Source organism: Dendrobates tinctorius, unplaced genomic scaffold (genome assembly GCF_039654945.1).
Source record: "Dendrobates tinctorius isolate UK_male_01 unplaced genomic scaffold, ASM3965494v1 ptg000007l, whole genome shotgun sequence".
Lineage (NCBI taxonomy): Eukaryota > Metazoa > Chordata > Amphibia > Anura > Dendrobatidae > Dendrobates > Dendrobates tinctorius.
In genome coordinates, this window is record NW_027361675.1 from 42,725,222 (window position 1) to 42,797,310 (window position 72,089).

At 47.2% G+C, this 72,089-nt stretch overlaps 1 protein-coding gene across 4 annotated transcripts; it reads right to left on the reverse strand.

The window, feature by feature from the left end:
* Window positions 1-5,340: 5,340 nt before the first annotated feature.
* On the reverse strand, window positions 5,341-52,071 carry SSC4D (scavenger receptor cysteine rich family member with 4 domains). 4 transcript variants are annotated; one of them, XR_012231832.1, is made up of 9 exons: window positions 52,020-52,071; window positions 51,079-51,150; window positions 48,193-48,507; window positions 43,983-44,063; window positions 43,824-43,898; window positions 26,266-26,381; window positions 26,070-26,123; window positions 12,495-12,572; window positions 7,648-7,706 (listed from the first exon to the last, which is right to left on the reverse strand). XR_012231832.1 is itself a non-coding variant. In XM_073573943.1 (8 exons), exons 1-8 carry the CDS (start codon window positions 52,054-52,056, stop codon window positions 7,390-7,392), a joined length of 1,287 nt encoding a protein of 428 aa, XP_073430044.1. In that variant the 5' UTR covers window positions 52,057-52,071; the 3' UTR covers window positions 5,341-7,389. The 4 variants fall into 4 exon arrangements, 3 of the variants coding, with proteins under 3 accessions (XP_073430044.1, XP_073430053.1, XP_073430063.1); XM_073573943.1 differs by having other exon boundaries at window positions 5,341-7,706; window positions 26,070-26,381; XM_073573952.1 differs by lacking the exon at window positions 52,020-52,071 and adding an exon at window positions 51,266-51,284 and having other exon boundaries at window positions 5,341-7,706; window positions 26,070-26,381.
* Window positions 52,072-72,089: the final 20,018 nt, after the last annotated feature.

The following is a 72,089-nucleotide window of genomic DNA, read 5'->3' on the forward strand; positions in this document are numbered from 1 at the left end:
CACCTCCCCCAGGGGTTAACGCCTGGTGATGAGAGTCAGGATGCTGCTTAGACCCAACTTTGTCTTGTCTCAGATACAAACCAAAAAAATTTTGGGCATCGGTGCAGATAATTTCCTCCTCTTTACTCTGTGAGTCTTTTGAATACAATTCTGATGCCGATGGCATGGAATGTGTGAACAGCTCTGCAGATTCACCCATTTGTGGTTCCCTACAGTCATTTGGATGGTTGGAGAGTTGTGACACAGGGGCGAAGCAAGGGTAATTGGGGTGCCACATCTGTGGACTGTACTGTGTGTGATGTTGAGGTGGAGGAAGAGGAGAAGAGGCCACTTGAAACTGCACTTGCCATCCACTTGAGCACCTACTCTTTCTGTGCCTCATCAACAAGGTGTACTACTGTGTGTCTACCAAAGAAAGGTAGTGGAGTAGCCCGTTTAGTAACAGAAGTTGTGATTTGTCTTTGTATAGGACGTGACATTGTTGGTTCACTAATGCTTTCACAAACATTGCCACCTACCCCACGTACACCTTGAACACCAAACCTAATCCCCCTTCCACCACAACCTCACTTTTTCCCCAGTCATGTGGTTCAGATAGTGTGGTAGGAGCACAGTATTAGCAACAAAAAATTAGATTTTTTATTCTGCACCAGCTCTGCACACAGCTGAATTTCAGAGGCACTAAATGACCAGGTGAAATATGGAATGCAGAATCACATTAGTCACAGAAGAAAGAATTGTTTGAGTGTGGATGAGGCCTGTATGACAAAGGATATATGGTGCAAACAATTTCAAAATGAGATCTTCCCTACTGTATGACATTAGTAACAGAAGAAAGAATTGTTTGAGTGTTGATGAGGCCTGTATGACAAAGGAGGTATGCTCCAAACAATTTCAAAATGAGATCTCCCCTACAGTATGATGTTAGTAACAGAAGCAAGAATTGTTTGAGTGTTGATGAGGCCTGTATGACAAAGGAGGTATGCTCCAAACAATTTCAAAATGAGATCTCCCCTACAGTATGATGTTAGTAACAGAAGAAAGAATTGTTTGCGGGTGGATAAGGCCTGTATGACAAAGAAGATATGCTCCAAACAATTTCAAAATGAGATCTCCCCTACAATATGACGATAGTAACAGAAGAAATTTAAATTTTTGGGTGGATGAGGCCTGTATAAAACAGATTAGATGCTCTAAAATATTTGAAATTGAGATCTCCCCTACTGAAGAACGTTAGTAGCAGAAGACATTTTTTTTATGTGCGGATGAGACCTGTATAAAATAGACTAGATGCTGCAAACAATTTCAAAGTGAGACCTACCCTACTGTATGACGTTAGTAACGGAAAAAAAATTTTTTTGGCTCTTGATTATGCCTGTATTAGGCCGGTTTCACACTAGCGCATTTTCAGCGCGCGCACGGCCGGGGGTAGCTCCGCCCCCGATCCGGCTCTCTGCCCGGCGTGCCCGCCCCTTCCTTGTAGCGCCGCCTCCTAGCGGACAGCGGCGCCTGCGATCGGCGCACCCTATCTTTAGCATAGGGTGCGCCGATCGTGCGCAGGCCGTGCGCTAGTTGCGCTTTGACCTGCGCTGCGCACTTTTGACGGTGCGCCGTGCACGCCAAAATCAAACTTTTCGGATTTTGGCGCGCACGGCGCACCGTCAAAAGTGCGCAGCGCAGGTAAAGCGCAACTAGCGCACGGCCTGCGCACGATCGGCGCACCCTATGCTAAAGATAGGGTGCGCCGATCGCAGGCGCCGCTGTCCGCTAGGAGGCGGCGCTACAAGGAAGGGGCGGGCACGCCGGGCAGAGAGCCGGATCGGGGGCGGAGCTACCCCCGGCCGTGCGCGCGTTGAAAATGCGCTAGTGTGAAACCGGCCTAACACAGTCTAGATGCTCCAAACTATTTCAAACTGAGATCTCCCCTACTGTAGAACATGGTCACCAGTATAAATGGGCCCAAAGTCACGGTGTCATACTTACTTACTTTTTCTTGTAGGTAGGGCACATATTCACAGGATCACCAAGCTCAGTTCTCAATGTCAGACAAGCTTTGCTCCATGTCCTTTAAGTTTCAATCCTAGGTTGGAGGTACTACAAAAGAAACAACTTTCACTGTGCCCAATATGAAGATAGGCCTCCATATTAGCATAATACACAGCCCATATCCTTCACATAATATAATGCACAGCCCATAGTTTTTCATATAGTGTAAAGCACAGGCCATAGTCCTCCATATAGTATAATGCATCCCATAGCCCTCCATATAATATAATCCACTCTCCATAGCCCTCCCTTTTGTATAATGCACAGCCCATACTTCACCTTATATTTTAATTCTTCCCATATTCCTCCATATAATATACTGCACAGCCCACGTCTGATGATGACTGGTAACAACTTTCAGTATCTCTTTGCCATTGTCAAGTACATACTGGGAGTTGTAGAGTCATGCGATACAATAGTATAAGGGGCTGAGTTGATATTACAACTGATTAATATACGCTTGCTTATTGTGTTCAAGTACTAATGGTATTCATTCACTGATGCTGCTTCTAGTGATGTATTCATGTAATATTTATGGTTCTGGTGTCATATTCGTGTACTAATGGTGGTTCTGGTGATGTATTCATGTACTGATAGTGCTTCTGGTGAAGCATTCATGTACTGATACGCGTCCTGGTGATGTATTCATGCCCTGATGGTTTTCCTGGTGATGTATTTATTTACTCATAATGGTTCCGGTGCCGTATTCATGTACTATTGATGGATCTGGTGTTCTATTTATGTACTGATGATGATTTTGTTTTCATGTTGATGTAGTGATGATTGTTCTAATGATGAAAATATCATCACTGTATGATTTCTTCAACAGAGCCATCAGAAGCACATGAATACAGCATCTGAACGTCCATCACTGCATGTATGTCACCAGAACCGGAATACAGCACCAAAACTACCATTAGCACATGAATATGTCACCAGAAGCACCATCATTACAGAGATATGGCACCAGAACCATTATCAGTATATGGTTATGGAGCGCCCCACCAGGGCCTAGCGGGGTACTCGGTACCGGGCCCGTTGATCTCAATGGGAGTTGTCACTGAATCTGTGACCCGGTCCGTGGCCCTGGGGCTCCATGGCAAAAAAGTGGATGAATGAACAATGAAATAAAGCTTACGAATAGTTCGTGACGCCACCTGTGGTGCTCGGCAAGTGAGGTGTTAGGCCGACGCTGCATGCAGATCCTCTGGGACTGGTGGCGGGTTGCAGCCAAGATGGTGAAGCTCTCCACAGGTGGAGCTGTAGTCCCAGGGCAGTGTAGATGTAGCAATGGAGGAGAGGCACAGGCGGTGTAGAGGCTGGTGCCCAGATGTAGTAGTGTGGGGTGTAGTGGTGCAGGAATAAGTGGAGGACACCAGGGCATGTAGTTCCAAAGCTTTACTCACAGTCTGCAGTTCACACAGATGCCTGCCTCCTTGCTGTGTCCTCCGAGTCCTGGGCTCAGTCAACCTCCAGGCAAGATAGGATGCTCCCTTCCAACACTCCACCAACATGTACCTTTCTGAATGTCTCCTCTATAGCGCCTTTAAGTGAAGTACTCCTAGTACTGAGTTACACTGGAGTGCCTCCTGACAGATGTTCCCAAGAACTCTATTTGTACGGCAGACAGCTGTAGCCTGCTTTGGGGACTTCTTACTCCTGAGTCCCGGCTCACTATCCAAGTTGCTGTTGTGCCCCAAGTCTTAGATAGGAGTAGTGCATTTACAGCCCACTACTCCACCGGTGTCTGCTGCAGAACCATTAGTGTCCATACAACCTTGGGGACCGGGCCCCGGCCTTGCGCTTAGAACTTCTAGACAGGGTTCTTCCTCTAACCCACGTCCTCTGTGTTCCCTTTTACTCCTACGTTCTGTACTTGTCTTTCTTTCTTATGGAAGCTCAGGCTTCAGTTCAATGTCTTTCTCCTTCTTTCCTTTCCCGTGCCAGCAGACCCAGGTCACTGAGATCTGCTGCAGCACCTCCTTCCTCCATCCCTCTCTTAGGGATCTTCTCTCCTCACTCCTCTCTGAGTGACTCCCCTGACCGACTGAACTAACTAACTGAAATTCTAAACCTTCCCACTCTTTTATGTATTCTAAACTCCACCCACCTCCCAGCATGTTTCGTGTTTCCAAGCAGGGAACCACCAAAGGTGCTCTGCTAGTCTCTAAGCAAGGAGCCGCAATGTGGCTTTGCTACACTACTTTGTGGTGAGGGGTGCAGGTGTTGGAGCGTGGTTAGGAGTTCCCACCTTACCTGGATGGTGGGGCACCACACCTCAGGAGGAGGTGCAGTACCTCTGCAGCGACTGAAGCCTTAGGGGCGCCACAGTTACATCACCAGAACTACTATCACATGGATACTGTACCTCAACAAAGAGGGGTCAAAATATTGCAGCATCTGGTTACAAAAACCCCTGCTTGTATTAAATCTCATTCACCCTCCCTTTACCAGTGCAGGTCTTCCTTGATCTGTTATTGCAAGGGTTAATCAGTTCTGTCTATCTCCTAGCATTCTCTGTCCTGAATTATCTCAGCTGTCCTGTGTTTGCCACTTGTCTCAGGTATATATGCTCACCTCTTGCACTAGGGATGATAGTTTACAACTTTATGGGTTGGTGGTGAAGGAGAATCCTGAATTAGCAGCAGTTGGCTGGTGCTGTTAGCAGGAGTATCTGAATGGATTTGGTATTGTGTGTTAATCCTAATCCTCTTTCTTATTTGGTTTATCCCTTGGTTTTTCCTTGATTTTGTTGTTTTGTGAGTGTGTTTGCATGATTGTAGTTTTCTTTTGTCTGTTTCCCCTGTCTGTCAGGTTTGTGATATCCTATACACGTCATATCTCCCTGGGTGGGAAAGGAAACAGATCAGAGTGCATATAGGACCACAGCAAGGTAGGAGACCTTAGCATTTCCACCATCAGGGTTAATATGAGGAACAGAGATAGGCTAAGGTCCTCCTAGCTTGAGGGTCAGGGAAGGAGCCCATTGTCCCGGGAGGTTGAGCTGTCAAATCTTGCTTTCAAGACTTTAGGAATCAGTACATATTGGGACGAATGCCAATAGATATAAGATTGTTGGCATATCAGCTGAAAAATATCAGTCAAAAAAGTAATATTTTTTCTAATTATATAAAATCCCTAGTTCAAGACCATTAAAATGATCACTAATCATGTAGCCTACCATTGACATAACAAGACAAGTTGACTAACACCCTGCAAAAAGTTGTGCCCATATTCTCACAGAATCTAGTTTATATGATAAAACTCGAACAATAACCACAGAAGAAATCCATATTTTAAGAAATGTCTGACTTTATTTATGGTGACCATAAAACATTTTACAACAATTTGGTTTAGATTTATAACAGTTAAATACTGTGATATTAGGTTCCATAGTAAAGATTGTTTACATAAGACCAAGTTAAATGTGTGTTTGATCCCCATATCAGTGACTCCATCAGGACTTACTCTGTGCTCATTTGGCCATCATTTTTGGACAAATATGCCTATTTAAGGCAGGAACCAGAATGTGGTTGACTGCATTTTGATATAGGTGGATATGTCTGAAAATGATGTCTAACAGAGCATACCGTGACACCATCGGCATCACTACAGTCAGTGGCCCCATCAGCAAATACACTTGAATCCAGTTTTCCAGGGATTCAGAAGTAAGGCAAATCGGAGCCACAGTGCGAGCGCTGGGAGGAATCAAAAGTCTGCAGTCACACAAAGTGACTGCAGACTTATCATTTTAGACTAGACAACCCTTTTAAGATGACTGATTCCTCAAACAAATTTACCCCTTGATCTGTGGTGTGTTTACAATTTTGTGCTGATACTTTTCACAACACAGAAATCTAAAACTGGGTCTAATTAATGATACATCCTGTATAATAACTTGCACTATTAGATTGTCCTACAAAACAGCAATAACAGAGGAATACAAATTTTACATTATATGTGTCAGATCAGAATTTGAAGGAAGAAATATTCCATAGCTGATCTCAGTGCTCTGAAAACTGTAATGTAGATTGGACAATACTTTAAAAAGGTTAACTTGAAAATGCATTGTGTGTATATTATTAAATCAAAGGACAATGATTGTTTATAATATTGTACTTTTCTTCTGTTTTCCATCATACAGCCTTGGTATGAATATGTGAATATGCCTAATGTTTTATACATAGTGTGATAACTATTCCTATTAGATTGCCCTACAAAAATGTAATAATAGAGGAATATAGGTGTTCATTTAAAGGAAGAAGCATTCCATAGGTGAAAACTGACTGCTAAAACTTAGATAGGAAAATAATCCAAAGCAGTAGATGTCAATTTATTAAATCCTTGATACTAAATAATGCATATATCCTGTCTAGCAAAAGAACTGGTCCCAGGAGAAGCACTAGTTGGAATGTTTCAAACATCAATGGTTTTGTGTTTTGAACCTCAATGATTCCAAATACTAAAGTAGAACCAATGAGTTGTTGAAACGAGTCAACAAGTGCTTCCACTGGAACGTATTGCTCTGCCAGACTTGATATTAAAAGTTCAGTGCAAACATAGAAATGTATATAAGGATTTAATAAATTTATTTTTAGCACATACCTCTCCTGTTGTGGACTACCTTCAAGTCTTTAGGATCAATAATCATTTGCATGTGTAATAACTCAGGTTAGCAGACTATTTATTTTCCTTGTGAAGCTTAGATTGGAATATCCTGTTATTTAAAAAGCAGCCATACTTTTTGTATTTAATCCCCTTCAATCATTACAAAGTTATGAATTTTTATAATTTATTTCATTACCTTATTTACTTTTCTTTTCTGCCAAAGATCAGGCTGGAGTGCTATTTCAATTCAGTTCATGCTCCTTTAAAGCTGCTTTCAACTGCTGCTCAGCAAGATCCCTACACTATCTTTAGCAGTCTGTGTAGGTGACTTTCTCTATATGAGCCTTGTAGCTTATATTGGTTGAATATAGTGCACAGATCTGGCTGATCAGCAGATGAAGGAAGCTACTAAAAGAGAATGTTGAAACAGCACCGAAGGATAGTGTTTAAGATAGAAGGAACATAATAACGTAATTACGTTATTCATAACTTTGCGACGCCTGGAGGTTCATTAAATTAAAAAAAAAATTGAGTTACTTTTTAAAGGTCAATTTCAAACTACAATACGTATATTTTATCAAATAAAAAAACAATTACTATTTTTCTTATTATAATTTTTTCCATTTACCATCATGTATTCTTGGTTTTAATGGGTTAATAAAGTGCAAGAGACCATACAGAATTATGTACATAATGTATACATTTACATATGTTCAGTTTGGCTGAAGATGGAGTTTACAAGATTCCACACTTGACCCCAGCATCTTCAGAATGGTCACAATTGTGGACATTCCAGCGGATATAGGAGCACTGCAATAGGGAACTTTCATTTCCATGGCACTTAACGTTGTCAAGGAATATAATGCCAGTGCCCTGTCCGTACCATGCTTCTCCCCATGCTTTCATAGCTGTTCCACAGCCTAAAGAACGGCAAACCACTTTTGCTGCCTTTAGGTCCCATGCATCATCACATACAGTTCCCCACTGCAATAAAAAAAATATTTCCAAACGCCCTTCACATCGATGGCTTCCATTCACTAACCGGATAGACCCTGGAAACACAGAGAAAAATGTGGCATTTTGCAATTCTAATGGTTGCACGTTTTTGTAAACTTCTATTTCACCTTTGGTTATCTTCTGACATTTCAGAGATGTCACATTAATGCTCTGTATCAGAGATTGTTATGAAAATGTTCTGGGATTGATGATGGGAGTTACAGCTCACAGACATGTCAGAAGATAATTAACAGTTCAATGCTCCTTAAAGGGAATCTGTCACCCCTTTTTTGAGATATCATATAATGATATCATTCAATTGTGTGTCACATAAGGATTCTCTTAGTACTTTTGCTTCCCCCTGACCCCGCACCTTTCATGCATAATTACCTTTTTTATAACGGTTCAGATGTATGTAAACTGCCGCTGTCCGGTCCGCTGGGCGGGGCTTATTCACCTGCTCCCCCCTCCCTGTCTTGCTCTATGCATTTCTTCTTGTGTAGAGCAAGACAGGGAGGGGGGAGCAGTTGAATAAGCCCCGCCCATCAGACCAGACCATGGCAGTTTACATACATCTGAACCGATATAAAAAAGGTATTTATGCATGAAAGGTGCGGGGTCAGGGGGAAGCAAAAGTACTAAGAGAATCCTTATGTGACACACAATTGAATGATATCATTATATGATATCTCAAAAAAGGGGTGACAGATTCTCTTTAAATGCTTTAAAAAGTTTTATTTTAACACTTCAACAGCTAGGTTATTAGAATATGTCAATAGTCAACTGTATCCAGAATAGAACTTTTTATGGCTATTAACAATTGTGCCTTTATTGTAAATTGCCCATTTATTAAAGGGAATCTGTCACCCAATTTTAGCCTCATCAACTGCCAGCACCGCCATCAGAGGCTTATCTACAGCATTCTGTAATGCTGTAAATAAGCCCCTAATGTAGCCTGAAATAGAAGAAAAACAAGTTAGATTATACTCACCCAGGTATGGTCCGGGTCCGGAGGGAGTCGTGGTCCGGGTCCGGAGGGAGTCGTGGTCCGGCGCCTCTCATCTTCTAACGATGACGTCCTCTTCTTTTCTGCCCGATGCAGCTCCTGTACAGCCACACTACCGCATCGGGCAGGAAAGAAGAGGACATCATCGTTAGAAGATGGGAGGCGCCAGACTAGACTGCGACTCCCTCCGAACCCGAACCGCCCCTGGGTGAGTATAATCTAACTTGTTTTTCTTATCTTTCAGGTTACATCAGGGGCTTATCTACAGCATTACAGAATGCTGTAGATAGGCCCCCGATGGCGGTTCCGGCACCCAATAGGGCTAAATTTGGGTGACAGATTCCCTTTAAAACTTAACCATCACCAAGTTTTTGCAATTCCAGCAATGTGTCATTTACTTGGCTGCTTGCTGTAACATTTATCAGCAGGAGATTATTACTGGAGGACTAATAAATCTGTTGCCATATACAACAGTATATAAAAGTTTGAGCAGCCCTGGTCAAAATTACTGTTATTGTGAACAGTTAAGCAAGTTGAAGATGAAATATTCTCTCAAAGGCCTAAAGTTAAAGATGACCCGGTTCCTTTGTATTTGAGGCAAAAAATATATTATATTATATTGTCTTGTCATTTTTTTTCCATTTTAAAAATTATAATAAGGAAAATGGGCCAGTGCAAAAGCTTGGGCACCCGTCATGGTTAATACCTAGTAGCACCCTGTTTTGAAAGTATCACAGCTTGTAAAAGGCTTTTTGTAGCCAGACAAGAGTCTTTCTGTTCTCATTTGAGGGCTTATCATCCATTCTTCCTTGGAAAATTATTCCAGTTCTGCAATATTCCTGGGTCGTCTTGCATGCATGCACTGCTATCTTGAGGTGTAGCCACCGATTTTCAATGATGGTCAGATCAGGGGGACTGTGAGGGCCATTGTGAAACCATCAGCTCGCATCTTTTGAGGCAGTCTATTGTGGATTTTGATGTGTGTTTAGTATCATTTGTAGAAGCCATCCTTTTTTCAACTTCAACTTTTTTTTACAGATAGTAATACGGTATTCTTGCATCACTAATTTGTTGAAATTTCATTGAATCCATTCTACCCATGAAATGTTCCCCGTGCCATTGGCTTCATCACAATCCCAAAGCATAATTTATCCAGCCCCATGCTTAATGGTTGTCAAGATGTTCTTTTTCTGAAATTCTATGCCCTTTTTTTTCACACAGACCTTTGTTCATTGTGGCAAAAGAGTACTATTTTAAACTCATCGGTTCCCAGGACTTGCTTCCAAAATGCATCAGGCTTGTTTAGATGTTCTTTTACATGCTACCGATGCTGAATTTTATGGTTAGGAGGCAGAAGAGGTTTTCTTCTGATGACTTTTCCATTAAGGACATATTTGTGCAGGTGTCTCTGAACTGTAGAAGAATATACCCCAACTCCAGAGTCTGCTAAATCTTTCTGAAGGTCTTTTGCAGTCAAGGGTGGGTTATGATTTGCCTCTCTAGCAATCGTACGAGCAGCTCTCACTGAAATTTTGCTTGGTCTTCCAGACCTTATTTTGACTTCCACTGTTCCGGTTAACTGCCATTTCTTAATTACATTTCATACTGAGGAAATGGCAACTTTAAAATGCTTTGCTATCTACTCATAGCTTTCTCCTGCTTTATGGGCCTCCACAAGATTTATTTTCAAAGTGATAGTTGTCTGCTTAAAAGAACCCATGGCTGCTGTTTTTTGGTACAAGGATAGAGGAGGCTTGGTTTTTATAAAGCTGGGAAAATTGCATTATCTTGCCTTTCCTAACCATGTCAATGAACAAGCCATAACCCTCACAGGCTAATTAAGGTCTGAAACCTTGGTAAACTTTTTCTGAGCACACAAATCTCCACGTGTGCTCAAATTTTTGCATCAGCCCATTTCCCATTTTCCTTTTAGTAATTTTTAAAATGAAAAAAAAAAAATGACTATATATATTTTTTTGCCTAAAATACAAAGGAAATGTGTCATCATTAACTTTAGGCCTTTTAGAGATCATTTCATCTTCAACTTCCTTAATTGTTCACAATAACAGTAATTTTGACCAAGGATGCCACTGTACATCACTGTAATCATGGTCTCTGACCCTACACTTTGCCGAGATGGGGTAGTAAAATTCTAGTGACAGAATCCCTTTAATAATCATTAATGTCTTTTGGATAAATCAGATCTTTATGACTACAGTTATCTTTACATAAAAGTGGCTTCTCTGTGTCCGTATTTGAAAAACTAACTTCTTTTAGTCAGAGGCCCTGTACATGTTCAGAATCATTACCCAGAAGTTTAGACCTGATTCTCTTAGAATGTTGGGTTATTTAAATAATGTAGTTGGCATAAAAGAATCATATTTTTAACATTATTTGAAAGGAGTTGACCAGGACTAAAATATTATCTATCTGTAGGATAGGTCATCAACATCCGATCAGTGAGGATGAATACACTTGAATAGGAAATAAGCGTCACTACCCAGGAATGGACATTAAACATGTATGGAGCCATGCTATTCCCACTCCGTATATTGTTTATATCTGCTGAAACGGAAAAAAGCTGATAAGTGTGACTGATGTTGGACCAGCGACAATCTGATACCGATGAGCTGTCCAGTAAATAGTTCATCCATTTGTTAGTTCCGGACAACCTTTTTAAACATATTTAGAAAAGTATTTTTTTATGTTAACAGTTTTAAACAAAACCAATAGGGTCAAGTGGGTAGGTGATCTTGAAACTCTTTATTAGGGCTGACAATATTGGATATAGATATAAATTGGGATGAGACAGATCATTGGGTTTAGATCTACTGCAGTAATAAGTAATTTCAGATATAAAGTATTAGAGAATTGGTAATTTTATCAACAGAATATAAAATTGAATTTCTTTAAAGAAGGGACTTTTTTTTTTACTATTTGAAGACATCAGTTTTTGGTTTTCAATTCACAAAGCTGTTTGAAGGCTTTTTTGCAGAACAAATTTAAGGTTTTATGGTTACCATTTTAGGCTATAAAAATGCACCCTACAGGATAAATAATTTGTTAAGGTCAGTACAATTGTGCCAATATTTAACATGCCGGGCCCCAGCTGCCTTCAGAACCCATGGACCATCTAACACAGTTGATTGACCAAAGGAGCCATGTGCTTCTGCCAAACCCTTACATGCCACAGGTGCTATTGACTGCAGTGCCTAAGTGGTGAATGGAGACTTATTTTATCTTGGCTTTTTCACTAGGCCATATGCCTGTGCTATCCACTAGAGATATTATTATGTCCCATTGTAGTTAGAGCCCTATAAAAAGTTCCACATAGCATGACTTTTTTGTGGGAAGGGGCTAGGTGCTCCAATCATACTCTTTCATTGACTGGTCTCTATTAATTGTCTTCTTAAAGGTAGATTCTCACACATTGTGACAAGGGCCACCACTTCCTCCTCCTACCAAATTGAGGCCACATTTTTAACTTAGGTCAGCTTACCCTCCATTCTATCTATATAGCATGATTCTGTCTACTTGTTAACCTAGATATCAGAACACAAATCCTAGGTGAGAGGAAGCTGGAAACTACTTTACTCAACAATGATGTCCAGTGAGCACTTTGGAATTTGTCCCACTCTGCAGACTGGAATGTCAACAACTGTCATAAAGTTGCAGGGCCTACTAATCAGTAGAGACACAGAATACTGTCACGTACTTATAGCAAGTACACTGTGCTCTGGTCCAGCTGTGACGGAGTACTGTAGGAGTACTGACCAGGGTCCTGAAAATCAATTTGCTCAACTTTAAGAGATTCCATTGAATCTTAGGCCATACATACCATCTTTTGGAGGCGTTGCTGATTTAGTTGTCACATCAAAGCTGCTTCCTTTGAAAAAGAATTCGGAGTCTCTCACACCTAAGAAATGTAATATATGGTTATTCATAAATAAAATAATAATGACAAACATAAAGATTAGAAATAGAAATAAGCAGCATATTGTGCTATTCATAATCTTGACATTTTTGAAGTGCCCTACACCCAAAGCGCATTTATTTAAAAATGCAAAGAAGATTCGTTGAAGGGAACGTCTCACAATGGGTTTTTTATTCATAAGTATTAATTATATTTTTATTATATTTTGAAAGCAAAATAAAATGTACTGTTTTAACATTTTTTTTAATCATTTTCTTTTATGCAGCCACTGGGGCTGCCATTTTTGTGCAAGTGTCTGAGTGTGGGAGAGAGGGTCCCCGTCGAGTGTCCGAGTCGGAACCAAGGGGACCGTCACCTGGGTTCCGGGGGAAACTGTTTCCGGGGGACAGAGTTCGGGGATGGACCGTTGTGACAGACAGATGGGCTGGGGGAGGGACCAGTATAAAGGAGGGCGGGGAATTCCCGGGACGATGAGTCTGCAGAACGAGACAGAAGGAGCAGGAGATCGTGGGAGCGACTGAGAGCCAGAGCGACTCATCAGAGCCAGGAAGGAGGCCAGAAACAGGAGAGACACTTACCGTGGACATCAGTGGGACGGCGCCGAGCTGACCGTCCGAGAACCGCTGCCCCGCGTCGACCAGCAGCCGCCGCCTTCTTCCAGCCCATGGCTGTGACCTGCCCGCAGTCATTCGCGGCCGTTGCCGCCTCGCTCATGCCCGCGGCTGCGGTCTGTCTCCCGCTGCCTGCAGCCGTTCTGCCCTCACCCGTGGTCGCGGCAAACCCAGTGCCGTCGGCGGCCACCACTGTCCCGCTCCAGTCCACAGCAGGGGCTGAGCCTCTGCTTGCCGTGGTTTTCCCGTTGCAGCCGTTAGCTGCGCAGGTGGCCCATCCTTCGCCATCCCACATCGCTGCCGCTTGCCCCAGCCCGGGGGCTGCGGCCCATCCGTCCAAGGACTCCGCTGGGGCCTGTGAGGTTCCAGTGTCATCAGAGCATTGGAGCGTGCGAAGATGCCGTCAATGCCTCAGCAACTGGGCCCAGCGACTACTACGCCGAAAGACCACCATCCCGAATGGCGAGGGACGTCTGGACGGCTAAGTTGACTTTATAATTAAGGACCCGTAGTCGGCCATACTGCGGCCCTATAGTGACCGGCTAGTGCCGGACGTAGTTGTGTTCTACCCTTTTGTGTTTGCTTGTTTAGAGCCCCTGTGAGGGGCCGTGACTGAGGAAAGTTCCCTCTAGTCCTATAAACGTTATTATAGAAAGCACCAAATTGTCTCGCGACTCGTCACTGCATCCTGCGTACCTGCAAGCACCACATTTGGCATAGTCGGCAGGATGCAGTCTCCGAGCGCGGACAATGAGGGCCCCCGGCCCAGCATTTCTTTTGGGGGCTATGCTAAGCAATCTACCCAGGTTCTCCGGCAGCAATACTATGCTGTGGAATTGGATGGAGCGAATGCGTGTGTTATTCAGGATGCATCCTCTTACCCCTGACCTAGAGGCAGAAGTGGCCCTGATGGCGTTGGACGGGGAAGCCCGGGATACCGTAATGTTGAGGCCCTGAGGGCAGCGAAACACCTTCGTCAGGGTGTTACAGATCTTAGAAGAGACCTATGGGGACCAGACCGATGTGGGGGAACTGAGAACCCTGATGTTTGGACGCATGCAGAAAGAGGGGGAAACAGTGACCCAGTATATGAATGTTTTGTAGGAACTGTTTTTAGCCATTGAAAGGAAGGATGGAGTCGGTGTGGGGACCATGGATGTAACATTGCATGACCTGTTAGTTACTGGGTTACGAGACACCCTGACATGACAGGCTTTGCGAGAGCGGGTGCGAGTGGACCCACATCTGACCTTTTCAGAGATAGGGAAGGAGGCACGGGTTCGGGAACAGGAGGAAGGGGTGACGATCCTGGAGGGGATGGCTCGGAGTATCGAAGCATCCGTAAGCGCCCTGAGCGAACCCCACTGGGTACAAGAGATGAAGCAAGAGATACAGAGTATTAAAGGTGAACTGACCGAAGCCAAGAAAGCGGCCACAAGGAGTCGGCCAGGGCCGGGTAAAGGAGGCATGAACCATCGCGGCCCCCACCCAAGTGGGTCCCCACGACCATTCGCCTGTTACGATTGTGAATTGAGACGCTCCGCCCGAGAGTACCCATGTTCCAGGGCAAACTCGCCCCGCTGGCCAAGAAGAGCAGAGGACCCTGAGCCGTGGAGACGCTGCCCGGAGCTGGAGCCCATCACACGGGGTGGAGGAAGTCACGAAGACCTGGTTGCACGGTGCCCAGTGGTATGGGCAGAGATCGAAGGCTGTGCCGTGCGATGCCTAGTGGATACGGGATCGCAGGTTATGACCATGCCAGAGACTTATTTTTGGCAGCATTTTCCCGAAGCAGTGAGACCTCAGTGGGGGACAGTGATAAAGTTGGTAGCCGCCAACCAGCTGCCAGTTCCTGTCATCGGAGTAGCCTGGATGCAGATTTCGATAAGTGGCAAATCACTCGGCCTCCGGGGAGTGGTCCTGACCCAGGGTGACACAAACAGCAAACATCCGGTTATTCTGGGTATGAACATACTATGAGAGTTCAGCAACCTCCTCCTCAACGAACCCACACAAGAGACTCTGAGCCTCTGGGGTTCTCGCACGGCCCAAGGGCAGGTCTTCCAGCAGTTGGTGCGGGAGGCGCGAGTGGTCCAGGAGTGCCAGGAGGGTGAGGCGCTGGGCAAGGTCATCGCGCCGGCAGCCCCCCGCTTGTGCTTCCTCCAGGGCAGATGGTGGTAGCTCTGCCGATCTGCACCCCGATGCCACTGGAGGGCGTGGAGGTGCAGGTGGAACCATATTACTCGGAGCGCCTGCACCCTGGCATACTGGTAGCCCGCTCCCTGGCCACGGTGAGGGAGGGGGACCGTCCTGGTGCGTTGTGTCAACCTGGAAGACCAAGATATCGCCCTGAAGCCCGGGCCAAAATGGCCAAACTAGTGAGGCCTTTGGAGGAGATGCTGCCGGACCCCGCGGTCCAGTTGAAGGTGCAGCCCGAAGATCCTTGGGCAGCAACGGTACGAACCCAACAGACTGCCGTATCCTTGACCCAGGAGAAAGGTCAAGTCATCCTGGAGAGAATGCAGGCTGAACTTTCCGGCCTAGCGCCAGCCCAGCTTCTCCAGGTAGAGACAATTCTTGGACTATTTTACAGTGTCTTCGCCAGCCACGAGGACGACTTCAGATGTACCACGGCCATCACGCATGGGATCCCCATGGCAGGAGCGTCCCCCATCCGGGAGCGATATCGGAAAATACCACCGCAGCTATACCAGGAAGTGAAAACCCTATTAGCCCAAATGCTCTGGAAGGGGGACATACGAGAAAGCCAGAGCCCTTGGGCGACCCCTATTGTCCTGGTTCGGAAAAAAGATGGCACTCTGCGTTTGTGCGTGGACTATCAGAAGTTGAACGCCTGCACCATCAAGAATTCGTATCCATTGCCCCGCATAGAAGAGTCTCTGTCCGCCCTGGGGAACGCGATGTACTTTTCAACCCTAGACCTGGCCAGTGGGTACTGGCAGGTGCCGATGTCGGAGGAAGACAGAGCCAAGACGGCATTCATCCTTCCCATGGGACTATTCGAGTTCAATCGGATGCCGTTTGGGCTGGCCAACGCCCCAGGAACTTTTCAGCGGTTGATGGAGCGGTGTCTAGAAGACCTCAACTTTAAAGCCACGTTGATATACCTGGACGATATAATTTATTCCGCCACATTCAAGGACCACCTGAGGCGGTTGGGGCAGGTGCTCGGCCGGCTGCAGAAGTACAGGTTAAAGGTAAAGCCCCAGAAATGCCACCTGTTCCACACCCAGATCGAATACCTGGGGCATACCGTCTCGGCAGAGGGCGTCCGACCATCCCTGGAAAAGGTTGCTGCCATCCAGGGGTGGCCTACCCCCAAGACGGTGAAGGACGTGCGGGCCTTCTTGGGGTTGGCCGGCTACTACCGTCGGTTCGTGAAGAATTTTGCACGCCGAGCTCGAGCCCTGCAAGACCTGCTGAAGGGAGCTCCCGCCGGGGCGAATGAACGGAAGATCCAGTGGCAGCAACCGCAAGAGGATGCGTTTCAAGATCTCAAAGCTGCTCTCTCGGACGCCCCGGTATTGGCATATGCTGATTTCTTGCAACCATTCATCCTGCATACTGACGGGAGCCTCCAGGGATTAGGAGCTGTGTTGTCACAGGTGCAGGACAGCCGGGAGAAAGTGATCGCCTACGGTACCCGGTCGCTGCACGACTCAGAACGCTACCCGGACAATTACAGCTCTTTTAAGCTCGAGCTCCTCGCGGTAGTGTGGGCAATGATGGAGCGATTCGCAGAGTACCTGGCGGGCTCTGAAGTAGTAGTGCGGACCGATAACAACCAGTTAGCCCATTTGGAGAATGCCAAACTGGGGGCCCTAGACCAGCGGTGGGTGGCTCGGATGGCCAAATTCAATTATAAGATCATCTACAAACGGGGAGCTGAAAACGTGCACACCGACGCGCTCTCCAGAATCCGACACACCACCCCAGGAAGAAGTCGAGACAATGAATTAGAAGCAGACGAGACGCCGTTCACCCTCACCACCGCCGCACTTACAGTCAACACGCAAGAAGCGCCTCATCCGGGACTCCTAGGAGGGATGCTGGAACAGCCCCGCGACAAATGGATTCAGCAGCAACAGGAAGATAAAGAAGTTGGACTCCTACGCCGATTGGTGGCCACTGGTAAATTGCCCACGGGCTCACAGAGACAGACCTTGACCCAAGATATGTTGCTGATGTTGCGCCAGTGGGAAAAACTAGTCATCAAAAAGGGACTTTTATATTGAAAAGCCATGTCACGAACCACGTCAGCTACGATATGGCAGGTGATCGTGCCTGGAGCCCATCTCAACCAACTGGCCCTGGAAGCCCATGAGAAGGGGGCTCATTTTGGTGCTCAAAAGACTTTACAGTGGTTGCAGCAGATAGCGTACCACCCACGCTTGCACGCTGCTGTAGAAGAAGTTTGTCGAACCTGCCGCCCGTGCGAGCTCGCTAAACCCCCCGTGCAACGAGCCCGGTGCAAACTATTGTAACATCAGCCCCTCTGGAGCTTGTTACGGTGGACTATCTGACCATAGGTCCTGCCTATCAGGGGTATGAACATTGTCTCGTTATGTTGGGCAATTTCCCCAAGTTCGCCGTGGTCACCCCCACTCGAGACCAGACAGCGGAGTCGGCCGCCTATGCGATTTGTAAAAACTTTATCCAAGTGTACGGCTGCCCGCAACGAATACATTTGGACCAAGAAGCGTGCTTCCTAGGAAGAGTCATGGAAGAACTACATCATCTCTACGGTATCGATAAGTCTCGGACTACACCATACCACCCGCAGGGAAACGGAGCCTGCAAACGATTCAATCGGACACTAATCCAAATGCTGCACACCCTGGAGAGCGACCGATAAGCCCGTTGGCCTGATACGTCCCTGAGCTGGTGTGGGTATATAATAACCGGGTATACCGGGTGACTGGTTACACCCCCTACTCATTGCTGTTTGGACGGGAAGGCAAAGGAATCACGGAAGTTGAGTTAAACCCGGAGGAACCTCTACCCTGGACCAGAGTATTCTCGTGGGTCCGAAACCACCGGCACCGGCTGCAGACCCTCCACCGAAACGTCCATACAAAGCTCCAGGATCTAGAACACCCGGGAAGAGCACTGCCCCCACCAATTGACTTCCAGGCTGGGGATCGGGTACTCGTACTAGATCAACGCCCCCAAAACAAGTTAGAACCACGGTGGGAGGAGAACCCGTACCGAGTGTTGCGTCGGGTAAGCCCCGACGGGCCTGTGTATGAAATACAATCGGAAAGAGACGGTGCACCTCTCACTTGCACTGTGCACCGAAATATGTTGCGCCCCTGTGCGTCCACTGATCCCATGTGACCCAAGCCGATCACTCAGGTCCCAGACCCCCCCGTCAACAGTCTGGGACCTGGATGACGAAGAGGACTTCCCAGCCACATCCGCAGGCTCTCCAAGTAATGACATTGCAGCAGACCCAGTTAGCCTGCCAGAATCGACCAACCCACCACCATCCACCACCCCAGAAAGCTCCACCCCGGTCGAACTTAGACGCTCCGAGCGGTCAACAGCTGGCAAACCCCCTGAACGTTATGAACAGGACCAGTTCGTATGGTGACAAGAACTGTCGTCTCCAAAGACTAACTCGAGTCTACTAAAGCCCTCCCCTGAGGACTGGCGAGCATACAGGGAGGGGGAGTGTGGGAGAGAGGGTCCCCGTCGAGTGTCCGGGTCGGAACCAAGGGGACCGTCACCTGGGTTCCGAGGGAAACTGTTTCCGGGGGACAGAGTTTGGGGACGGACCGTTGTGACAGACAGATGGGCTGGGGGAGGGACCAGTATAGAGGAGGCAGGGAATTCCCAGGGCAATGAGTCAGCAGAATTAGACAGAAGGAGCAGGAGATCGTGGGAGCGACTGAGAGCCAGAGCGACTCACCAGAGCCAGGAAGGAGGCCAGAGACAGGAGAGACACTTCCCCTGGATATCAGTGGGACGGCGCCGAGTCGACCGTCCGAGAACCACTGCCCCGCATCGACCAGCTGCCGCCGCCGCCTTTTTTCAGCTCGCGGCTGCAGCCTGCCCACGGTCATTCGCGGCCGCTGCCGCCTCGCTCCTGCCCGCGGCCACCAGTGGCCGCTGCCGCCTTCTTACAGCCTGCGGCTTGCCCACGGACACCAGCGGCCGCTGCCGCCTCACTCCAACCCGTGGCTGCGGCCTGTCTCCCGCTGCCCGCAGCCGCTCTGGCCTCACCCGTGGTCGCGGCAAGCCCAGTGCCATCAGTGGCCACCACTGTCCCGCTCCGGTCCACAGCAGGGGCCGAGCCTCTGCTTGCCATGGATTCCCCGTCGCAGCCGTTAGCTGCGCAGGTGGCCTATCCTTCGCCACCCCACATCACTGCCACTTGCCCCAGCCCGGAGGCTGCGGCCCATCCGTCCAAGGACTCCGCCGGGGCCTGTGAGGTTCCAGTGTCATCAAAGCGCCGGAGCGCGCGAAGACTCCGTCAATGCCTCAGCAACTGGGCCCAGCAACTACTACGCCGAAAGACCACCATCCCGAACGGTGAGGGACGTCTGGACGGCTAAGTTGACTATATAATTAAGGACCCGTAGTCGGCCATACCGCGGCCCTATAGTGACCGGCTAGTGCCAGACGTAGTCGTGTTCTACCCGTTTGTGTTTGCTTGCTTAGAGCCCCTGCGAGGGCAATCCATGTTACCCCTTTTTGTTGATCAGTCCGTGACTGAGGAGAGTTCCCTCTAGTCCTATAAACGTTATAATAGAAAGCACCAAATTGTCTCGCGACTCGTCACTGCATCCTGTGTACCTGCAAGCACCACATGAGCATGACATTTACACGCAGCAAATACAGCAGACCCTGGCCATAGAAAACTGTGGGTAGTGAGTGACCGTTACACCCTGGGCTGCCAAGCACATAGATGTCTGAGGAACCAGGTGCCATTTTTTTGTAGCCCAGCTCTCTGCACTAAGCTACAATATCCCCCGGTCACCAATTACGCAGTGTTCAGCGGCGTGCACTGACAGGAGGTCTGGATAGCGGTAGTGAGAGAAGGTTCAGGGCAGTGGTTTCTAGACTAGCTAGTTGTTCTCACAGCTGGAAGAAGACACTTTTACTATATAAGCATACGGAGCGTCAGCTCCATAAACTTACATTGAAATAGCAGCTTCCGGCTCACACAGACTGCAGTGTTAACCAGCTGGTCTGAATCACAATCATGACTGAGAGGCCAGAGCCGCGCTGTGAGCAAAGTGAAGACGGCGCTCTGTGAGTATATCAATACATTTCACTACACTATACTATACAATTTTACACAGGTTGAAGGAGCAAAAAATGAATGGGAGTGCTTTACAAATAAATAAAAAAATGAAAATACTTTCTATCACCGCATTTATAAGTGCACTCTATCAAAACGTAAATTTATGATATATACTATAGACAGAAAGATAATCAAAAAGCCAGAATGTTTTTTCGGTCACCCCACCTCCCTAACAAAGTGCAATTAAATGGAATGAAAACATCATATTTACCCTAAAATGATATCAATAAAAACATCAGCTAACCACACAAAATAAAAAAATGCAGTGAATGCCGTTTATATAATACCCCCAAAACTGAGGAATTGTGTTGCATTTTTATACTACACTATGGGGAATGGGCACCATTTAATTTTCACTTCAATTAGCAGAAAAGTCTGAATCAACGCTGACAACAGTCTTCAATGACACTGTTCATGTGTCAGTAGCACATTATATTCACTAACAAAATGGCTTCACACTGTGTTCCCAAATTTAATTCTCTCGTATTCTTTTGCAAACATCCAGAAAGGGAGGGGAGGAGTGACATCACACACAGGTGAGCAGAGGAGTGACATCACACACAGGTGAGCAGAGGAGTGGCATCACACACATGTGAGCAGAGGAGTGACATCACACACATGAGAGCAGATCCCACCCACATTTAGTACAGTTGTAATGTGAGCTAGCAGTACACTAGGTTTTCATGAAAAATTTTAACAGCTGCTCCCCCAGTGTTTAAAAGTTAAAAATATCAAAACTTTTTAAATAATTCAATATTAAAACAAATTATGACTTTAGTATTTTTTTCAATTGATATCTTTCTTTATGAAACATTCCCTTTAAGTAGAACACTTATAAATGGGTTTTATGACAATAAAAATGGATCTTATCTAAAAGGATCTTGGAAAATAATACACTTCTCAAATAGAATTCATTACTTGAAATGAACCCTTTTTCTATGTCAGGCTTAGTGCTCATTCAGCTGTCAGCTTTTTCGTGTAAAGTGCTATTTGTGTTTTTCACAGATAGCACTTGTACCTATGATAGTCTGTTCACATGTCTGTGATTTTTAGCGGACTGAGTTGTTCATGCAAACTCACCGAGAATAATATGACTGTCAAATCAAACTCGACAATGTAAGTCTGACTCTATGAAAGAAAAATGGACAGCAGTCGGATGCCATCACAGACCGTTTTCACTGACAGAAGAGGGTGGGAAAAAAAAAATTCATATTCGAAAAAAAACTGATGAAAATTGGATTAAACTTTGATGAAACTTGTTTGACCCACTGATGAAAATCTGGTAAAAATCATTGATTTAAAACTCGGTCCTTTTTTATTGCACATGAAAAATATTGATTTCTGAATTAGGCTTTACCTATGTCGCCTTATCACTAATATTCCAAATTCAAAGAAAAAAGCGAAAAGTAGCAAGAGGCAACAGTGTGTCTGAGTGCCAAGCCTCCAAGGCAATAACCAGATCTGTATCGAGGAGACAAAAAATGGAGGCTTGAGAAAGGCTCACAGTTTTGAGCTCAAACGTCTGCCACTTTGGGCTGTTAAGTGTGCTGCCTCCATTTTCTGTCTCCTAATATTCTAAATAGCTTTAAACATATTAGAACGCCCCTGTCAGTAAGGGCCTATATGTAGCGTGGTGCAGGACGGTAGCCATGGGTGAGGTACTTGGTTTCAACGCCCCACCACACTACATGAAAATGGGGGTCCTGGCTAGGTGTGTGTGCTCTTGTTACCTGGGCGTTACACCTCTAAAGACCGCATGCTGCCGTTTTACTTGACAGGCCAGGACCAGATGTTACGAAGCTGGGAGAGGGAGACCAAAGTCCATAAATAAACTTTTTTTTACTGAACATGAGCTTGATAAAAACTATACATATCAGATAATAGGCACAATTCTTTGCAAATGTTTCTCTTACATTAGGCAGACATGGGCACTTCTCGGTTACATTTAATTAAAACTTCATTTTCCTTGCCCTTCATACTCTTGCACCTCATGATAATCCAGAAAACGATTATGAGAGACTTCATCCTCCCCTGTGAGGGCCACACGGGTTGAAGTGTAAATTATGCTATGGCTGCTCACTGCTACTTTCACTTCCCAACTGACTAATGAGGACTCCACTTTGAGGTACGTTGGTACAACTCCTCACCAGAAAGTACACTGCTCTCCATAGGAGAATTTATGTCCCAACATGGTGACCATAGCTTCCTTTCAATAAAGACAATTGAGCTTCTTTTCTCTGTAGACAACTGTTCACTAGCATCCTGTTGATAAAATTCCTTCCATGCTTTTAATTCTCTTTAAATCAGCCTTCTGCTCTACCCTGGCCAAAGTTCTGTAGCATTTAAATGGCCTCCCTGGCCTGGGTTTCAATCTGTCAAATGTCTCTTTGCATTTTCTGGTTCGTTAGGACGTATTATCGGATGTCCTCCTTCTCACCATCTGCAAGCATTTACACCTTAGGTCTTTCACTACTAAATGCTAGGCCCTATATGAGTCACTACCATGAATCTATCTCTTGTATAACCATGTAGCACCTCCCATTCTGGGCTAGTCCCAACTATTAATTCTATCTATACCCAACCAAGTGAAGGCAAATTACTTAAACAGACAAAATCACATTTAAAACTATGCAATGCATTATATGCTAACATCGTATCTCCAAGTGGGGTTGTGTACAGCACCCCCTACTTCCCTGCATGTGTGCTCTTCATCTGAATATGAACAGATATCATGAGTGCATGCATGGCAGGAGAAGGGTACTGATGAACAATGTGATTTGAAGCAAATTAGAACATCAGCGATCAGGTTAAAAATGTACTGTATGCCTAATGCAAATAAAAGGGTGCATTTCTGGTATTGAATTCAATTTCTGAAGTGTATTATTAATCCAAGATCTTTTAGAAGGGATTTATTTTTTACTGTGGTTAAACTCTTTTAAAGCAACACTCCCAGTGTCAGACTGGGATGCTAATCGCCCACCAGTGTATCTAAAGGGAATTTGTAGTTATATTCCGCGCTGCCACTGAGACAAATTCCAGGAGAATGCTGTACGATTGCAGTGGTTTTATTCAATGCGTTTCAGGGGTCTCATGCCCCCTTCATCAGGAAATACCACACAGTACATACAGGTATCACAGACAAATAGTTTTGAGAGGACGCTGGATTTCAAAAAAATGAGCGCCAACAAGTCAGATGATGCAGTGTCAAAGTTCAATGACATCACATAGTTAACAATTCAAGTGGAATATATTACAAAGATATGCATAGTCTAAAGAACTGGTGATTTCTCTTGCATTTCCAGGAAATAAGTTTATGGTTAAACCGGACTTATTTCCTGGAAATGCAAGAGAAATCACCAGTTCTTTAGACTATGCATATCTTTGTAATATATTCCACTTGAATTGTTTACTATGTGATGTCATTGAACTTTGACAGTGCATCATCTGACTTGTTGGCGCTCATTTTTTTGAAATCCAGCGTCCTCTCAAAACTATTTGTCTGTGATACCTGTATGTACTGTGTGGTATTTCCTGATGAAGGGGGCATGAGACCCCTGAAACGCGTTGAATAAAACCACTGCAATCGTACAGCATTCTCCTGGAATTTGTCTCAGCGGCAGCACGGAATATAACTACGAATTCCCTTTGGATATATCATTTCTTCTGGTCACTAAGGACCTGTGGATCTGCAGCAGCCGCTACCTACATGCTCTTATCTCATCCTAACCAGGTGAGCAAATTTCATGATATACTCTATCCTTTGTAATGTGGATAAGACCCTATTGCGCTTTTTGTCTCCCCCCTTTTTTTTGCAAGGGCCCATCAGTAACATCGACTTTGGGGGCCCACTTTTAACCTGCATACACATATTCGATTACCCTCGTTCACAAATTTACTTCTACCTCTATATAATAAACTGGGCAGTTTGGTTAATGAATGAGGAGATGCTCCTTTTTTTTTGTACAGAGTGAATCAAGTGAATTATGCCAAGTACTGCCCATACAGTGAGGTTGGGGGCCCAGATCTGCACCAAGAGCCCACTGGGGGATTCCCCTGTTACCTTGTGGGCCAGTCTGAGCCTGAACACTCCTGTTGTTTTTTTACTGCAGCGCTGGAGTGGTGTCACTAATCTAAGTTCCCTGCACTTAGATTAAAGCCCCCCATTACACATAGCGATATCGCTAGCAATATTGCTGTAACGTCACCGATTTTGTGACGTTATAGCGATATTGCTAGTGATATCGCTATGCCTGATATGATACTTACCTCCGACCGGCTCCCCCGCTGCTCATCGCTGGTCGCGCGAGAACGTCCTGGACCATTTCTCGTCGGGCGTTTCCTGCTGGGCTTCCTGTGGAGCCGATGAGTGACGCGTGGACGCGGGCGGGAGGACGTCAGGATCGCCGCGTCTGTCAGGTAAGTAGCGACCCCCGACCCTAGCGATGTCGCTGGTGAGATCTGCCTGTGTGGCAGCTCACTAGCGACCACTTAGCGATGCACCAGCGATCCATATCGTTGTCGGGATCGCTGGTGCATCACTAAGTGTAACGGTACCATTATACTTACCAGCCTCTGTCTTCTTTTATTGACACTGCTCCGCTGCTATGGTCAGTCTCAGCAGTTTGTGATCTGCCTAATCGCTCCAGTGTTTGCTGGGAGAGCCAAAGATCATAACTCAGTGTGAGTCTATGAGAGTGGCTGTCAGACTGACATTGAGAACTTGTGACTGTTAACTCTGACTTCAACTCAGTCAGAAGCTGTGGTCACAAGATGGCAGATTGGGACTAGAGCAGTGACGGGAAGATCTGACTATGGAGGCTGGTAAGTACCAGACTAGGGTAAGGGAATTTAGTTTTTTAGCACCGCTCAAGCAGTGAAATAAATAAAAAAAGCTAGAGTGGTGCTTAAAGCCATTTTACACTTTGATAATGAAACCTAAGCCCCCTTCACACATAGCGAGAAAGCTAGCGATATCGCTAAAGCGATTTTGTGACGCAACAGCAATATCGCTAGCGATCTCGCTACATGTGACACATACCTGCGACCCGGCCCCCCGCTGGATATCGCTGATCGCGTGCGAACGTCCTGGGCTATTTTCTTCTCGCTGGCGTCCCGCTGGCGCCGACTAGCGACACATCATCGCTGCGTGTGACAGGTAAGTAACGACCGCCAACGGGCTGCTGCGTCGCTGGTGAGATCTGCCTGTGTGGCAGCTCACTAGCGACCATTTAGCGATGCACCAGCGATCCTGACTGGGTCGTATCGTTGTCGGGATCGCTGGTGCATCGCTAAATGTAACGGGACCCTAATATATACATATAAATGCAAGAATGTAGAGTAGTTCACTTATTAGTGCTGTACTATGTGTTTCAGAGATACTTTCTTTGTACTCAAAGGGTCATAGTTTTTTATGTCTGAGCTTCATAGATCTGGCCCTGAAACACCATGAAACCATGGAAAAGACACAATATAGTAGGTCACATTCACACTGCCTTTTGGTTATACAGTCGGCTGAAAAATCCTATAAAACATATTCACCTTGACAAATTACACCTGCATCTTCATGATGTCCACAATTATGTTGCCCCCAACCTAGGTTGAAGCATTCGATTAGATCTTTCTCGGTACCAACACAATCTACATTATCAAGGAGGATGGGACCACTGCCATAGCCAAAATAACTAAGAGTTGTAGCCACAATGGCGGGACCACAACCCATCTGCTTGCAAACCACCTGTGCGTTGTTGTAATCCCAGTCATCATCACATACAGTTCCCCAAGTATTCTGATAGAGCACTTCCACTCTTCCTTGGCAACTGCTATTTCCATTTACTAGTCTAATACTGCCACCTGGTGGGTAAAAGGAAAGAGCAATTAATGTAACAAAATATTTATTTTTATGCAAGTCTAAAAGTTTTTAATTTACCTAAATAACAATGCTTATTTTCTTTCATTTAGAACAATTAGTATTGGACAATTATTTTAAATTTGTGGTTTATTGTTTCAATTATGATTATGTTTAACTCAATGTAAAATTATGAAAACACAGCTGGATATTGTTTTTTCCGAAAGCAATAATATGCCTTTATTTTTCTTTTGTATCTGTAAGTAAGTTCAGTTGGATGTATGAAAGAGGCTAGGCAGCAAAGAGGCTAGCAAACGTGATAATTCTGTATATTGCCTCCATTAAATTGCAACTATTATATGTAGGTAATTGGCTTCTTTGTCTTGTGAAACTGTGGTCTGGTTAAATTGATTTATAGTAATTACAAAGAAGCTTAGTCAAGCTAGAAGAAGACTCCATTAGAAATCCTTGCTTAAATAATAATTGATCTAGTGACCCTAACAGCAGGGGTAGACATGCTTCAGTATATTGTAAGCTCTAAAGTGTACAGTATAAGAAATTGCCCGTATTATTTTTCATGAGACCAAATATGGATCAAACAGTTGCACATACTGTAGCTCTTAAAGGGAATCTGTCACCTCATTCTACGCATATAAGCTGCAGCCACCGCCATTAGGGGCTTATCTACAGCATTCTGTAATGCTGTAGAAAACCCCCCGATGTAACCTGAAAGATATGAAAAGCAAGTTAGATTATACTCACCCATGGGTGGTCCGATGCAATCCGGGTCCGATGGGTGTCGCAGGTCCCGGTCCGACGCCTCCCATCTTCATGCGATGACGTCTTCTTCCTTGCTTCTGTCGCAGCTCCTGCGCAGGCATAATTCTCTTCCCTGCTGAGTGCAGAGCAAAGTACTGCAGTGCGCAGGTACCGGGAAAGGTCAGAGAGACCCGGCGCCTGCGCACTGCAGCACTATACTCTGCCCTCAACAGGTCAAATTAGTACGCCTGGGCAGGAGCCGCGACAGAAGCAAGGAAGAGGACGTCATTGCATGAAGATGGGAGGTGCCGGACCCGGACCTGTGACACCTATCAGACCCGGACCACCCTGCAGGTGAGTATAATCTAACTTATTTTTCTTATCTTTCAGGTTACATCGGAGGCTTATCTGCAGCATTATAGAATGCTGTAGATAAGCTCCTAATGGCGGTGGCTGCAGCTTATATGCGAAAAATGAGGTGACAGGTTCCCTTTAGCATTGAAAATTCTGCTTTGCAACAGATAATACCGTAATTTAATTATGCTATGATCTGGACCGGATTGGAGGCCTTACTATTGCAATCATTAGGGGGAGCAGAGGCCAGTAGCGTAGTCAGTAGGGAAATCAGAGGTCAGTCCACAGGAGTCGCAATGTAATAAGAAGCAGTGAAATCCTTGAAGAACCCCGGCAGGATGTGCCATTAATGAGGAGAGACTGCTGGCCAGGCGAAATCAAGCGGAACCAAATGGTGCTGGAAGATTTCCAGGGGGAGAAACTGTGTGCTGGACTTCATCTGGTGACTCACAGGAAGAGCTTCCTGGATATAAAAGCCCTGTATGCCAAACCGCAGGCAGATTTGGCATCAGAGAAGAAAGCAAAGAAGACGTGCTCCATAGATGTCCCTAAGGCCAGTGTAACAGCAAGGTGTTGGCCATTTCCTGACAAGGCCATGATTCCGCACATGAGGACTCAGAGTTCTGCTTGTGTAAGTCAGGACCAGGATCTGTGCCACACGCCAGAAAAGCTCAAGAGACCAGATGCCACCCATCAAGGGCCGAGGCCTGGTCCTTTCCGTTCCAATCCTGAGAGACTTCCAACGATGGTCAAATCGAGAAGATCCATGGAGAGACTACAACAGGCAGGACATGTGTCATGTCCGCCATGTCTGTCATGTCTGCCCTGTCTGTTTTCTCTCAAGAACTCCTGGAGCGATGTGCATGCGCATATCTTGTCTGCTATCCTGCTCGTTCCCTAGAGCAGTGTGCACACTCACCTCATGTCTGAGCTGCAGGATGCCTGCGTTTCTGCTGTCTTCTGTGATCTTCTCGTCATGTCTAGAATCTCTGATCAGGTGTCCCTGTCTGGATCCTGCACTGTCTGGTTCTGCAATCATCTTGTCATGTCTAGAACTCTGATCATGTGACCTGTCTAGGTTTCAGCACTGATTCTGCAGTCGTCTCATCATGTCTGGAACTCCGATCATGTGACTACGCTCTGTTATCCTGTGGATCTGAACCCGGAAGTGCTTCCCTGGTCCTGACCTGGAAGAGGAGGTGCTATGCCCTATATCAGGCCGCCCCTTCCTATGCTCAGGGCCTGAGTATTGTATTGTGTCCCTGCATGGCTGCTTGGTCTGTGGGGGCGCTCCCTCTATTCTGTGCCCTTGCACTCTGCTCTGTCATGCATCTCTGCACACGCTCCGTGCTCGTATTCCGTCTCTGGTCTTGTGTCTTGTCTAGTGTTTGTCCTTCGTGCCATGTTTTGTCCCTGCTCTGCTTTGCCTAGTAGTCCTTGTTTGCTCTGATTCTGTTCCATGTTTCTGTCCTTGTTTCATGTCTCGCTCTGCTTTGTGGCTTCAGGTACCCTGCCTCTGAACCATGTCCCTGACGTGTCTCCTCACACGTGCAGGTCTCCACTCTGAACCTCTCCCTGGCGTGTCTCTACATGTGCAGGCCTCGCTCTGTACCCTGTCTAGTCCCAAGGTCCTTCCTTGGCCCGGCTCCGGCCTACGCTCCGCTGCTAGACTGTCCCTGTCCCTGGCATGCTCTCCGCATGCGCAGGTCTCTGCCTCGTTCTTTGTCTTGTCCCTGTTTTGTGCGCTTTTGCACATTTCGTACTAGGCTTTGCCATGCTGTCTCGCATGTGACTCTGTCCTGTACCCTTTGCCTAGCCCTGCCTTGTGGCTCCGTGCACGTGCCTGGTCGCCTGGGCCTGCCTGGTGTGCCTCAGTCGTGCTGCCTCTAGCCGTGCTCGCCTGTGTGCCCCAGCCGTGCCCCGTCCAGTGCTATGGTGGTCTGGCTGCGTGGCCCCGCAGCGGTGCCGCCTCTAGTCGTGCCTGCTTGCAACTGCCATCATCGGTACCACCTGCCGGTGCTCCCAGCCGTGGTCTCTGTGCTTCCTTGCACTCACGCTGGTTCTCGCACTGTGCCTTTTCGTGCTACTCTTGCACAAAGCCTTTGTCTCTTTTGCTCTTCTCTGACCCCTAGTTTGCCTGCCAGATTCCATAACCTGTCGACCGCTGCCAGAGGTCCGGACTTAGATGACTGCGGCCTGATGTCCGGAGCTGATGTCCGTAGCCAGATACCTGGACCCTGTCGGTCGATGCCAGCATCTGGATTCTGATGCCACCGTACCTTGTCTCTCCCTGACATGCCCCTTGGCATGCGCAGGCCACCGTCCTGTGAACCTGACCCGTCCCTGGCATGCCCCTCGGCATGCGCAGGTCTCTGTCCTGTGAGCCTGATCCCGGCGTGTCCGTTGACACGCACCATGTCATTAACCCTGTCTTGTTTCCTTGCATGGAACCCTGGCTGACTTCTGGATGTCTGGATCCTGCCGCTCACCCTCTGAGCTACAGGCCCTGATGCCCTGGTTGATCGTGGACTGTTGTCCGGAGTCCGATGTCCGCATACCATCTGCACGTTCCATGCTTGGACCTCGGCGTGCCATTGCACGCACCCTGTTCTACGAACTCTGTGTGTTCACGTTTGCTCCTGTTGCACCCTGAAGAGTTCCTCAAGTCTTGGACCTCGGCGTGTCCTTGCACGCACCTTGTCTTATGTTCTGTGTGTTCACATTTTGCACCTGTTGTTCCTGAAGTCTTCCTTAATGAAGTTTCTTTGAATTAACGTCTCGTCTTGCCTTGTCTTGTTTCCCTGGTCCAGCTGCCGTGGTGGCTCACCCCCTTGGTCTTGCCCCTGACACTCCCTGTATAGGGGGTGGTTCTCATTTGGTCAGCTCGCCCTAGGTGGGTGGGTGCCACGGCCCAGAGGGTCCATTCTTTCTAAGAAGAACGACTCAGCGTAAGCTGACGCTCGTCACAACATGCCTGTGACTATGGAAGGACAGTGCATGTGAGCAGGGCTGTCATTTTCAGCAATCCTCTATAGCACCATGGTTGGCTGGGATTAGGGTCTCAAGTTGGGAGAAGGCCGGTTGGGATGTGAGAGGCTCAACGAGCTTTGATACACAGGGAAACAGTTCCGGCCTAGCGGTAAAATCCGGTGACCCCCGCTAGGCCCAGAATTGCAGGTCTCAGGTCTCCCTGAGGTAGGTCTTAAAGGGGCGACTATGCCTGAATCTAGATCTGGGCTTCTTTGAGGGTAAAGAGAGTCCCCTGTCCTGACTGGCATGGTCCAGAGTCATGAGGTGGTCACCCCCGAGTCAACCCATACTGAGCATGACTGGGTACGGGAGATATGTCAAGAGGTCTAGGACATTCAAGGTGAGCTGTGCAGTATCAAGGTTGACACCTGCCGCCATACCTCTAGCTGATCACACAGCCCCATGAGAAAGGAGGTCGGAGCGGGAAAGTAGTTTCTTCTAAGCCCCGTCACATTGTGCATATAGCCCATCAGCAGAATGGGAGCCAGAGTGTTGGACCTATGGTGGAAGGGGGCATATCTCAAGAGACTTTCCGAGTTGGGAAAGGAGGAGACGGAGATGTGCATCAAACAAGTACGCCCCACAGTCATGGAGAACACCATATGGTTTTGAGCCTCAGAGGGCAGAGGAGAGAAATCGGGACAGACTCTATTCACTCTGCTGGCACTGGCCAATGGGTCCTTGGAGGGTATGGACATACAGATGGAGAGGAAATGATCTCCAGGTTATTGGTTGCCCACACTTTGGCCACCATGCGGCAAAGATGAGTACCTGTGCATTGTATAAATTCGAGTGGAGCAAGTTTACAGTTGACACCCTGACAAGAAGTGGCCCGAGTTTGCATAATGCAAAAAGATCTCACCAGAGCTGACGCTATAGGACTGACACATGTGAGAGGAAATCCATGGACCTTGGCGGTGTCTCTCGATAGTCTTGAAGGCAGAAAATCCCTGGCTGGACATAGCCTCTTGGAACAGATGGAGACCAACCTCACAGAATTCTCCTTGAGACAAGTTGGACAGATCGAACAGTTATTGCGGCTATAATGGGGAGTGTTTGCATGGCACAAGGATGACTTTGGGTGCACCGAAGCTATTAAACATGAGATCCCAACTGGCACCATGGCTCCCAATCGAGAGAAGTATTGGCAGATCCCACATCAGATTTATCAGGAGGTGAAAGAACTGCTGGCCATATGCTGCTCAATGGTGTGATTCATGAAATCCAGAGTCTCTCGGTGGACCGCATCGTGTTAGTTCGGAAAAAGGATGGCTCCCTGAGGTTCTGTGTAGACTATCAAAGGCTGAATGCATGCACTGTATAGGACTCCTAACCCTTGTCCAGAATCGAGGAGTCCCTATCCACATTGGGAAAAGCTAAATATTTCTCCTCCCTTGACTTGGCCAGTGGCTACTAGCAAGTCCCGGTGGCTGTGAAAGATCTCTTGAAGACAGCCTTTGTTCTCCCTATGGGTCTGTTCAAGTTCAAATGGATGCCTTTCAACCTGCTGAAAGCACCAGGAATCTTCCAGCATTTGATGGAAAAATGCTTGGGAAATCTGGCTTTCACAACCACTTTGATGTATCTGGACTGCATAATCATTTATTCTGTGACGTTTGAAGATCACCTTAACTGGCTGGAGAAGGTATTTGAGCGGCTTCAAAGAGATGGTGCTAGGGTTGGCGGATTGCACTGAATAAAAATAAATAATAAAGTGCAATAGTAACCCGGGGTCCACCATGCAGAGATGAGATAACTGCTGCTAGTGAACAATGGCGGAACTAGACTGTGAGCGATCACCTTAAACGCACTGTGTTAAACGTCACACAGTGTGAACAGAAAGAGTACCACTCGGTTACAGCACAGCGTGGTACTGCTAAAAGTAAGCAAGGCACTAAAACCTTTTAAACATCACAAGGGAAGTAGCAAGTGGGATGGATAAGCCAAGCAAAAGAACTCAAATGACGCTTGGTGCAAGACCCTGTCAGTTTTCCTGAGAGATAAAGCATGAGGGTTGGACTTGCTCTGTAACTCAACTGTGCTAACTGCACACAAGAAGGAAACAGATGCTAAGCCAAGGGGAACTTACCCAGTCATAACCCTACCTGCCCAGGACAGTACACTCAGTGTATAGCGCAATACGTGCAAACAGAGTGGTAGCGTATCAACTCACATACATCACACATAAGTGATACTAGCGCGCCCGCGTGCGCTGCTGGGGGCCTTTAATACAATAGGCTCCACCCCAAACACTCATGCCCAGTCGGCCGAGACATTGCTCACGGGTCAATCTGGTGCTGCCACCCCACCAGGGCAGCAAACGGGCAACCACCAATGAGCAGACGCTGCATCATGGACATGCTCAGTCGGGTGAACTCTGGACTTAGACTCCCAAGCGTCAGGCTGCACCTGCATCTCGCTGGTTACCATATACTTGGCTCGAGAGCCAGCAGTATCCAAGCAAAAAAAGGAGATATCCAGCGAACGTATACGGAACAGTAGTAGACATTTTTGCAAAGAACTGGAGAGCCAGCAGTAACCAAACGAATCTCACGAGCTTGAGAAAGACACTGGGACCGACGTCTGTGCTGGGCAGCACTTGCAGCGGCTGGGCCAGAATGGGAGACCACAGCACCAGGCAATGCTTAGGATCTATCCCACGCAGCGGGAGAATCCCGTCACCTAACATCACCCCCAGCGACGTTCGCCACGCTCAAAGGCCGCAATAAGCTGGGGGGCACGGATGTGCTCAATAGGTTCCCAGGTCATAGCCTCTGGAACATGACCCTTCCAGTCAACCAAGAAAAATTTTTTGCTGCTCATCACCTTGGACCCGACAATAGCGTTTACCTCGAAATCGTCCGAGGACGTATCCGAACTCCGTGCAGGAGTCCCAGAAGACCGGGTCATAAACACAGGTTTTAAAAGAGACACATGAATGGTGTTGGTGATGTTCAGTTGGGGTGCAAGGCAGAGGCGATAGACTACATTATTTACCTGCTCAAGGACCTTGAAAGCACCTAAGTAGTGGGGAGCAAATTTAGTGGACTCTACACGCAGCTTGATGTTACGAGCTGAGAGCCACACTAAATCACCAAAGGCAAAGACTGGAGCAGGACGACGATGCTCGTCAGTGGAAGCCCTCATTCTCTCCTTAGAAACTTTGATTGCATCCTGCATGCTGTCCCAGATGTCACGAGCCTCCACTGCCCAGTCCACCACCCACAGGTCGGAAGACGAGACAGGCATGGGCACAGGAACACGCGGGTGCTGACCATAGTTAAGGAGAAAAGGTGTCTTCCCAGTGGAATCAGAGATGGCATTATTTAAAGAAAACTCCGCCCAAGGTAGCAGGGACTCCCAGTTGTCATGCCTGGCAGACACAAAATGCCAAAGATACGTAACCAGAGTCTGGTTGGTCCTCTCCACCAGTCGATTTGTCTCAGGATGGTATGCCGAGGACAGATTGAGCGCTATACTGAGCAGGCGACAAAGCTCCCTCCAGAAACGAGATGTGAACTGGGGACCCTGGTCACTGACAATCTTGTCAGGCATCCCATGAAGGTGGAAAATATGCTTGATGAATATTGCCACCAAAGCCAGTGCAGATGGTATGTGTGGAAGAGGAACCAGATGCACCGTCTAGAAAAATGGTCGGTGACTACCCAAATAACTTTATTATTACAGGACTTAGGCAGGTCCACTGTAAAGTCCATCCCGACCATCTCCCAGGCCCTATCTACCACCGTCAAGAGATACAGCCAGCCCGCAGGTCTCTGCTTGGAAGGCCAATTCTTGGAACACGAGTCACAGGCTTGCACGTAATCCTTTACATCTCGCACCATCAGAGGCCACCAATAAGACCTCACCAGAAGATCAGTGGTCCTCTTGATGCTGAAATGACCACCAAATTTGGACGTGTGTGCCCATGAGCGAACCTCCGGCTGCAGGTCAGGTGGTACACAAGATTTGCCTGGAGGTACCTGCTCTAGTGACACCTGAGCCACCATTTCTCCATAATCTTTGAAAATTCTTGGAGAACAGGAGAAGTCCCAGCCCAGAAGACTGGAGAAGAGCAAATGTTGTTCCTATCTTCAAAAAGGGGAAGAAGGTGGACCCAGGCAACTGTAGGCTGGTGAATCTGACTTCTATACCAGGAAAGATCTTTGAACAAATTATTAAACAACATGTATGTCAGTACCTGGATAAGAATGAAGTGATTAAACAGAGTCAGCATGGGTTTGTAACTAATAAGTCATGTCAGACTAACTTAATTTCCTTCTATGACGGAATCACTGATTGGGTGGATCAAGGAAATGCTGTAGATATAGTATATCTTGACTTCAGCAAAGCATTTGACAAAGTCTCTCATACAATCCTTATTGAAAAAATGACTAAGTATGGAATGGACAAGGCAACTGTTAGGTGGATTCATAACTGGCTTAGTGATCGGACCCAAAGAGTGGTCGTAAATGGCTGCACATCCAGTTGGAAGAATGTCTCAAGTGGGGTACCACAGGGCTCTGTCCTGGGCCCTGTATTGTTCATCATCTTTATCAACGATTTAGATGAAGGAATTGAGGGTAAACTGATTAAATTTGCTGATGACACAAAGCTAGGAGGGATAGCTAATACTAGAGAAGAGAGAAAGAGGATTCAAAAAGATATAAATAAATTGGAGAAGTGGGCAGCAACTAACAGAATGGTTTTTAACAGGGAGAAATACAAAGTACTACATCTGGGCAATAAAAATGAAAAAAGCATATACAGAGTGGGAGGAATAGGGCTAAGCAACAGCACATGTGAAAAAGACTTGGGTATACTAATAGATCACAGACTGAATATGAGTCAACAGTGTGATGCAGCAGCAAAAAAGGCAAATGCAATTCTAGGATGTATTAACAGAAGCATACAGTCTAGATCACGTGAAGTCATTATTGCCCTCTACTCCTCTTTGGTCAGACCTCATCTGGAATATTGTGTCCAGTTTTGGGCACCACATTTTAAAAAAGACATCAACAAACTGGAGCAAGTTCAGAAAAGAGCGACCAGAATGGTGACCGGTCTGCAAACCCTGTCTTATGAGGAAAGGTTGCAGGATTTGGGAACGTTTAGTTTGCAAAAGAGAAGACCGAGAGGAGACTTAATAGCTATCTACAAATATCTAGAGGGCTGTCACATTGTAGAAGGATCAACTTTATTCTCATTTGCACAAGGAAAGACTAGAAGCAATGGGATGAAACTGAATGGGAGGAGACACAGATTAGATATTAGAAAAAACTTTTTGACAGAGTGATCAACGAGTGGAACAAGCTGCCACGAGAAGTGGTAAGTTCTCCTTCAATGGAAGTCTTCAAACAGAGGCTGGACAGACATCTGACTGGGATGATTTAGCGAATCCTGCTTTGAGCAGGGGGTTGGACCAGATGGCCCAGGAGGTCCCTTCCAACTCTACGATTCTATGATTCTATGATTTGAAGAGTCTCCGAAAGGACTACAATGTGACTCGTCCCACTCCTCGGACAAGACTACAGAATGGGACAGGGCATCGACATGTAAATTCTTCGCCCCGGACAGAAAATGGATGGTGAAATTAAGCTGTGAGAAGAATAAGGACCACCTGGCCTGGCGAGAATTCAGCCGCTGGGGCGTCTGAAGGTAAAGGAGGTTTTTGTGGTCAGTGAAGACCTTAAAGGGATGCCAAGCTCCCTCCAGGAGGTGTCTCCACTCCGAGAAGGCCAATTTTATGGCCAGCAACTCCCTGTCCCCGATGGAATATTTCCTCTCCGCTGGTGTGAACGTCCTGGAGAAGAAGAAACAAGCATATTTCCGACCTTAAGCATCCTTCTGATACAGGATTGCTCCAGCACAAAAGGAAGAGGCGTCCACCTCCAGTATGAAGGGCTTATCCACATCGGGCAGATGCAAAACTGGGGCCCTAACGAAATGGGACTTCAAGGAGGTGAAGGCCTTGGAGACCTCCTCGGACCATTGCCTCAGATTAGCTCCCTTCTTGTTGAGAGCTACCAGTGAAGCTGCTAAGGTAGAGAAGTGGGGTATGAACTGACGGTAGTACTTGATAAATCTCAAAGTGCTGCACTGCTTTAAGGGAATGAGGTTCCTGCCAGTTCATCACCGACTCCAGCTTGGCAAGATCCATAGCCAAACCTTTGGCCGAAATAATATACCCTAGGAATGGTAGGGAGGGGCTCCTGCTCAAACACACAGTTCTCCGGTTTGGCATAGAGCGAATTGGCGCACAAGAGTTCAAAAACTCTACTCACATCTCTGTGGTGAGTGTCAAGATCTGGAGAATAGATAAGTATGTCATCCAAGTATACCACTACAGATGTGGATAACAAGTCCTGAAAGATGTCATTTACAAAATCCTGAAAGACTATGGGGACATTACAGAGACTGAATGGCATTAATAAGTACTTATAATGACTGTCCTTTCGCATATACGAATTAGATTATAGGCCCCACTCAAGTCTAACTTGGTAAATATCCTAGCACCCTGCAGCCTACCAAAGAGCTCGGAGATTAGCGGCAAAGGATATTTGTTTTTGATAGCGATGGCGTTCAAACCCCTATAATCTATACAGGGACGTAATTCCCCATTATTGTTTTGGACGAAGACGAAACCAGCCCCAGCAGGAGACACAGACTTCCTGATAATCCCCCTCGCCAAATTCTCCCTGATGTATTCTGACATAGCCTCAGTCTCACCCATGAGGAGGCTCTGCCCCCCGGAATGAGGTCTATGGGGAAATCATAGGGGCAATGAGGAGGAAGAGTCTCCGTGACCTTTTTGGAGAACACGTCTGCATATTGCCAGTAGTGCCTAGGCAGGGAAGTTAGATAAAGTTCAGTAGTGACCTCAGATGATCCAATCTGAACTTGAGCTCTTAGGCATTGTCCCTCACACAAATTACTCCATCCCTGTATGCTCCCAGTGGCTCAATCGATACAAGTGGAATGACGGCTCAACCAAGTTTTACCTAGAAGTACATCATCCATGCCCTCAGAGATGACCAAGAGGGAAATTATCTCCTGATGTTTTGGAGACATCATGAGGGTAAAAGGTATCGTTTGATGAGTGATTTGAGTAGGAAGAACGGACCCATTAACCACCTGGAAGGTAATTGGCTTAGGGAGCATCACTAAGGGAATTGAGTACCGTTGGGTGACGGTAGAAGACTGAAAATTGCCCTCAGCCCCAGAATCCACGCAAGCCTCGGTAGTGTGAGTAGTCGACCCATACGACAAGGACCCCTTGAAGCTTAATTTGGAGGGCACATCTGCCGTGTCTAGTGAGCCTCCTCCGATAGCCACTAGACGTGGTCATTTCCGTGACGCCTGGAACACTTATTGGCGTAATGCCCCACCTGCCTACAAACAAAGCAAGTCGGTAGAGATCGTACTGGACACGATTTAGATTCCACCCAAGAGACCTCCATGGGCTCTACCAGATCGCTTGTCTGAGCTGGAGATTCCAAAGGATTGGAAAAGTTTGAAGCTAACCTAATCCTTTGTCTACACTGGGCTCGCTCCAATCTTTGTTCAGCGTGCCGAGAGCAATGCGAGTGGAGACATATATTAAATCCTCCAGTGTAGATGGAATCTCCCTGGCCAAAGCATCCGCTACGTGGTCAGCAAGTCCCCTCCAAAATACGGGAATCAGGACCTTATCTGACCACTCCAACTCAGAAGCTAAAGTCCGGAAATGGATGGCAAATTGGCTGGCCTTGGAAAAGCCCTGGGTTAACGCCAAGAGTTGGAGTGCGGCGTCATGAATAACCCAAGTTCCAAGAAAGACCTGTTTCAGGGTGCACAGAAAGCGAGAGGTGCTCTGGACCACCTGTCGATTACGCTCCCATAGCGGCATAGCCAACGCTCTGTCCATCAACAGAGGCACCAAAAATCCCACCTTGGCCCATTCAGATGGGAAATTGTGAGGCCAGTAGCTCCAGCTGAATCGAGCACTGGTTCTCGAATCCCCTTCAAGCCTTGCTGTCCCCCAAGAACTTATCGGGTAGTGGGAACTGTGGAAAAGGCAGAACAGGAGTCACAGCAGAAATCCTAGTGGCAGTCTCGCCGGCTGCTGAAGTCACTCGCTCAAGCGTGGACAACCTTCCCTCCAACTGCTGCATGTACCGCTGGAGACGCTGCTCATCCGCCATTACTAGCCAGACCCTGGCGCTAGTATACTGTTAGGGTTGGCGGATTGCACTGAATAAAAATAAATAATAAAATGCAATGGCAAACTGGGGTCCACCGTGCAGAGATGAGATAACTGCTGCTAGTGAGCAATCACCTTAAACGCGCTGTGTTAAATTTCACAAAGTGTGAACAGAACTCAGAGTGGCTAGCTCAGTTACAGCACAGAGTGGTACTGCTAAAAGTACACAAGGCACTAAACTCTCTTAAATGTCACAGGGGAAGTAGCATGTATTATGGACTTGCTCTGTAACTCACCTGGGCAAACCACACACAAGAAGGAGACAGATGCTAGCCAAGGAAAAGAACTCAAGTGACGCTTGGTGCAAGACCCTTTCACTTTCCCTGAGAGATATAGCCTGATGATTGGACTTGCTCTGTAACTCAAATGTGCTAACCGCACACATGAAGGAAATAGATGCTAAGCCAAGAGAGAGTTACCCAGTCCTAACCCTACCTGCCTAGGTCAGTATTCTCAGGGTATAGTGCAACACGTACAAACAGAGTGGTAGTATATCCACTCACATACACCACACATAAGTGATACTAACACGCCTGCGTGTGCTACTGGGGGCCTTTAATACACTAGGCTCCACCCCAAACACTCATGCCCAGTCGGCCGAGACGTCGCTCTCGGGTCAATCCGGCGCTGCCACCTCATCAGAGCAGCAAACAGCCAACCACCAATGAGCAGACGCCACATCAAGGACATGCTCAGTCGGGTGAACTCTGGACTTAGACTCCCAAGCGTCAGCCTGCACCTGAATCTCGCTGGTTACCATAGACGCAGTAACCAAACGAATCTCACGAGCCTGAGCAAGATGCTGGGAACGACAGTTGTGCTGAGCAGCACTCGTAGCAGCCGGGCCAGAATGGGAGACTACAACACCAGGCAATGCTTTGGATCTATCCCATGCAGTGGGAGAATCTCAACGCCTAACAGATGGATTAAAAGTTAAGCCCCAGAAGTGTCACCAATTCAAGCAGAAAATTGAGTGCCTGGGACACACTGTGTCTAGTGCGGGAGTATACCCCACCGCAGAGAAGGTGGCTGCAGTGCAAAAGTGACCCATGCCTACCAACCTGAGGGAATTGAGAGCATCCTTAGGGCTAGCCGGATACTACCGCAGGTTCATAACAGACTTCACCAGGATTGCAGTACCACTCAGCCAATGTAGGCAAACATCAACCAATCCAGTGGTTCCCACAGCAAGAGGAAGCGCTTCAGGCATAGAAAATGGTACTGACCGATGCCCCTATCTTGGACTATGCTGACTTTTCTCAGCAATTCGTACTGTGCACAGACGGGAATCTGTACGGACTGCGGGCAGTTTTGGCTCAGGTACAAGAAAATAGAGAGAGTGATCGAGTATTCCAGTAGCTCACTGAGAGACACAGAAAAGAATCCAGACAATTACAGGTCATTCAAACTGGAATTGCTGGTGCTTGTATGGGCCATGACGGAGAAATTTGTAGAGTACTTGTCAGTGTCAGAAACACATGTGCGGATGGACAACAACTCCCTGGCCCACCTAGAGAATGTGAAGCCTGACACGCTAGAACAGTGGTGAGTCGCAAAAATGTCCAAATACCAGTAGAGGATCTCCCTTCGGTCTAAGTTCCATAACATTCATGCAGATACTCTGTCCCGGGTCACCCAGGTTGGACCAAAGAAAGACATAGATCAAGAGCTTGAACGTGATGAGATTCTGGGTTTTAGGCAGTTCACTGCAGCTGCAGTAACAACCCAAGTGTTCAGAGAAGATCCCAGACCCATCCAGATCCTGGGTCATTCCAGGGATGAATGGATTAACTTGCAACAGGCCAATCCGGAGTTGACAAGGCAAAGGAAATGGGTTGCTCTGGGGCGAAGGCGAGATCAGGAGGCTAGGACCACTTCACCCCCAAGTACCCTACAGATCTTGGGCCAGTGGGAAAGGCTCTTCCTGACAGATGGCCTTCTGTGTTGGAGGGTTCAACTTCCTCGGAAGTTTGATGTTCCTTGGCAGGTAGTGGCCCCAGAAGTACTTGTCATACAGCAGGCTAAAGAAGCTCATGAGAGGGTTGCCCACTTTGGTGTAGAGAAGATGTTTCAGTGGTTGCAACGACTGGTATACTGGCCTCAACTACGACAAGTGGTTGAAGGTGTTTGCCGAAGATGTCACCGGTGTGAGCTGAACAAACCCCCGGAACAGAGAGCTCCCATTTAGGCTATCTGAACGTCAGCAGACTTGAAGGTTCTGATGATCGATTATCTGATGATCAGAATTTCACACAACAGCTATGGGTACTGCATGGTGTGGACCAATTAATTACTTCACCAAGTTTGCGGTAGTGACCCCCATTGGGGATCAGACAGCTGAAGCTGCAGCCAGAGCCATCTGTCAGGACTTCATCCGTGTATATGGGTGCCCAAAGTGAATTCATTCCGACCAATGGGCCTGTTTCCAAGGGCGAGTGATAGAAGAGCTGTACCATATCTATGAAATTGATAAACCTCGAACTACACCATAACATCCCCAAGGGAATGGGGCCTGTGAACGTTTCAATTGGACCCTGTTACAAATGTTGCGGACCCTGGAGGAAGACAAGAAGATGAGGTGGCCCGAATTTGTGTCCTAATTGGTGTGTGTTTACAGCAACCAGGTCCATGTAACTACCGGTTACACCCCTTACATGCTACTGTTTGGGCAAAGCGAGAAAAAAAATCACTGAACTAAAACAGAGAATCCATGTTTGAGAAGTAGTCCAAGTGCCTGGGTTTGAGAACATCAGCACCGACTTTATATAGTGAGGAAGTTGGTTGAACAGCAGTTTCAAGAAATTGAACATTCAAGTTGATCCCTGATGTCAGGTGGACAACTTCAGCCAAGAGACTGTGTGTTAGTGTGGGCCAAGTGATCCGGGAACAATCTGGTTCACCGCTGTGTGGCGGTGCCTTACCGAGTAGTGAGGAAGATCCACCTGAATAACTCGGTCTTCGAGGTTAGGCCTGAGGGAGATGACGCCGCAGTACCTCGGGTGTTACACCGGAATATGCTGCAACCCTGCTTTTCCAAGGCAGAAGACCATGCTGAATCCGGGTAAGCAACCGAAGAGGCCAAGGTCTCGCAAAGGGTGTCGAAGAGGAAGAGTAATAATTGCTTGTAGGTAGATTAGTTCACCGGAGATGTCAATGCCGCTCTCAAATGGGGCAGAAATTGAATCAGGAGTCTACTTACAACCTCTGGTGGCTGAGTCTCCAAGCATCCCAGAAGCGCCTCTACAGGAAGAGCGCTGCAGGATTGAGCTGGCCTTCGCTGGGATTTCCCCTAACCGTTATGCTCAGGATGAATTCATTTGGTCCCAAATACAGCAGAAAACCAAGGAGTGCACTCAACTCTTGGCTGCACTCTGGCTACCTGTCAGGAAACTTCCACCTCATTCCACTCTCCCAAGGAGTGGCTAGCAAAAAGGGGGAGGGATGTAATAAGAAGCAGTGAAATTCCTGAAGAGCTCCTGCATGATGTGCCATTAATGTGGAGAGACTGTCATCAGTTGACCAGGTGGAGTCAAATGGAACCGAATGGTGCTGGAAGGTTTGTAGGGGGAGTGACCTTGTGTGCTGGACCTGATCAGATGACTCATAGGGAGGACTTCCTGGATATAAAAGCCCTGTGGGCCAAACCGCAGGCACATTTGGCACCAGAGAGCAGAGAAAACTCGCTCTAGGAATGTCGCTGAGGCCAGTGTAACAGGCCTTAGCGGAGAGCCTACGACAGCAAGGTGTCGGCCACCGCTTGACAAGGCCCTGATTCTGCACAGGAGGACTCCAACTTCAGACTGCTCTTGTCGGGGTCAGGATCTGTGTCCCACGCCAGTAAAGCTCAAGAGACCAGACGTCACCCTTCAAGAGCCAAGGACTGGTCTACTCCGGTCCAATCCTGAGAGACTTCTAATGACGGTCAAGCCGAGAAGATCCGTGAGGAGACTGCAACAGGCGAAGGACAGTGCGTATGAACAGGGCCATCACTTCCAGCTATCCTCTATGATACTGGGGTTGGATGGGATTAGAGTCTCAGGTTGGAAGGGGGCCAGTTTATATAGGGTGTTCAATCAGGAATACACAAGTACTGGTATCTGGATTTGCAAGGAACTGTCCAGAGAGCTAATAGCTCAAGTGGAAGAGCTTCTGCCTGGTGCACAGGAATCACAGAGATCGATCGAGTTCTGACAGACTACCGTACATTGTAGAAAATTACATCATGGATACATCTGAAGGCTACTAGTTTGGACAAAACGGTTTCATATTTAGCTGTCATTGTATAATTTGTTGGATGATATGTGCAAAATGGAGCAGATTCAAAACTGAGTTTTATTGCCACAAATTAATAAATATATGTGTACATCATTATAACACCACATTGTGATTCTGGGAATAACTGTTAAGTTCTAATTCAAAGAAGGGGTCATGTGGGGAACATCCCAAAACCCCAATCAATGAAGTCTATATTCCCTAATGCTATACAGGACTTTTAATTGAAGGCCTGGGTCATAACTTGGTGATGTTGGGCTCTATTTTAATGTTTCTAATAGAGCCCACAGATAAAACATCTATTTTATTGCTTCCTTTTTTATGGCAGACTGGTAACTTAGCACTTTGGAGCAGCAGAGCCTGGTTGCAAGTGCTAATTGTGCATACAATTTTGCTAGTATTACAGCACTTTTTTACCTGCTAAACCACTCTAATTAATAATAATTTACTGCCAAAATGTTGTGACCAATTAAGACTGTATTTAAAAACATACCCCATAGATGGATTACTATGATTACTATATATGGGACGTTATCCACAGCTCCCAGATTTCCATCTCATGTCCTTAAATATTTCAGGCTGATTTCTGCATGAAAATCATAAATTGTTGGGCTGTCGATTTTGGTCAAAGTTGGTAAGATTCCCAATTCAAAAATACAATTATATATAATAAATGTGCATAGGTTTCAAATTTTATATCGGCGTACAGATATTTCTTAACTTTTTGTACTTGGTAACAAAGGATAAAAATATTAGAAAAAAAGGTAAGTGAAGAAAATAAATAACTCACTTTTCCTCCAAGGCTGAAAAAATGCTGTTGTGATCAAATCTCTCTCTGAAGAAGGTTGACTTCCTCTCCATGTAACTATAAACAGTGAGAAAAAGCACAGTATATTGTGTGTTATCAAATATACCATAGAAACACCTATAGTTAATAGGTCTCATTTACCTGTGGCAGTGTCAGTAAATGACTCTGCAGTGTCATGTGCCATAGGACTGCTGCTTGGAGTTGTAGTTAAAATCCCCAGACCTGGACAATAGTAAATCATTACACAATAAGAAGAGAAAAAATTATAATGTGGATTAAGATATTTTAGTTTTTTAAATTATACAAAAACATCTTGAATTTATATTTTATTCTATGTTTTGCTTATTCTATGTCATGTTTGAGAAGTATACATGCATTAGCACACAGTGGGTTGATAACCCAGGGCAAGGTATGTATAGTTTGACATCCACTAAGCCTTGGACCTTATTCTATTTTAATAAAATATTTTTGTAATCATAATTTGCCCATTTGTCCTCTATTTTTTTTTCAACATTTTGACGAAATCTGCCTTTTTTTTAATAAAAAATTATATATTGTAATAAAAATAAAAAGCTTAAAACCCCCCACAATATTATAACTTTTTTTATATTTTTAATGTGGCTATTTTATTTCTCTAGCTCTAAATTTATCCCCAAACCTAGCCCTATCCTTAAACCTAACCCTAATCCTAATATTTACCCTAGCCCTAATAATAACCCTAGCGCTAAACCCTCACCCTAGTTACAAAAGTATCCCTTGTTGGAAAAAGTATGTTAAATGTAAAATCTATTGTAATAATTGGGAGGAATATTATGGAGACGGACTCTTTTACATTTTGAGAAGCTCCCTCCAGTAACTCTCTCTCTCTCTTCTTTCATATAATTACAAGTCTGAGAGGCAGAAAGCTGAAGGTGAACACAGCCCATGTGTAGTCCACATGATTCAATACCGGCTCGTTGGGCCTCTGTAATCTCAGCTGCTTATACAGAGCACAGAAGTCCATGAAACCCATATAGACTTCTGCTTTCAGCATAGGAAAATGGGGCATAGACAGATTATTACATTAGCTCGCCCGCTGGTCTAAGAAGTGGTGCTTCTTCTTAGGAAAGCATCCAACAAGCTCAATGAGATGAAAAAAAGCCAAGCTTACTGCTGGTCTTCCTGAATCATCAGTGGAGGTGGTCCAAAATTTTGCACCCCAATAGAATTTGCCAACTAAAGAAACCACCCACATGTTATGGCACTGTGTATATGTAGCAGAAACTAAATCCCTGGAACCCAAACCATAGCCATCAATATGGCTTACAAGTGAATTTCTGCAGTTTGGATACAGCATTGCTTGGAAAATACAGCAGCTCATTCTCACCTAGCAATTCAGAAGCTATGTCATTTCTATAGTAACATTAAGTAATATAGTAAAAAATTTGAAAACAATCTGTGTTTGCAAGTACTGCTAATAACATGCAGATGCCTACTTCAAAGGAAAGAATCATCTCAAATGTGTGGTTGCTGTTAATAAATTTGGAAAAATTCCAGTTCTCACATTGTTGTTTAATAGAGCAGTCAGAGCAGACTGACACGAATGTTTGTTGAGTACTTGTTAGCTTTTCCGTATAGATTGTTACAGAATGAGAAGTGTCATTTCATTATTATTAGGCGATGAGTTTGTTCATAGATATTTCTATTGTACCGATAGTGGTAAAACAGTAGCTCTAAACATTATACATACAATTAATGCTTCTTTCGCATTCAGTTTTGTAGTGTATGTTTTCAGTAATTTCTTGGAAAGTGCCCAATGTTTTGCACTTTTTTAAGACGGACTATGTTGTTCCTTACATTTTCTGGCTCCATAGAATAGTTCAGCAAACCATGTTATTTCATAGGGTGACATTTAGTATTTTGTAAGAATATATGTATTGCTATATTTACAATGGGAATCTCATTATGGGACCTATATCTCAGGCCTCCATTAACACCTTAGGCTATGTGCACACGTAGTTTGAGGTCCTGCAGATTTTTCCGTGCAGATTTGGAAAAATCCGCAGGTAAATTCTCAGGTCAAAAGACCTGCGGATTAGCCTGCGGTTTCACACCTCACAATGGAGAAGGTGTGAAACCGCTGCGGATTCCGCACAAAGAATTGACATGCTGCGGATTTGAACCTGCAGCAAATCCGCGCTGAAAAATCTGCAGCAAAAATCTGCAGCATGTGCACAGCGTTTTTCAGGTTACCATTGAAAACAATGGTACTGTACAACGCACTTAAATCTGCTGCGGAACCGCAGAGCCTGAAATGCTGCGGATCCGCAGCAGAATCTGCACCGTGTGCACATGGCCTTAGCAATGGCTAACAACATGGAGTGGGCTCAATAGTTGCATCAGCACAATGCAACCCTGGCTCTGTTACACAGCCACACCCAAGAGTAATGGAAGAGATTGAAGCAATCTCTGATCACAATAGTTTAAACACTGAAATGCAACTGTCAAGACGGACAGTATTATTTGAAAGGCTTTAAGAAAGTGGTCATCACTTTTGACAACCAGTGGCTCTCATGAGATGCATTTACAGGTAATCAAGGGCCTACTAACCTACTGAAAGCACCAAGGTCTGCCAACAATTTCACAATACTATGACTGCAAGCAATTACATGTTCAAATGCTCTTAAGGAATGAATTTAAAATGGCATTACCAAATATTTTAAAAAATGTAAAAATAGCAAAATGTAAAAATATAGATATTTTAGTCTACATAACTGCCTAACTATTACATTAAAAAAAATGCCTGAAATGGTCTTTATCAGTCAACACACTTCCCCAAAATGCATAAAAGAATTGAAATTGTCATAGGTACCCCAGAATGGTATCAATCAAAACTACTGCTTGATGCCCAAAAATACAAGCTTTCACACAGATTCATCAACGGAAGAACAAAAAAAAAATCATGAGTCTTAAAGTATGTTGACAAACCAAATTTGTATAAGGCCAGGTTCACATAGCGTTAACACAGCCCGTTCAACATATAGCATTGACGGGCTGCACTAACGCTATAGCATAACGCGATATGCGTTATGCTATACCGCTAGCGCTGATGAATCATCAGCGCTAGCGGTGACGGAGCCTCAGATGCTGCAGGCCGTGTCCGAGGCTCCGTCAGTGCTTGACGGCACATCGCTTTATGGCATACGTTGCGATGCGCCACATAATGGGGCTGAATGGCAGCGTTAATGGACTACGTTACACCACGTTATACCACGGGTTTGGTATCACCCTTAGGATATGTTCAAACACAGCATTTTTTCTACAATAAAAATGCACCAAAAATACAGCATTTTTTTGCTGAATTTTTTGCACTCTCATTCTTTCTATGGGTGAAAAAAAACGCTGAAAGAATTGATATGCTGGAGATTTAAAAAATGTTGCACTTCTTAAATTAATGCAAGGAAAAAAATGCTGCATGTGAACATAGCCTTATTGTACAGCGTTATGTTGCCAGGTAAGTTTTCCTTGTCAATGAACACCAAAAAAGCAAAACCCCAAAAATAATGGCAACATTTTTTTTTACCATTTCACTGCAATTCCAATGTATCAAAAGTATCATTTGTGCCATGAAAAAGCAGTTCTCATGTCTTTGTTGAGAAAAGACACAAGAGAGGATTAGACACATGGCTCAGCAGGCAGTATCACACAGGATAGGATTAGATACACAGCTCAGCACACAGTATCACACAGGAGATGATTAGATACATGGCTCAGCAGTCAGTATCACACAGGATAGGATTAGATACGCAGCTCAGCAGTCAGTATCACACAGGATAGGATTAGATATGCAGCTCAGCACACAGTATCACACAGGAGAGGATTAGATACACAGCTCAGCAGACAGTATCACACAGGATAGGATTAGATACACTGCTCAGCAGTCAGTATCATACAGGAGAGGATTAGACACATGGCTCAGCAGTCAGTATCACACAGGATAGGATTAGATACACAGCTCAGCAGGCAGTATCACACAGGATAGGATTAGATACACAGCTCAGCAGACAGTATCACACAGGATAGGATTAGATACGCAGCTCAGCACACAGTATCACACAGAATAGTATTAGATACACGGCTCAGCAGACAGTATCACACAGAATAGGATTAGATGCACGGTTTTTATGTGCAATATAATTATTATAATTTGTTATAACTAACCACAGTTGGTTACTATGCCCAGGCAACGCCGGGCTCCTCAGCTAGTAGAGAATAAATTAAAAAGGTCTGTTATTCAGGGATTTCACTGTAAGTTTTTACTCCTTATAATGGAAGGTACAAGAAGATTTCATATATTCAATGTGTCACTTACCAGCACAGATGATTCCAGCATCCTCATGGTGGCCACAGTTATGAATTCCCCAGCCAAGACTATAGCAAGCAGACAGGTATGACTCTGATCCATCACAATTCACATTGTCCAGTAGTATTAGACCGGTTCCATAGCCAAAGTAAGCATTGCTTTTATAGTCCAAGGCTTCACCACAGTTAATCTGTCTGCATACAACAATTGCATCCTTCATTCCCCAGTCGTCATCGCATATTGTCCCCCAGTTACCCTTGTAGAAGATTTCTACTCTCCCTTGACAGGAGTCAGCTCCACTGACCAATCTTATACTGCCGTCTCCTGAAATAAGATGCAAGTGAAGCAGTTATGGTAATATATAGAATATAGATAACACACCCCAAAAATAATCCATAGGACTCTCATGTGAACATCATTTTTGCAGAGACAATGGTTACTGAGATGGGTACATATATACAATTTTGGCCATCCTTATTAATGCAGTCTAATTCTTATAGCTAAACTTAGGCAAAGATATACTAGTGAGTCTTAAACCGCATCATATTTATCATAATGGTTTTGTATTATACATGCTTATATAGCACAACATATTCCACAGCACTTCACAAACATTGTTTGTCACCAACTTTTGGCATTCAAAGACCAATGGCAGTCTGTCATCTATGGACAGCCTTTGCATAAGCCATTTAGCTTAGCAAGTCCCAAGAACTCCCCGAATCTCACCCTTTGGCCACATGCACACATTGAGTATTTGGTGAGTTTTTTACCCCAGTATCTGTAAGCCAAAACCAGGAGCGGGTGAAAAATGCAGAAATGGTGACGTGTTTCTATTATGCTTTTCCTCTGACTGTTCCACTCCTGTTTTTGGCTTACAAATACACAAACACTGGGGTAAAAAACTCACCAAATACTCAATGTGTGCATGTGGCCTTTCACCCCTGTACAAAGATCAGGCCTTTCCTGAAGAGGCACTGGATTACATGGACAAGTTGTGTGTGTTCAGAGTCAGGGAGGAAGGGACAGTGACAATATAGTCATCAAAAAATCTAGTCAAAGAAAGTCAGGTTCTATCTAAGGAGGTCAGACAGAAATATTATACAAGAGAGTGGTGCGGAAGTTCAAAGGTAAAATCCAATAAAGAATCCAGTGGTTAAACAGCAGATTCACCCCTTCTCGCCGCAGCCCTTTTTCATTTTTGTGTTTCTGTTTATCACTCCCCTTCTTTTTTTTCCATCAATATGGCCATGTGAGAGCTTGTTTTTTGTGGGACGAGTTGTACTTTTGAATGACATCATTGGTTTCACCATATCGTGTACTCGAAAATGGGAAAACATTCCAAGTGCAGTGAAATTACAAAAAAAGTGCAATTCCACAACTGTTTTTTAGATTTTTTTTTACCATATTCACCAGTTGCTGAAACTGAAATGCCATTTTGCTTCTCCAGGTCATTATGAGTTTGTAGATTCCAAACATGTATAGGTTCTTTTTTATTTAAATGGTGAAAAAAAATCGAAAGTTTGTTAAAAAAAAAAAAAATTGTGACATTTTCCGAGACCCGTAGCGTCTCCAATTTTCGTGATCTAGGGCTGGGTGACGGCTTATTTTTTGCACGCCACTCTGATGTTTTTAATAATACCATGTTGGTTTGGATATGATCTTTGAATATGTGTATTTTTTCTTTTTAATAATTTTAGGCTAGTTTCACACTAGCGTTTATGAGCGCAGCGACGGCCTGCGCACGGCCGCCGCTAAGCCCCGCCCCCTGCCACGCCCCCGCCGGTATCTCCGCCCACCGGCGCATGACGCTGCATGCGCCCTGCGTCCCCTATCTTTATCACATGGGGAGCAGGCCGTGCGCAGTATGCGTTTGGCGGTGCATGCGCCTTTTTGACGGTGCGCCGACGCAACCAAACTGCAGCAGGTTGCGTTTGGCGCAGGTTGGTGCACCGTCAAAAGGACGCATGCGCCGCCAAACGCATACTGCGCACGGCCTGCGCCCCCTGTGATAAAGATAGGGGATGCAGGGCGCATGCAGCGTCATGCGCCGGTGGGCGGAGCTACCGGCGGGGGCGCGGCCGTGCGCAGGCCGTCGCTGCGCTCATAAACGCTAGTGTGAAACTAGCCTTATTTTGAATGGGGCGATTGGGGGCAATTTGAACTTTTATATTGTTTTAATATTTTTAAAACTTTTTTTTTTTACTTTTTTTACGATAATGTGATCGCCTCTGCTACACACAGGCAATGATTAGATCACTTGTGTATAGCAGCTATGATCACTTGCTATGAGCAATCCGGCAATGACAAACATAGGGGTCTGCTGCAGACCCCGGGTTGTCATGCCAACCCATCGGCAACCCTCGGTCATGTGACACAAGCACCGATGGGTGGAATCAGTGGCACGCTTCATGCACGAAGCGATTGACAGGGGCAGCTAATGGGTTAATGGCCGCGAGTAGATCGCGATTCCACCCACGCCTGTTAGGGGCACATGTCAGCTGTTCAAAACAGCTGACATGTCCGGGAAAGATGTGGGCTCAGCACCGGAGCCCACATCAAAGGGAGGGACATGACATGTGCTGCACATGTATGGCGCATGTCGTAAAGGGGTTAAAGGTTATTCAGTGACAAGAATGTAACATTCACTTCACTTCCTTGAGAACAATGGTGCACTGACATTGGTCCTAAAAGTAGGTAACACTGACAAAGTTTTAGCTAAACAAAAAATCATTAAATTACTGTCCTTTCGTGGCTCTTATACATGGCCCACCTTTATGTAATCATTTCCCACTATCAAGCAATGCAGTGAAAGAACTTTACATGATGCTAGCTAATGGAAAATACCAATTCAAACACGTACAAAACAAGTGTACAAAACAGAGAATGGTTACTTACGAAGAACATTTTGAGAGAGTGTAGTGGAAGGTTTTGTGAGCTGACCCTTGTTACTAGGAGTTGGCAAAATCTCTAAAAGAAAAACAAATATTATTTAGTAAAAGAAAAATGTATAAAATTGTTTAGGTAATAAATAATAGAATAAGGAGATCTATTAGGGCAGAGTTTCCCAAACTCCAGTACTCACAATCCACAACAGATCATGTTTTCAGGATCTCCTTAGTATGAGGTGAGAGAGAGACTGTGACTGTTTCTGAAATTATATTGTAGGGGGGACAAAGAGACAGTGAGTACCTGCGTGCCGGGTCCGGAACTTGAGAGGCTGTGTTAGGCTGGTGGAACGCACCAAATGATAAAGGTGATAATGATGTGCGTTTGCAGCCTGGGGTCCACCGTGCGGAGATGTACTGTAGAATTGCTGCTCAGTAATGGCAGACACTGACTGGCGGTATAGCAAATACACACAGGTTAACTTCACCCGGTGAACTAGAAGGCAAACCCTGTTACCTCACAGGGCCACAATACTGCAGGATGAGCGCTAGGGTTTGGTCACAGGAGCCTACCCCAATGGAACAGGGTTTGAGTCCTTCTAGACCCCTTAGCATTTGGCTCAGCAATAAAGCACTAGATGTGCATACAGCGCAGTCCCGGCGGACGCCACTAACCACCCTAAGCTTAGGGTAGGAAAGCGCACTATTTTGCGCACGGCACCGCTACTGATGGACGCTGCGGTCAACGCAGTACACTTGTGCCTCATGCTGGATGGCACAGTATGGCGCTAGGTGTGGTGCTAAGACTGGGTAGCACAGTGGCTCAAGACAATGCCACTAGCAGGCGCTGATTCTAACTCTAATTCCCCTATACCATGCGTATCCATGGGAGGGGAGTTATAATGCGTCAGTCACGAGTTTCATGCATCCGTCATAACACACACAACTAACCATAAGAGTCTTTACTAGCGCATCGCCGAGCGGCCATATGACTCTTTTATAGCTGCGTCCTTCCGGGACCTTCCCAGTGGACCAATCCGAGCAGGAACGGGACCTGCGCATGTGACCTCCGACCTCCAATGAGAGGTCGTCCCACGGGCATGCTCAGTAAGCAAAGGGACAGGACTTAGTCCCAGAAGCGTCTGCTTGTTGATGACTCAAGCATGGTGTTATAGCAGAGCCTGAAGGAGCAACCAGATTCCTAGCATCAGACTGGGTAAGATGCCGGGACCGACGTCTCTGCTGAGCAGGAATCTCTGCGGATGCAGAGGAATGGGAGACTGCAGAGGACATGGCTTGAGATTCCCCCTGTGCAGTGGGGGAAACTTGACACCTAACAGGCTGCATCAACTGTTCCTGGGGAAAATTTGAAGGAATCGGACCTTCCCCTGCAGCCTGGGGGAAGCCTGAGTGAGCCAGACCTTCCTCCTGACCAAGGGGGGTCGGAGAGTGCCTGAAAAACGCATGCAGCAACAGAATCATAAGAGGAAAAAGCATGCAAAGCAGGGCAGTCTGGCGCTGGCGGAGTGCAGTGCAGAGAGCAGTGTGCAGAGCGGTGAGTGAAGCCCTGCAGAGAAGGCCATTTAAAGCAGAGCCGTGCCAGTGGAGCAGAACCATGCCAGCAAAGCAGAGCCGAGCTGGGTGTTGAAACAGCCAAAGAGAGGAGTGCTCTGGCTGGGAGCACCAGCGCCAAGCAGATCAGCATCACCCACCACCAACAGTGGGGACCAGGGAGAGCGGGATGTGTAGTGTGTGTCCAGTGACTGCCAGAGAACCGGGTGCTGTACACTACGTGACCATGAGTACTGAACATGCTCTACCCAAGAGAGACCTCATACGAGACTGACACTTGCGCCCTGACGTTGTCAGCAGATAGTTGCCCTGACATTTGTACCTGACTTCGCCAGTGAAAATAGTTTATGAGTGTGGAGGAACACACACGCGGACCCGTTCCTCCCACGTCACCACCGTGACGTAACTACACAGGCACAGCTCTCCGGCGCCCCCCTTTGTCTCTCAGGTCAGTAAGGGAACTGCACCTAGAGCAAATAGTCGCCGGGGAGGAGGTCCTATTACCCGGTGGGGGTTCTAAGATTCGTGAGCAGAGTAAAAGCATCAACCCAAGATAAAGTTTATAGTTTAATTGCCTTAAGGGCACACTAGATAATTACAGAAATATACAGTAAATTTGCAGTCAGAGAAAAGATATAACAATAGGGTACAAGGATTAGAGATATTAAGCTGGAGGTCAATTTACCAGATTGTATTGTAGGGTGCATGCGGTTGCCGGGGAGCTCTGCAGTCCACAGGTACAATAATCTTAGTTGCTGGACAGACCCCCAAAGCATGGGCCGCTGCTCCCCTCGGCAGGTCTGTCCCCAGGTCCTTCTTAGATCATCATCGTCTGGATCTTCTTTGTGAATGCCAGGGGCTGCCAGCCCTTAAACACGCTGGGTTCCTCCCCCTGTGTCAGAGGGTGGGCTAATAATCTCCACCCTTTAGCTCTTTGCAGAACTTATTTCCAATATCTAAGAAAGGGGATAACTTTCTTCAGCATGATCGAATCAGAACATGAGAGGTACCAGTGAATGCGGTTTGCTTTGCCGGTCATGTGGAGTGCAAACATGGCCCTATTGGGTCACTGTAGAGGGCCAATCTCTATATCTCAGGAATCAGTGCTCTCATCGACTCAGGAGTCACACTGCCAGATGCATGATTCCCTCAGGGTCACTCGGATATTTTCATGTGTCCATAACTCGAAAGATGAGTTCATAATTCGTGTTCATAGGATGGAGCCACAGTGTCTGGGACACACAAAGGATGCATATTCCTGTGTCTGCTAGCAGGCACATTCTAATTGAAGCCCTCAGGCTTTATCTGGCCCCCTGCTGGCACGGCTCCGTACCTGGGTTTTGAAGCTCTGTTTTGGGCCTATCCTCATTATCACACCAATGCCCTGGCTATTTAGCATTGGAACACTAAATCCTGCTTGTATTCACTAAGTACACAGCGCCTGGGGGTATAGAAGCCTTTAGCTGCCTGTAATTTCTGAACTTAGACCAAAATGGATGCCAAGCTCAGATATGTGGCCCCACATCTAAGATGGCGGCCACTCCTTCATCACACCTCCCTGCTTTAGAGGGCGCTAGGGGGTATCACATTCCTGTGATCCCCCATGCGCCCTTCCGCACCCTCTCCTTGCCGGGACAGCCCATCAGCGTTACCATGGTCCCTGCCTCTTTTGTGGCGAATGGTGAAGTGACACTGTTGGAGAGAGAGGCTCCAGCGTAGCAACCTCCCATTCGTCCCAGAGACCGTGTGTAACCAGCTGAGGGGTTGTGGTCTGTTTCCACGGTGAATTGGTGTCCGTACAAGTATGGCTGCAGACACTGCAGGGCCCACACAATTGCCAGACATTCCTTCTCCATCGTGGAATAGGCCACTTGCCTCGGCAGGAGCTTCCGGCTCAGGTACAGAACGGGGTGTTCATGGCCCGTAGTGTCGACCTGGCTGAGCACAGCACCGAGGCCGAAGTCACTGGCGTCAGTCTGCACTACGAACGGCCACGTGAAGTCGGCTGCCTGTAGTACAGGAGAACTAGAAAGGGCGGTCTTGAGCGCCTGGAAAGCTGTCTCGCAGGTGACTGTCCAGTCGACTGTGACGGGCAGCCTCTTCTTGGTGAGGTCCGTCAGGGGCTTGGCCAGGGCACTATAGTGTGGAACAAACCTACTATAGTACCCGGCAGTCCCCAAGAAGGACATCACCTGCTTATTGGTCCTGGGGGTGGGCCAGGATGCGATGGCATCCACCTTCCCGGGCTCTGGCTTCAGAGCTCCCCCACCTACCCAGTGCCCCAGGTAGTGGACCTCACTCATACCCAGCTGGCACTTTTCGGGCTTAATGGTCAAGCCTGCTCGCTGGATCCGCCCGAGCACCTGCGCCAGATGCTCTAGGTGATCTTCCCAGGTGGGACTGAAGATAGCAATGTCGTCTAGGTACGCGGTCGCATATCCTTCCAGTCCCTCGAGCAGTGTGTTGACCATCCTCTGAAAAGTGGCAGGGGCATTCTTCATGACGAATGGCATCACCGTGGACTTGTACAGTCCGAATGGGGTGATAAAGGCAGAGCGGTCCCATGCCCCTGGGGTCAAGGGAATCTGCCAATACCCCCTGCTCAGATCCATGATGGTCAGGTACTTGGCCCCGGCCAGCCGATCGAGCAGGTCATCGATGCGTGGCATTGGGTACGCATCGGTGACCGTCACAGCGTTGAGCCCCCGGTAGTCCACGCAGAACCGCGTAGTTCGGTCCTTTTTAGGGACGAGGACTACAGCCGAAGCCCACGCGCTGTTGGACACTTGGATCACCCCCAGCTTCAGCATCTCGTCTATCTCTTGGCGCATGTGCTGCTGCACCTCAAGAGAGACCCGATATGCTGAACGCCGGATCGGGGGGTGGTTGCCGGTGTCCACGTCATGGACGGCTGTCTCAGTCCTTCCGGGCAGGCTACAGAACAGCTCCCGAAAGGGGTGTAGGGTGACCCTCAGCTGGGAACGTTGGTCCTCCGAGAGCTGGTGGCCAACCCCAACATCCTCGATGGATCAACCCGCCTTGGCTTGGGTGAGCAGATCCAGGAGGGTTTCTACCTCTCCTTCATCGGGAAGGTTGCACACTGGGTGGGCACAAGCCTCCCGCTCATGATGGGCCTTCATCATGTTCACGTGGAAGGCCTTCCTCCTTCCACGGGCGTGGTCTAGGGTGACCAGATAGGTGACAGCGTTGAGCCGCTGGTGCACGTGGTATTGACCCACCCAGGCCGGCTGAAGCTTGTTTTGGGGTATGGGGACCAGTACCCACACCTTTTGACCCACCTCGTAGGTCCGCTCACAAGCATTCTGGTCGTACCACCACTTCTGGTCAGCCTGGGCTTGGGCCATATTGTCATGCACCAGCCGTGTCAAGGCCATCATTCTGTCCCGGAAGCGCACGACATACTCAATGACCGACACTCCAGGGGTAGCCAAATCCCCTTCCCATGCTTCCTTCACCAGAGCAAGGGGCCCCCGTACACGTCGCCCGTACAGGAGCTCAAAGGGGGAGAACCCTGTTGAGGCCTGTGGGACCTCTCGGTAGGCAAACAGCAGGTGTGGGAGATACCGCTCCCAGTCTCTCCCATGGGAGTCGACCAACATCTTCAGCATCTGCTTTAAGGTGCCATTGAACCGCTCACACAGGCCATTGGTCTGTGGGTGGTACGGGCTGGCTACCAGATGTTGCACCTGTACCTGCTTACAGAGAGATTCCATCAGCTGCGACATGAACTGGGTTCCTCTGTCGGTGAGCATTTCCTGGGGAAACCCCACTCTGGAGAAAATCTCCAGTAAGGCAGTGGCCACTTTGTCGGCCCGAATGGACGACAAAGCTACCGCCTCCGGGTACCGGGTGGCATAGTCCACTACCGTTAGTATGAAGCATTTCCCGGAGCGGCTGGGAGTGGACAGAGGTCCAATGAGATCCACAGCCACCCTCGAGAAAGGCTCTTCGATGATGGGCAGAGTTACCAGCGGGGCTTTGGGGCGCCGCCCCGCCTTCCCCACCCTCTGACAGGTGTGACACGAACGGCAGTAGGCAATCACCTCGGTCCTCATTCCTGGCCAGAAGAAATGCTGAGCTAGCCTGGCCCTGGTTTTAGCGATCCCTAGGTGTCCGGCCATGGGAATCTCGTGTGCGATCTGCAACAATTCTGCCCTGAACGGATAGGGTACCACTAATTGTCGGTCCCTGGGCCACGCCTCTGGTGAACCCTGCTGGACCGTTACCCGGTACAGCCGTCCCTGGTCCCAGACCACTCGCTCACGGTTGGACTCCAGGGGAGGCTGTGCCGCCTGCTCCTTGAGAGCTTTCAGGCTAGCGTCAGCTTCCAACGCTGCCTGAAATCCCTGACTTGATGTGGCAAGAATTGACGAAACTGCCACCTCCTCTGTCAGCTCCCCGGGATCTGTCTCCTGGCCGCTGTCTGACTCGGCAGCCACTTGGTCGGAGAGAGGGGAACCGTCGGACCTCCGCGAGGCTCCTTGGGCTCCGGCGCTCCTACTCCTGGTAACAGCGGCCACGACCGCTGAGACCACAGGTAGCGCCTGCTTCCCCTCGGCCCCCGACCAAGTCGCCGGGTCAGGCAGACTTCCCTGGCCTCCTGACATCCCGGATGTGGGGAACTCCTGCCCTGGGGTCTTACCTGGTGGCTCCTCTCCCGGGACGCCCCCTCCCTCCATGGCCTGTTCCTCCTTCTGCAGAGGACCTAGACTCAGCAGGCTGGATTCACTTAGGGGCCCTATACTGCACATAGCAGCCCCTCCCTCCACCTCTGAGCTCCACCCTGCAGTCTTCTCACCTGTCCTCACTGTGAGCCCTGTGTGTGTAGTGCCAGTGCATGGCTTACCATCAGGTTTCACCCCCTCCTCCACTGTTGGAGGCACCTTCAACACATTAACATTAGCAGTCACAGTAGAGTCATGACATTCTTGGGGAGCCGGCCTTGGGGGTTCAGTGGCCACATACTGAGACACTAGTCCCCCAAATCAGTCCCAAGCAACACATTGGCAGGAATATTTGGTGTTACTCCCATCTCCCGCATTCCCCTCCCGGCGCCCCAGTCCAAAAACACCTTGGCGACGGGCAGCGCCGGTTCAACACCTCCAATTCCGGAGATGGAAAGGGTTTTCCCAGGCACCAAGTCTTGAGGGGACACCACCTCAGGACGTACCAGGGTTCGTTCAGCGCCTGTGTCCCGCAGTCCCATGACCGCTGAGCGGCCGATGGTGACGGGTTGGTAATTGTCCAGGGACCTCCCACCACCCCCCTCCCACACACAAAACAGTGGATGGTTTCTGGGACAAGGATGGGGCCTTATGGCGCTGGGGACATGCAGCCTTAAAGTGTCCAGGCTGGTTGCAATGATGACAACGTCTGGGTTATGCTCCTGGCCTGGAGAGGACAGTAGGGAGGTACATCCCTTGCACTTTGGGGGCTGGGGGGACAGGGGCAGGACTGGGTTTACCCCCTCTCCAGGTGCTGCTGGCAGGCTTATTTGGCTCAGGGGCCCTGTTGTTGGCATACTCGTCTGCCAGGGCGGCTGTAGCAGAAGCCCCCTTTGGTTTCCGGTCACGGAGGAACTGCTGGAGGTCCTCTGGGCAGTTCCACAAGAACTGCTCCGTGACAAACAGTTCCTGGACCTCCTGGCAGGTGGTGAGCTCTAGACCCGAGGTCCAGTGCTACGCAGCTCTCAGCAGGGCCCGCATGTGGTCGGTCCAGGTGTCCTTGGAGCCCCACTGCAGGCTCCGGAACTTCCTGCGGTACGACTCCGGGGTGAGGTTGTAGTGCTGGATCAGGGCCCGCTTGATGCTGTTGTAGTCCTGCTCCTCCCCGGCAGGTAAGTCCCCCAAAACTTCCAGTGACTTACCCCTTTACCCCTCAAACGGGGGGTCAGGTACCTTGCCCACTGATCCAGGGCCAGATGGTGTTGGAGGCAGGTTCTCTCAAAGGCCAGCAGAAAGGAATCCAGGTCTCCATCCTTTTCAAGCAGGGGGAAGTCCTCCGCCCGGACCTTGGAAGCCTTGGTCCCCGGTGGGGCGGGTGCGTCCAGCGGGAGCCCGTGCTGAGCCATCTCCAGTCGGTGCCGGCGCTCCGCAGCTTCACGGCATTCTGCCGCCTGCAGCACACGTTCAGCATGCTCACGCTCTGCTGCTTTCTCTGCCGCCACCAGGAGTCTGTCATGGGTGTCGTCGTTACCAGCCTCGAGCTGTGCCATAGCCGCTTGGAACAGGGCCTCTGATCTGGACAGGCTGGGGCGGGCAGGTGGTGGGCAGTCCACTGTGGGACTGAGCACGGGGGTCTGGCTCCTTGGGGAGCCCTGGCTGAGCTCCCCCTCGCCTTCATTGGTATTGTCCACCACCACCTCCTCATAGACCATTGCATTGGCCTCCCCCTTTGCCTTACTCCTGGTGCCTTCCGCCATCTTGGGCACCACTGGTTACTGACACAGCTGCAACCCTGGCCTCACACACAACTTATTATATTTGCACTCTGACTGTCTAGTGCTGGGCTGACCTTAAGACCCCAGCAGTGAAAGTTACCGCTGGTAGTCTCTAGTGTCTGGGAGTAGGGGTCCCACGCACACTATTACTCTGATCCCACCGCTGCCACCAATTGTGGAGGAACACACACGCGGACCCGTTCCTCCCACGTCACCACCGTGACGTAACTACACAGGCACAGCTCTCCGGCGCCCCCCTTTGTCTCTCAGGTCAGTAAGGGAACTGCACCTAGAGCAAATGGTCGCCGGGGAGGAGGTCCTGTTACCCGCTGGGGGTTCTAAGATTCGTGATCAGAGTAAAAGCATCAGCCCAAGATTAAGTTTATAGTTTAATTGCCTTAAGGGCGCACTAGATAATTACAGAAATATACAGTAAATTTGCAGTCAGAGAAAAGATATAACAATAGGGTACAAGGATTAGAGATATTAAGCTGGAGGTCAATTTACCAGATTGTATTGTAGGGTGCATGCGGTTGCCGGGGAGCTCTGCAGTCCACAGGTACAATAATCTTAGTTGCTGGACAGACCCCCAAAGCATGGGCCGTTGCTCCCCTCGGCAGGTCTGTCCCCAGGTCCTTCTTAGATCATCATCGTCTGGATCTTCTTTGTGAATGCCAGGGGCTGCCAGCCCTTAAACACGCTGGGTTCCTCCCCCTGTGTCAGAGGGTGGGCTAATAATCTCCACCCTTTAGCTCTTTGCAGAACTTATTTCCAATATCTAAGAAAGGGGATAACTTTCTTCAGCATGATCGAATCAGAACATGAGAGGTACCAGTGAATGCGGTTTGCTTTGCCGGTCATGTGGAGTGCAAACATGGCCCTATTGGGTCACTGTAGAGGGCCAATCTCTATATCTCAGGAATCAGTGTTCTCATCGACTCGGGAGTCACACTGCCAGATGCATGATTCCCTCAGGGTCACTTGGATATTTTAATGTGTCCATAACTCGAAAGATGAGTTCATAATTCGTGTTCATAGGATGGAGCCACAGTGTCTGGGACACACAAAGGATGCATATTCCTGTGTCTGCTAGCAGGCACATTCTAATTGAAGCCCTCAGGCTTTATCTGGCCCCCTGCTGGCACGGCTCCGTACCTGGGCTTTGAAGCTCTGTTTTGGGCCTATCCTCATTATCACACCAATGCCCTGGCTATTTAGCATTGGAACACTAAATCCTGCTTGTATTCACTAAGTACACAGCGTCTGGGGGTATAGAAGCCTTTAGCTGCCTGTAATTTCTGAACTTAGACCAAAATGGATGCCAAGCTCAGATATGTGGCCCCACATCTAAGATGGCGGCTGCTCCTTCATCACAATGAGCCATGTTGGGCTCGTACAGGACTGTGGCCCTTGCCTTTGTTAACCACTGCAGTATATGGACTAGGGGCAGTGGAAGGAACCAGAGACCTACCACTGCCGCCAGAAGATGGTCCATCGACTACAGCATCATTCTGGAAAGGACAATGCGTCCACCGTTGCCGGCGCTATTGAGTTTGCAGCAGGAGCTGCAGTTTAAGGACTTCCTGACACGTTCTAACGAACTGCCATTGGCTGGAACGTTGTTCTCCACCTCACCATATCCTTGCCTTTATACTGTTATCTTATTGTTTATCTCCCTGCGTGGAGTAGTCCTCTGTAAATAAACCTGGTAACCCTTCCTCTGCCTACCGTCCGTCAGTGTATCCCACGTTCCTGCTAGAACCTAACAATATCACCTTTGCAATAATAAGGAAATTCTGTAAACATGATGTGTTTGGGCTGTGATGACTGGAGTTTGGTGAACACTCGGTCTAGAGGAAGAGAGTGGTGTCTCATAGTAATGAACCAAACATTGGTGACCTCAAATGGAAGATCTCACATTTATAAATGGCAAATAAATACAGTAGTGTTTAAACTAATAGCTGTGTGTTAAAAAACATGAGTTAATCACAAAATCTTTATACTCGTTATTATTTGCATGCATTGGGAACATTGCACACTGTTTTCTAATTCAAAAAATGAAGAGAAATGTATAGAATTTTTAACCAATTTACAGAAAATAGCAAAAAATGAACACTGGACTGTTCTAAAAAAAATAGCAGTGTCTGCATTTTTCTTTATAAACTCACAAGATGTACTATTTTTTTGTGGATTTAGCATTTCTGTGGATTTAGCATTTCTGTGAATCACTAACCTAATATTTGGTTGTATACCCACAGTTTTTTAGAACTGCTTCACATTAATGTTGCATAGAATCAACCAACTTCAGGTATCTGTCAACTGTAATTCCAGCCCAGGATGCTTGGACTACACCCCATCATTTTTGGCATTTGTTGGTTTTGCCTCAGAAACAGCATTTTTGAGGTCACCCCACATGTTTTCTATCAGATTAAGGTCCGGGGATTTAGCTGGCCACTCCAAAACCTCAATTTTGTTGAATTGAAACCTAGATTTTGCTTGTTTACTGGTGTGTTTTGGGTCGTTATCTTGTTGAAACACCCAATTCAAGGGCATATCATTCTCAACATAAGGCAACATGATCTTTTCAAGTATTTTAATATATGCAAACTGGTCCATGATCCCTGGTATTTGCTAAATAGGTCCGACACCACAGTAAGAGAAACATACCCATATCATGATGCTTGCACCACCATGCTTCACTGTCTTCACTGTCTTCAGAGTGTACTGTGGCTTGAATGCAGAGTTTGGGGGTCATCTGACAAACTATGTGCGGCTCTTGGGCCCAAAGAGAACAATTTTGCTTTAATCAGTCCACAATATGTTTCTCCATTTCTCTTTGGGACAGTTGTGTTCTTTGACAAATTGTATTCACTTCAGTACACCTATTTTTTACCGTGGGACTTAGTGGGGACTTTTTGCTAAGAGATTAGTTTCATACAGGCAGATCAAAGAGAGAAAGCAGCATCCAATCCGGGTGAAAATTTTTTTTTTAAAGATTTATTCTGCCAATAGAAATTTTTTTTTCACCAGGATTGGGTGCTGCTTTCTCTCTTTGATCTACATGGATATTTTTGTTCATTTGGGTTCGTGAACTTGGAACTTGCATCCGCATCATCCTTGCTGTGCTGTCGGCTGTCTTTTTGTTGTTTAGTTTCATACAGGCATCTTCTAAATGTCACAGTACTCACACGTACCTTGGTAGTCTTCTGTTTTCTTCCACATCTCTCTGGTTTGGCTTTCCATTTTAAAGCATTGGAGATCATTTTAGCTGAATGGCCCATCATTGTCTGCACTTCTTTATAAGCTTTACCCTCTCCAGTCTACATTTTAATCAACGTTCGCTGTTCTTCTGAACAATGTTTCAAGCCACATATATTTCTCAGGCTTTCAAGGAGAAATGCATGTATGACAATGTCTTGGGTTCAGCCATAAATAAGGGCCACCTGATTCACACCTGCTTCTTGACAAAATGATTGACCTCACTGATTGAACTCCACACTGCTATTATTTTGAATACACGCCCTTTTAATGAATTATTCTAATAAAGACTCAAAATCATGCAGAGCATGAATGCTGAGTCTGTTGGTTTTCTTAGACTCTATTGCACCAACTGGTAAATTGTTTAACATGTGGTAATATAATTTATACCAAAAAAACAGTGATTAATCTGGTTAGTCATATTAAAGCTATTATTTTGAACACTACTGTATGCATTTTCCTCCTGCATTTTGAGGCCCTTTTTTGTGCTGATTTTCCAGAGTGTAGGGTTTCAACACTCACTACCCAAATGTTAGTGGCCATTAATGATTACATTCCTAACAATTCCTTTAACTACATCTTAAATATTTACTGTTCATTACTCAAATTGCAAAACTTCTAGAAACACATTACATATATATACACACTGTATACACACATAATTTTATTTTGTCTACATAAAAAAGTATTTATAGTCTCTTAATCATTTTCCATGACAAACCGTAATCAAACCTTTTTACCATTACAGGTGACAGCAACATCCTCGTAGTGGTAACAGTTGTGAATTCCCCATCCAAGGCTCCTGCACTGACTCAATGCTGTTTCTGTTCCCTTACAGTCCACATTGTCTAAAAAAATAGGTCCTGTGCCTTGGCCAAATGCGAGTCGATGAGGTCCAGCAATGGCGTGACCACAGCCCATCTGTCGGCAAACTACATTGGCATCCACAATGTCCCAGTCATCATCACATACTGTTCCCCAAGTCCCGTTATGAAGAACTTCAACTCGTCCTTGACAGTGATTTTCCCCATTTACAAGTCGAATAACTGAAAAAAAGATCATATTTATGGCAACAGTTAGTAAGATAAAAGTTAATTATTGAGATGTGGGGAGACAGAAAGCAAACTATGACAGAACAATTCACAGTTAATGAACATTTTAATTTGTTTATGTTTATTCCTTAAAATCTTTTATAATATTTGCTTTCATTTTTCATTTTCTGTTAATCAAGTGCTTTTACCCCATAATATTACTATGATAACTTCTATTTTCTATTTTAGCAGATTTGGATAAAACGACTAGCGCAAGTTAATCATTAAATGCCTGTATTACTTTTGAGCTACAAAGCAATTTTACTGAAAGAGAAAGTACAATCAATTTCAGATAAAAGCACAAGAATGCAGGTAAAAGTGAGCATATATAGCAAGACTTCAAAAAGCCCTGAACAAAGCAATGGCAATACATGTGTTTGGGTTTTGTGCTCTATCTAGGTCTGTATGCATTTTGCCCTGCTGTTTATACATGTTCTCCTGTTGTACTTTAACTGATCGATGTCAGGAATTTACTTTTGAGGCTTCTGCATGCACACAGTAGGAGTGGGCTTGGCCGGGTGGCATGGGGGGCAAATGCCCCCCCCCGGGCTACTCTCCCAACAGCTGTACAGGGCCGGTCACCTGATGGCCGTGTCTGCTGTACTGTACTGTGATGTAGTCGACAGCAGACACGGCCGCGCGCATCCCAGTCTGTCTCATATGCTACAGTCCACGGTTTCTGAAACAACAGTGTGCTCATGCAGGCGGCGTGATGACATCATTGTCTTGCGCCTCTCTGTAGGCCAGAAGAGAAGACAGAAGCTACAGTGCCAGGAATTAGGATGAGGCAAGTATAAACTTTTTTTACATGAATGGGCTGTGGGGCCATCACACTATATGTTTGGGGTCTAAGAAGTAAGGTTTCTCCTTGCGGAGAGTGACATGCCAGCTGTGGCTTGTCAAGGTAAGGAGACTTATTCGCCGTGCAATGCTCCTCTGGGAAAATAATATGCAAATTGCCTCTTCAATTGAAGAGGCAATTTGCATATATGTTTGGGGGAACTGGGGCCATCATACTATATATTTGGGGAAACTGGTACTATCCTACTATATATATTGGGGAACTGGGACCATCTTACCATATATATGGAGGGACTGGTACCATCATACTATATGTAATGGGGGAACTGAGACCATCCTACTATATATGGGGGAAACTGGGGGCCATCCTACTATATACGGGTGAATCTCTCTTCAATGCAAAAAGTAAAACTCATATATTATATAGAGTCATTACAAACAGAGTGATCTATTTCAAGTGTTTATTTCTGTTAATGTTGATGATTATGGCTTACAGCCAATGAAAACCCAAAAGTCACTATCTCAGTAAATTAGAATACTTTCTAACACCAGCTTGAAAAATGATTTTAAAATCTGAAATGTTGGCTTACTGAAATGTAGTGTATGTTCAGTAAGTGTACTCAATAATTAGTTGGGGCTCCTTTTTCATCAAATACTGCATCAAGGCGGTGTGGCATGGAGGCGATCAGCCTGTGGCACTGCTGAGGTGTCATGGAAGCCCAAGTTGCTTTGATAGCAGCCATCAGCTCGTCTGCATTGTTGGGTCTGGTGTCTCTCATCTTCCTGTTGACAATACCCCATAGATTCTGAGTGAGGATCATCATACTATATATAGGGGGAAGTGGGGCCATCATATTGTATGTAGGGTCTTTGTAGCCATTTTACTATATATAGGGAGCTCTGGGGTTCTCAATGTATAATAAAGGGCTTTGGGGACTATCATATAGTGTTTTGGGTGCTATAGGACCATCATTCTGTATATACATAGCTGTGTAGGCATACTACTGCTCCTGTATCTCTGTAGTAAGCTTTTCTGCTCCCATATCTCTATAGTAAGCGTGGTACTGCTCCCATATCTCTGTAATAAGCTCCTTTCGGTTCCCTTATCTACATAGTAATCTTGGTTCCGTTCTCATGTCTATGTAGTCAGCTTGCTTTTGTTACAGTATCTACGTAGGCAGCAAGTTTGGTTCTGCTCCCATATCTATGCAACATTCTCCATTTGGTTCCCATATCTATGTACCAGCCTGTTTTTACAGCCTGAAAGTAAATAAGCAAAACCCACTAGCACTCAACACTGTAGTTGAGACTTAGCTGCCTTGTTTGGTGGACAACTACCACCTGTTGTCAGAAACTTAATTGAAAATGAAGAAATAATAAAACCAAACAGCGCTTAGAGCCAATGAAGTGTAAATGTGATTTTCCTCATATATTTGCTTTAGATCAGCATGTGACAGTAGTACTGCCCATGCAACAATTCTGTGGCAAAGAAGGGGTGTAATATTACTGAAAGCATGGTGCCACATAAAATACAAGAGTATGTATCGATACTGTACTGTGCCTCAAGCAATAATATGCAGGACTATTACCTGTTCTGCTGCTGCTGTATAGAAGGAGATCAGGATGCATTTATTCCGACTGGTACAGAGGTAAGGGATATGCCGTATGGTGTGGAGCCTGGTTTGGAGTAGTAGAGATTTTAGCAGATGCACGCGGTATAGGTAAGTAAGTCCAGGGTATGTGCATTATTGCACAAACCGTCATCGAGCCGTGGACATAAAGGAGGGGGCACGATCCTGTGGATCCTGATGGAGCCTAGCACTGGAGGTGAATAGTAGTTATGATCTCTATGTAGCCCATCAAGGAGAAATCCAAGGATGCCGTGGTGAGTGGATCCTGGGTGAAGAGACCCGCTAGACTACGGGGTGTAAGGGGATGTGGCGGGGACCCACATAAAGAAGTTTATAGGAGCTGCAGTGCAGTGATTCCAACAAGACAGGCGCTGCCATGGCCGGTGGCAAGCGCAGAGGGAATCACTGCCAGTTGACTCTAGCAGTTAAACACCACTTAGTGAATCGGGATAGTGACATCACTCCCATACTGATAGTCGGGTTGATAGAGGGGTTGTAATCTATGTTCCTAATCCAACACATTTCGAAAGCTTGCGGCTTCCTTCATCAGGGATTTTTAAAGACTGTTATCACTGCTGCTTTAATACAGCGGCCAGAGATAAGTAGGGCAAATGTGGGTCACTGCAACTTGAGGGACACTGCCTTGTGATTGCCCCCAAGGCTAAAAAGTGCCAGCCAGCCCCTGACAGTATATCTGTCCTAATACGAGAATATGGGGTGGACATATCATTGGTGCAACCTGTGCAGCCACATAGGGATCCAAGAGTTGAAGGGAAGCAGTACCACTCTCCAAAACAGATGGAATTGTGCACTATGATGAGCTATTTAGCTACAAAGAGCCTATATATTGTTCTTGTGTAGGGTTCAGACAGGTTCTCAGGATGCAGTGACGAGACACGAGACTGAGTGTGATTGGTAAAATAAATATTTATAAATTGGTGCCGCTGGGGCTGTGCTGAACAAATCAAATGGGCAACAACAAACTGTCCTCGCAGGGACTCAATAACATTTACAACACTTTTCCTTATACTAAATGCGACTAATCCGGCTAGTCCACGTACGGCCCAACTAAGAGTCCTTATTTCCTATGGACAACTTATCCTTCCAGGTGTCGTTCAGTATCGCAGATGCGGCCGCTCAGAAGTCGCTGATGCGGCTGCCTTGACGCCCCAATGACCCGGGATGATTTGGGTACGATGGGCCCTGGAGGATCTGTGCTAGTGGGGCACGACAGGCCCTGAAGAAACCGTGCTGGCGGGGCACAACAGGCCCTGAAGAATCGGTGCTGGTGTGGCACAACAGGCCCTGAATAATCTGTGCTGGCAGGGCACAACAGGCCCTGAGAAATCGGTGCTGGTAGGGCACAACAGGCCCTGAAGAATCGGTGCTGGTGGGGCACAACAGGCCCTGAAGAAATGGTGCCGGTGGGGCGCAACAGGCCCTGAAGAAATGATGCCGGTGGGGCGCAACAGGCCCTGAAGAAATGATGCCGGTGGGGCGCAACAGGCCCTGAAGAAATGATCCCGGTAGGGCGCGGTGATGACGCAGTCTCTAAATCTACCGTTCACCAGTCTCTGCCCAGAGTCCCTCAACAAACCAGACGGGGGCCTCTACTGCCACCTGTAGCGAGGTGGCACCCCCTGGGGCCGGTGATGACAGGGCCGCAGCTGTGGAAGAAGACAGGGGGGCAGTGTCCTGATCGCTGTAAAGGAATGGTCTATAGACACAGCGGTCAGTGGAGGTCGTGGACTTGTCATAGCAGGACGGGAAACAGCGGGGGCGGCTGTATGCGACCGTATGAGGCTCTCACGTGTCACTAGTCGGTAAGTCCGTGGCTTTCCTTTCACAGGGCCCTGTTGGTCTCTCCACAACACACCGTTCGCTCCCTCGGTCCTGTCTGTCTCACCTGACTTCTTGTCTGTTGTCTGGCTCTCTGTCAACTGCCACTTCAGCACGCCCCTTGCTCCTGTTAAGCTTGCCCCGCCCCCTGTTTCCCTGACAACTTCAGTCAAGTCTTTTCTTTTACTGTTCTCCCAGCATCGTTCCCTCAGGAACCCTGATGGCGGTCCCCTGGGCACCTGCCCCTTCACTGTCTGGGAGTCCTCCTCCCCACACTCCCCCACCCTGTAAGCTCGCCAGTCCTCAGGCGAGGGCTTTAGTCTATTGAGTTCGGTCTGTAGGGGTTTCAATGTTCGTTGCCATATGAATTGATCTTGCTCATATCGTTCAGGGGGTTTGCCGGCTGTTGACCGCTCGGAGCGTCTAAGTTCAACCGGGGTAGAGTCGTCTGGGGTGGTGGACATCGGTGGGCTGATTGGTTCAGGCGGGCTAATTGTGTCAGATGATTCATTACTGAGTGGAGGGCCTCCGGGTCCTGGGAAAGAATCTTCATCGTCGGCCAGGTCCCAACATACAGAAGATGGTTCAGATGTCGACAGGATAGGCTCCAGTTGCTTCGGGTCAGAGGAAGTAGATGGGCGTAACATATTACGATGCACAACACGAGTGGGCAGTGTTTCATCCTCTTCAGGTCGTATTTCGTACACCGGTCCCTCAGGATGGATACGGCGTAAGACCCGATAAGGACTTTCTTCCCAACGCGGCTCCAGTTTGTTCTGGGGACGTTGATCTAGTACAAGCACCCGGTCCCCGCTTTGGAGGTGAGGAGGCGGGGTTGCATTCTTCCCTTGGTGCTCCCAGTCTCGGAGCTTGGTGTGTACAATCCAGTGAAAAGTTTGCAGCCAGTGGCGATGATTTCGGACCCAAGATGACACTCCAGTCCAGGGCTGAGGCTCTTCGGGGTCTAACTCCACCTCCGTGATCCCTTTACCTTCCCGCCCAAGCAACAGGGAATAGGGGGTATAGCCAGTTACTCGATGTACCCTATTGTTATAGACCCAAACTAATTCAGAAACATATTCGGGCCAACGGGCCTTCTTGTCACTCTCCAGAGTGCGGAACATCTGAATCAATGTCCGATTAAATCATTCACAAGCCCCATTCCCTTGTGGGTGATACGGTGTGGTCCGGGATTTGTCAATTCCATAGAGGTGATGTAATTCTTCCATGACTTTTCCCAAAAAACATGCTCCATGATCAGAATGTATTCGTTGAGGACAGCCGTAGACTTGTATAAAGTTTCTACAAATTGCTGAGGCAGCTGACTCTGCGGTCTGATCCCGAGTGGGGGTGACCACAGCGAAGTTGGTGAAATGATCTACCATAACGAGACAGTGTTCGTATCCCTGAAATGTGGGTCCAATGGTCAGATAATCCACCGTCAGGAGCTCAAGGGGTGCTGAGGTCACAATAGTCTGTGTTGCGGCTCACTGAGCGGGTGGTTTGGCTAGTTCAAACAGGCGGCAGGTCCGGCAAATTTCATCCACAACAGCCGGCAAGCGCGGGTGGTAAGCTTTCTGTTGCAGCCAGTGCAAAGTTTTTTTTGTTCCGAAATGGGCCCCTTTTTCGTGAGCCTCCCGAGCCAGTACGTGAAGTTGGGCTCCTGGCGTAACCACCTGCCAAACCGTCATTGAGGTTGTTTGTGATGTTATTTTACGATACAATAATCCCTTTCGGATAACCAACCTCTCCCATTGTCGCAGCATAAGCAACAGGTCTTGGGTCAAATTTTGCCGTTGAGAGTCAGTGGGTAATTGCCCAGCGGCGACCCATGTCCTGAGAAGGCCAACCTCTTCGTCTTCTTGTTGCTGTTGTATCCACTTATCCCGGGATTGTTCCAGTATGCCCCTTGGGGTCTCAGAGGAAGATATCTTTTTATTGTCGGTTGTGAGCACGGTAGCAGTGAGAGCGAACGGTATTTCCTCTCCTTCCAATTCTTCGTCTCAATTCTGCCCTGGAGTTGTATGTCGAATCCTGGAGAGGGCGTCTGCATGGATATTCTCGGCCCCTCTTTTGTAGATAATCTTATAATTGTACTTCGCCATCCGGGCCACCCATCGTTGTTTCAGAGCCCCCAATTTGGCGTTTTCCAAATGAGCCAGCGAGTTGTTGTCAGTTCGCACTACCACCTCGGAGCCCGCTAGGTACTCTGCAAATCTTTCCGTCATAGCCCACACCACTGCGAGGAGCTCGAGCTTAAAAGAGCTGTAATTGTCAGGGTTACGCTCGGAGTCATGGAGTGAGCGACTTCCATATGCGATCACTCTCTCCCGGCCATCCTGAACCTGTGACAACACAGCCCCCAGCCCGTGAAGACTCCCGTCAGTGTGCAAGATGAACGGTTGAGAGAAATCCGCATAAGCCAACACTGGGGCATCTGAAAGCGCAGCCTTGAGGTCTCGGAAGGCCTCTTCCTGAGGGTGTTGCCACTGGATCTTTCGCTCATGAGCCCCCAATGATATGCTGGTACGGGGACCCTCCTCATTTGTAGAGTTTACAGCTCTACCCTGATCTAGGGCACCACTGTCTGTGCTCGGAGACTGCATCCTGCCGACTAAGCCAAGTGTAGGGTTCAGCCAGGTTCTCAGGATGCAGTGACGAGACACGAGACTGAGTGTGATTGTTAAAATAAATATTTATAAATTGGTGCCGCTGGGGCTGTGGAGAACAAATCAAATGGGCAACAACAAACTGTCCTCGCAGGGACTCAATAACATTTAAAACACTTTTCCTTATACTAAATGCGACTAATCCGGCTAGTCCGGGTGTTGTAGGCCACGTACGGCCGAACTAAGTGTCCTTATTTCCTATGGACAACTTATCCTTCCAGGCGTCGTTCAGGATCGCAGATGCGGCCGCACAGAGGTTGCTGATGCGGCTGCCTTGACGCCCCGATGTCCCGGGATGATTTGGGTTCGACGGGCCCTGGAGGATCTGTGCTGGTGGGGCACGACAGGCCCTGAAGAATCCGTGCTGGCGGGGCACAACAGGCCCTGAAGAATCGGTGATGGTGGGGCACAACAGGCCCTCAAGAATCTGTACTGACGGGGCACAACAGGTCCTGAAGAATCGGTGCTGGTGGGGCACAACAGGCCCTGAAGAATCGGTGCTGGTGGGGCACAACAGGCCCTGAAGAATCTGTGCTGACGGGGCACAACAGGCCCTGAAGAATCGGTGCTGGTGGGGCACAACAGGCCCTGATGAATCGGTGCTGGTGGGGCACAACAGGCCCTGAAGAAACGGTGCCGGTGGGGCGCAACAGGCCCTGAAGAAATGATGCTGGTGGGGTGCAACAGGCCCTGAAGAAATGATGCCGGTGGGGCGCCGTGATGACGCAGTCTCTAAATCTACCGTTCACCAGTCTCTGCCCAGAGTCCCTCAGCAAACCAGACGAGGGCCTCTATTGCCGCCTGTAGCGAGGTGGCGCCCCCTGATGCCGGTGATGACAGGGCCGCAGCTATGGAAGAAGACAGGGGGGCAGTGTCCTGACCGCTGTAAAGGAATGGTCTGTAGTCGCAGCGGTCAGTGGAGGTCGTGGACTTGTCACAGCAGGACGGGAAACAGCGGGGGCGGCTGTATGTGACCGTATGAGGGGAGTGGCCGCCGGTGCAAGGCTCTCACGTGTCACTAGTCGGTAAGTCCGCGGCTTTCCTTTCACTGGGCCCTGTCGGTCTCTCCACAACACACCGTTCGCTCCCTCGGTCCTCTCTGTCTCACCCGACTTCTTGTCTGTTGTCTGGCTCTCTGTCAACTGTCACTTCAGCGCGCCCCCTGCTCCTGTTAAGCTTGCCCCGCCCCCTGTTTCCCTGACAACTTCAGTCAAGTCTTTTCTTTTACTGTCCTCACAGCATCGTTCCCTCAGGAACCCTGAAGGCGGTCGCCTGGGCACCTGCCCCTTCACTGTCAGGGAGTCCTCCTCCCCACACTTGCAGTTTATGTTAAAAGACTTGACACTTCTTGCACAATTATGGCAAGGCATAGGGTAACCAAATACCAGAATTAATTAGCTATAATGCTCAGGCACAATAATAATAATCATTTTTATATAGCGCTAACATATTCCACAGCACTTTACAGTTTGCACACATTATCATCACTGTCCCCGATGGGGCTCACAATGTAAATTCCCTATCAGTATGTCTTTGGAATGTGGTAGGAAACCTGAGTGCACGTAGGAAACCCACGCAACATGGGGAGAACATACAAACTCCTTGCAGATGTGGTCCGTGGTGGGAATCGAACCCAGGACTCCAGCGCTGCAAGGCTGCAGTGCTAGCCACTGAGCCACCATGCTGCCCTGCCCACAATG

Excerpts from the sequence above, each read along its gene's own strand:
- SSC4D (XM_073573943.1), bottom strand. The coding sequence starts at position 52,056 with ATGGCCGCTCGGCGATGCGCTAGTAAAGACTCTTATG. Across the intron at positions 48,508-51,078 it reads ACTCTCTCAAAATGTTCTTC|GAGACGGCAGTATAAGATTG; the intron begins GTAAGTAACCAT and ends ATCTTATTTCAG. Across the intron at positions 44,064-48,192 it reads TGCTGGAATCATCTGTGCTG|GTCTGGGGATTTTAACTACA; the intron begins GTAAGTGACACA and ends ACTATTGTCCAG.